General features: G+C 39.2%; 3 protein-coding genes across 3 annotated transcripts in view; all 3 read left to right on the top strand.

Moving 5' to 3' along the window:
• The first annotated feature begins 407 nt into the window (after positions 1–407).
• SRP72 (signal recognition particle 72) lies at positions 408–27,089 on the top strand. The gene is made up of 19 exons (XM_052642320.1): positions 408–529; positions 2,355–2,475; positions 4,455–4,578; positions 5,869–6,012; positions 6,092–6,203; positions 7,697–7,728; positions 8,245–8,369; positions 8,460–8,517; positions 13,493–13,624; positions 14,476–14,604; positions 15,501–15,573; positions 17,105–17,169; positions 18,425–18,520; positions 19,403–19,506; positions 19,645–19,722; positions 20,514–20,651; positions 22,864–22,901; positions 24,250–24,409; positions 25,116–27,089. The coding sequence occupies exons 1-19, from the start codon at positions 421–423 to the stop codon at positions 25,291–25,293; spliced, it is 2,016 nt and encodes a 671-aa protein (XP_052498280.1). The 5' UTR covers positions 408–420; the 3' UTR covers positions 25,294–27,089.
• Positions 27,090–29,708: 2,619 nt separating this feature from the next.
• ARL9 (ADP ribosylation factor like GTPase 9) lies at positions 29,709–44,235 on the top strand. The gene is made up of 5 exons (XM_052641760.1): positions 29,709–29,861; positions 29,992–30,315; positions 33,879–34,041; positions 37,028–37,203; positions 44,047–44,235. The coding sequence occupies exons 1-5, from the start codon at positions 29,709–29,711 to the stop codon at positions 44,233–44,235; spliced, it is 1,005 nt and encodes a 334-aa protein (XP_052497720.1).
• A 5,939-nt stretch (positions 44,236–50,174) lies between these two features.
• THEGL (theg spermatid protein like) overlaps positions 50,175–71,873 on the top strand; it is a 37,584-nt gene continuing 15,885 nt past the window's right edge. The window contains exons 1-5 of the mRNA XM_052641761.1: positions 50,175–50,646; positions 62,833–62,854; positions 64,393–64,446; positions 66,578–66,706; positions 67,876–68,013. Coding sequence (XP_052497721.1) covers positions 50,175–50,646; positions 62,833–62,854; positions 64,393–64,446; positions 66,578–66,706; positions 67,876–68,013 — 815 coding nt within the window. The remainder of the gene's footprint in view (positions 50,647–62,832; positions 62,855–64,392; positions 64,447–66,577; positions 66,707–67,875; positions 68,014–71,873) is intronic.

Here is a 71,873-nt window from a genome sequence, read left to right on the forward strand (position 1 = left end):
ACTCTTTCAAGTGGCTCCCTACAGTTTGTAGTTGGTATTTTATCATGCCATAGACCTTTCTTTCATTTCATCTTCCACAGACTTCGTCTTGCTTCGCCTTTAGCGACCTGGACACTTCTCCGCCCCCAGCGGTCGCCCCGGAAACGCACGCTACTTTTAGCTGAATCTGTTCGGTGAATCCTTTTCCACCTCCTCCTGGGGTCCGACGCCTCATTCCCCCAGACCCGCTTCATATAAGGTGTACCAACTCTATCTCCGCAAATTTCTAGCTACTAGAACTAAGACCGCTGTCTTCAACGCTGACTCCGGGATGGGGACGCTTCGGACGCCGAAACGCTTAGCAACCACCGGCTTCCGTCTTCTCTTGCCCACCTCCGAGATCCTCTTCCGGGGCAGAGGTCGGCTCCCCTCTCCTCCAAGATGGCGAGCGGCGGCAGTGGGGGGGTTTCGGTGCCTGCGCTTTGGAGTGAAGTGAACCGTTATGGCCAGAACGGTGACTTCACGCGCGCTCTCAAAACCGTCAACAAGAGTAAGTGTCCGCATAGCGCCGGGCGGGTGGGAGGATGCAGCCCCTTTGCGACGCGCGCGACCGTCTCGGAGCAGATGCGGGGAGAGGAGACCCCAGCCGCCCGCTAGGGCCGGAACGTCCAGCCGGCGGGGGTCGCCGTCCATTTGTTCAACCCGGCCAGCTCTGGGTCCTGGGTGGCTTAGAGCCACGTGTACTTCCCTCTTTAGCTCCCCCCAGCGAGAAGCGAGGGAGGGATTTAAAGAGACCGCAGCTCCCAGCGTCTTCTGTAAACTGTTTTTATTTTACTCCGTTGATTTCACGCCTTATTTCGCAAATACTCCACGTTGCCGCCTTTTGGCTTTTCTTGTAGTGGAGTGATCAAGACAGTATTGCTAAGGGAGCTTTTCCTTTTGGGCCGCAGTGCGGGGGAGGAACCTGCCTGGGACACGTAATTTGGAAGCTAGTGCTGACGAAGTGGAAGCTGTACAGACTCATGGTAGAGGAAAGGGCTGTATCTGGATGTTAGGCCTGTCATTCCCACAGATAGAATCCCTCCAGCGTCCTAGACAAGAAAATGTGTGTGTGAAAGCACTAACATTTGAAATAATGTTACAAAAAAGAAAGGTGTATTGTTTTTTGTCCAGTAACTGCTCGTTTTTCGAGTAAACTGTCTTCGATGTGACGTTCAATTCATTATATTCTTTTATCATTTACTACCTAACTGTAATATAGCCATGCTTTTTAATGCTCTCTGTCGTGCTAAATTATTTACTGAAGATATTGCCTGTATTTGTTTGGTTTGGAAATGTAATTACCTGGACAGGGTTTGACTGTTCAAAGCAGTAATAACACACAAGATGTTTCTGTAACATACAAGTATGGATTTTCAATAACCTATTGCTGAGTTAATGTGAAAATAAGTGATTATGCCCACAATGCACTTTTTGTGATTTCACACATTGAGGAAAATAGCTACTAATGAGCATTGTTTGATTCTTGTTTTGAATTAACTTTGGCCTTTGGCTAGGCCTGCAACCAATATTAATCAGCACTGTAGTATTTTGCAGGCATTCTTTAATCAGCAAGGACTGTCAGTTTGTTCTCCAGTATATATTTTCTTAATTGATAGAAAATACTCTGATTCTTAGACTGGGAGTTGAATTCCTATAGTTGCCCAAAAGCACGAGGAGTGATCCTAGTCATTTTGACACTGAACAGCTGTTTAGCATTGACACTTGGCCAACTGAATTCTTCCTTGTATTTCTGGTTTAGTTATATTAGCCGAAAAGGGAAATTTTGAATGATGCTTGGAAATATTGCCAGCAAAATAAATTGTATATTTTACAGTACACAAACTCTTTATACAGAGTATTCTCATGTAATTTTCTTAATAACCTTGTAAAATAGGTAGTGCTTTCATATTCATTTTGCAACCAGAAAGTTGACATTTGGCAGTCAAATGACTTGCCCAATACCTCAAGGCAGTTAGTGACAAACTTATAATCAAACCTGTCATTTGCTGCTAAGTTCTATGTGAACTTTTTTCTTTCCCTGTGAAGTAATGAAATGTGTAGGATATACCATGCGTCCCAAGATGAAAAAGCAATAGAAAATAGCTTCATTCTTTATTTCACTGTACTTTTTTTTACAAGCATCTTGAGAAGCTATCTCACTGGAAAGGCTAACTAGCTCTTCTTATTGTCACTTCTTAACTTAAAGATCAGCCATTTAAAAAATATTTTGACCATTCATTTCTGCTGCAGTAAAATTGGTGTTGTAGCTTCCTTAGGTGGAAATGTGCAAAGCGAATGGATCTAAAAATTGCTTCCCTAAAATTGCTCTCTAGTACTGCAGATCAACAAAGACGATGTTACTGCCCTGCACTGTAAAGTGGTATGCCTTATCCAGAATGGAAGTTTCAAGGAAGCCTTGAATGTCATCAACACTCACACCAAAGTGTTTGCCAAGTAAGTGATTTAATTAGTTGCTTGTGCACATTTACCACAGCTATAACCATTTCCGTGTTTTCCCCCCATTATTCAGTGATTTTTTTACCTTTTTCCTTCCTTTCCTCTTTTTTCCTCTTGCTTCCCAGTGGTGTTTCTGAAACTGGAAAGAGCAGTAGTAACCTCTGTTCTGTCATGCCTTAAGGAGCCTTTTCTTTACACCTGTCTTCCCTTTGAAGGGAAGGGAAGAAGAAGGGATACTCTGGAGGAGCATGGGCCATAAATAAGAGTCACAAGAATTCTTGAAGGATGTAGGGAGAGCAATTCAGCAGAAGTTTAATTTGCAAAAAGGGGTGGGGGACAGAGGAGGGCAGAACATGTAGGGTCGGGATGTGTAAGTCAAGGTCTCTAGGATGGTTTGGCAGTCTTAGCCTGACCTCTGTGCCTGTCTCCTTTGAGAACTGTTTAGGTGAGTATGATATTAGGCCAAGATCTTTCAGAGTTCTTTAGCAGTCTTTAGAATATATAGTCATTTTTAATTTATTACTGTTTATTATTATTTTGGGGTTGCGCTGGATCTTTGTTGCTGTGCAAGCTTTCTCTAGTTGCAGCCAACAGTGACTACTCTGTTGCAGTGTGTGGGCTTTTCCTTGTGGTGGCTTCTCTTTTTGCAGAGCACAGGTTGTAGGCACACAGACTTCAGTAGTTGCAGCTTGCAGGCTCCAGGATGTGTGGGCTTCAGTAGTTGCAGCGCATGTGGGATCTCAGTTACAGGACTCGGGATCTATAAAACCTGTGTCCTCCTGCATTGGCAGGTGGATTCTTATGCACTGTACCTACCACCAGGGAAGTCCAGCAGTTTTTTATTGTTATTTCATTTTTCATTTCATGAAATGTGAACCTAAATTCTGAATTGTTACTGTAATTTCATTTTCGTTAGTTATGCCTAAGCCCCAAATGAAATGTGTATTGAAATGCAGGTTGTATCATATTTATTCTTTAATGTCTATAAGGTACACAACAGTGTATTGTATACTTCCTTCTGTATAAGGATATAAGAATTTCTATGTGTATTTTTTTGTATTTGCAAAGACAAACACTTGATGCAGAAGCAATAAATAAAAATAGTCACTTGTAGGAGGAGAGGAGAGCATAGTAGATTTGAATAACAGTGGAAGTAAAACCTTTCAGTGCATACCTTTTTGTTTTTTTTACTGGGGCCAACTGCATGTATTATAGATTAAAAAAAAATTTTAGACTTTATTAAAAATAAAAGGGTTATCAAAGGAAGCCCCAATAAAAGGTATCCTGTTTTCCTCTAATAAACATGTTTATACTAAAATTCACTGTTTTGATTTTGGGTGATTTTGTGGGGGGGGGAAGTTTTCAAATAGTATTTTGTTAAGTCTAGGATATTGCCATCTGCTTGATATTGGTTTTTTCCTCATATATTATGGTTGAAACTTCAAAATGAGTTTCATGTGTGACATTCATGTAGATGAATTCTTAAGTCTATGTGCATAAGTAGTGTTCTGTGTAGTTGTGTGTTTACCAGTTGTTTAGTTACAAGTGCTGTGCTCTTTTAAGATTTCTAGTTACTTTTTCTTTGCTAATTATTCTTTAACAAGTTAAAACTGCATTTTATGGCTTATTATTTGATTAATAGATTTAAGAAACTTGTAGAACAACACATTTAAAACAATGTTGAGATTGTCTGTATATCTAAAACAGTTTTTAGCTAATTCAGAGTTTTTTTCTATATTTGTTTCAAAAGGCCAGTAATTCTAGTAAGAATATCCATGAAAACAAGAGAGCCTCGGGGAATGAATGTAGTATTTTCTATCACTTTTAAGCTGTCTGATTTTAGACAAGTCACTAGCATTTGTCATCTTATTAATGATTAAATAACTTAATATGTATCAAGTGTGCTTAGAGCAGTATCTGGCTTATAGTGGGTGCTCTGCTAGCTAATAATCACATATTGGTTTTTGCTTTTTCAGTAACTCTCTTTCCTTTGAGAAGGCATACTGTGAGTATAGGCTGAACAGAATTGAGAATGCCTTGAAGACAATAGAAAGTGCCAACCAGCAGACAGACAAACTAAAGGAGCTTTATGGACAAGTGGTAATTACTGCTTTAAAATCCCTGTTTGACAGTCATCCTAAGTGAACGAGATTCTGCCTAGAGCAGGGAGTGGGGATGAGGAACCCCAGCCCATCCTGATGCTCCATTAAACTTGCCACCAAACCAGTTCAACATATTCCCTCTTCTTGATCTTCGTATGAGCAACTGCATGTATAGTGTTCTATGAACAAATGACTTCCTCGGGGTAGTTGGGAAATTAAGAACTATCCTATGACATTTGAACTTTGTCGTTGGAAAGATGAAGGCCAGTAAGTTTATATACTATAGTTTTGAGGTAGTCTTTATAGTGTTTAACAGGTATTTTATTCTAAGTGTAAAATGAAGAAAATCATGATGAATAAGAATTTGGATGAATTCAGATGGTTCATGAAATCTCTGGAAATACCTTATTTTCAAAGAGTTTTGAGACATACAAATAAGCCTATAAGGTTATTTATGATAACAAAACTGAAATGTTTTACTAGAACTAGCAAAACCCTCTTAAAATTTTTTAAAATGTCAGTTTAGGGCAAATAATGTTGTATTGAATTATATATTGTCCCTAAAAGGTGGTGTTAGTTTAACAAAGAAAAATTTGGGCACATTTATGGATTATAGGTCCATAAAACACATTTCATGTAAGCTGGGTTAGTTTAGGGTGAATGCCTGCATTTTGGTATTGATAAAGGGTACCCGTCTTTGCATACATGGTAGGCTAATTGACCCAGAGTGGCAGTTCTCACTGCCCTCTGAGAACAACTTGAATGGAATAAGCAAGAATTATGTTGTGTACACTTGATACTACCCAATACAATAGTTGGTTTCTGGGAAGGGGTAATGAAGATGAAGTATAATGAGCCCCTAGAAATAGTAAGCCCTTGTGTTAATATCTAATTTTGTTCCTGTTTACTAGGGCTTAGTAATCTTCTGGGAAATTTTTTTTTTATTGTTGAGTCAGACTTAGATAGCAAGGTTGATTTCTACAGAATGATTTTCTTTTACAACCCACTTAGACACTTTCCTGTCAAGATGGGAGTTGATACAATGGCTTTTCTCACTGAATCATGCCTACAAATATGCAGTATAGTAGAGATTCATTGCAAGTAACTTTTGGGAAGTATTAGTAGCATGCAGAACTAATTGAAAAATTGTAAAGGAAAACAGTTAATTTCCCACATTATGTTGAATTAGGTTTCTTATATAACAGTTCCAAAAAGGGTTTATATGGGGTTAGGGATATAACACAATACTTGTCTTCTCTGATTTTTGATCTGCTATTTATCTCTTAAGTTATACCGGTTAGAACGCTATGATGAATGCCTGGCTGTATATAGAGATCTTGTCCGAAACTCCCAAGATGATTATGATGAGGAGAGAAAAACAAATCTTTCAGCAGTTGTTGCAGCTCAAAGCAACTGGGAAAAAGTGGTTCCAGTGAGTATCTCTGTATGTGCATACAGCCATGAAACGTTGTTCCTGTCTGGTGTTTGACTGGTGTTTTGCTCTGTGGCAGGAGAACTTGGGTCTCCAAGAAGGCACGCATGAGCTATGCTACAATACTGCGTGTGCTCTTATAGGACAAGGCCAGCTGAGCCAGGCGATGAGAATTCTGCAAAAAGCTGAAGGTTGGACACTTGTTAAAATTATATGTAAACGTAACATGCATATAACTTTGCAGAGTATTTCCAAAACCTACATTTGGTTTCTGGGACGTTTTTAAGTGGAAATTATTGATGCAGTGGAAATTTCTCAGAATCCACCTAGCCTTCACTTGGTATTCTGACTGTGTCTGTCTCTTGGTTTCTTATCCTTAAACCAGTCTACTTGTCCATATTCAACCACGCCAAAACCTAAGTTTGATTAGTAGGTTTTTGAACAAGTTGCTGTGAATTTTAAATGCAAGGTAACAGAGTTAATAAACATTTGGTAAATGTTATAATTATTATTGGTATTAAGTATACAAGTACAGTGTGTGCCTGTATGTGTGCCTGAGTATACACTATATTTGTGCATTGATAACACTGTTCAAGCACATTTTCACTCCACTTAGTATGTTTCCATATACAGTACCTATATACTTGAAAGCTGTTACTGAAAGAAAATAATTTATTAGAGAACTTAATGACTGGTCCCAACTCCTGAAATATTTCAACTTGCTTCTGCATACATATTCCTTGGAAGCTATGAAAGTGATGTTGTTGAACTGCAGTGAATGATAGGAAGGAAAAAAAGATGAAATAGGCTCTGGTTTATTAATACTGATGGTTAAAACAAGGGCCAAGGTTAGAGCACCATGAGGCGAAAACTGTGTAAGAATTATGATTTCTGGATCATACCTAGCATTGAAGTGGTATGGAGGACACCCTCATACATAGTTTGAGGTTTGAATATAAAAGTAGTAGATGCTTTGCAGTGGGCAGTTTGAGGCAGTGTAGCAGATTTTGAAATTTGCATACCCTTTGATCTAAGAATTTCATTTCTAGAAATTTAAGGAAAAACTGGATACATTCATATATATATATGTATGAATGTTCATAAGAACAAAAATTAACAAACATGTGTTTCTGTCCTATTAGAGGACTAGGTAGTTTCATTATAACCATAGAATAGATTACCATGTGGTCATTAACAGTATTCATGTTAAAAATAATAATGTAGATGTATCTGTGTTATAAAGATGTCCATAGTATATTAATGGGGGAAGGGAGGTTTTAAAATAGTAGAATATCCCACTTTTGTTTAAAAATGCAACTGTGCATTTACATTAAAAATAATAACTGAAATGCTAAAGAGTAGTTACTTCTGGGCGGCAGGAGTATTGTCTTTATACTTTTCTATAACTGATTTTTTACAGTCAACATTTGTTGCATTTATAGATTTTTAATTCCCTTAAAAAAATTTTAACAGGGATTACAAGTAAAAGAAAATGCCAAAGAGCAAGAATAATCAAGGATTGATATTTATATAATGTGTTTGATGCTAATGATAAATCTCAAATTTGCTTGTTATCAAAATTATCTTAAATCTTCTGCTTAAGAATTTTGTTTTTGCTCATTGGAACATGAAAGAAATGAGAGTTACCCAGCAATGTTAATTTTAAAAACATTTTTTCCTATAGATCTCTGCCGCCGTTCATTTTCAGAAGACTCTGTAAGTATTCCACTGTGGTTAAGCCCAGATATTATACTGTAGCTAATATAAATTTGTAGTAGACTTCTTTGTAGTATTTATTGACTTTTTGAAATGATGCTGATTCATTAAATAGGAATCACAGAAACCCTCTGGAATCTTATTTGATGGAATAAGATCAACAAAAACCCTTATTTGATAGAATGTCTTAGGGTGAGAAATTATAATACAAAAATTTTATATGCCTTATGCATTTCATTTTAAAGTCATATAAATATAAATTAATTCTTAGGTTTTAAAGAAGAAATGATCAGTGAATAATATTCCTGAACTTGTTACCATGTTCTTCCAGAATCTATCTTTTTGCCATTCTCATTTAAGCTTCCCTGTTTTGATGGCAATTCCTAAATTTAACAAAACTGACTCTATAGGAAAATTCCTGAAAATTATATATTTTCTTTCTGTTTATATAGTCTTTTGTATATGTGGATCAATTTGGAGACTATATGGGGAAAAAAATTTTTTTTTTTTGCTTAGGATGGGACTGAAGAAGACCCCCAGGCAGAACTGGCCATCATTCATGGGCAGATGGCCTATATTCTGCAGCTTCAGGGTCGTACAGAGGAGGCTTTGCAACTTTACAACCAGATAATAAAATTAAAGTAAGTGAGTTATAAAAATGTGTCTTTTATAGGGGATAAGGTTTCTTTTTAACGGTCTCTTCCTTTTTGACTGTTACTTTTTGTTCACAGACCAACAGATGTGGCATTGCTAGCTGTGATTGCAAATAACATCATTACAATTAACAAGGTATGGACTATCCATGGTTTTCCTACACTTATATCTTAACACTAGAAGCATATTACCCCAGCCTTGTTCTAGGATAGGCTTTTCCATGACAAAGTCCAGTTGCAGCAAAATCACAGTGAGTGAGTGAAAGTTGCTCAGTCATGTCCTACTCTTTGTGACCCCATGGACTGTACAGTCCATGGAATTCTCCAGGCCAGAATACTGGAGTGGGTAGCCTTTCCCTTGTCCACGGGATCTTCCCAATGCAGGGATCGAACCCAGGTCTCCTGCATTGCAGGTGGATTTTTTACCAGCTGAGCCACAAGGGAAGCCCAGGAATACTGGAGTGGGTAGCCTATCCCTTCTCCAGTGGATCTTCCCGACCCAGGAATTGAACTGGGATCTCCTGCATTGCAGGTGGATTCTTTACCAACTGAGCTATCTGGGAAGCCCAAAAATCACAGTGGAGAGTGTTATTTAACTCTCATAATGATTCTGCAAGGTATGTTCAAATAATAGAACTATTTTGTAGCTATATACACTGGACTTTAAAATCTTACCCTTTTCCCATTATTTATTAGAATTATCATATTCTATATGATTATATTATTAATATAGCTATAATAATATTTCCCATTATTAACATTATATGTTGAATATTTGTTAGAGAAGTAAATTGCTTAGACTTTGATTTCTTCATCTAGTAAGTCTGAATGCAAGTTTTCTGTTTATAGTTTTTGTCTTTTCAGTGGTTTTTGTTTTGAGGGAGAAGAGCCATGGGCAGGTTTTCTCTCGTTCTCCATCGCCCTCCTCAATCCAAGCCCTGAGTAAAATATTACAAGCATGTATATAAACAATCCTAATGAGTCCTGTGTGAGTCAGATTAAACACCTTTTGGAACATTGTTTTAATGAGAAGATATTTCAAGTTCAGATTTGAAATTCAAGTCAATAGAGAATTAGAAAAGTAACAGTTGGTTTCTTTTCGTAGGCTGTGTGATTTTCCAAGCGCCAGCTTATTTCATCCTCACAGTTATCTTTTTAGGTGACAGTACTTGTCTCCAATTTATAGAAGTATAATCTGAGGCTAAAAGGAGTTAAATGATTTGTATAAGATCACAGCCAATAAGAGGTAGAACTTGGAGTCAGATTCTAGTCTCTGGCTCCAAAGTGCTCTCCTTCTAGCCATGTATGGTATCTCTCACCTCATTTGGCAAAGATTCAGAGGGTTCACATATATAGGATAGTGGCATTGAAAGGTAATAATTACAGGGTGTTGCAGGCCATTGTCATGGTGTAGGTTTCCAGAAATTGATGCTGGCATTTGATTCTTAGCAGCAAGATCTACCTGCTTACGTTCATGAACAATTTGAAATGCTGCTGCTGCTAAGTCGCTTTGCGACCCCATAGACGGCAGCTCAACAGGCTCCTCTCTCCCTGGGATTCTCCAGGCAAGAATACTGGAGCAGGTTGCCATTTCCTTCTCCAATGCATGAAAGTGAAAAGTGAAAGGGAAGTCGGTCAGTCGTGCCCGACTCTTAGCAACCCCATGGACTGCAGCCTACCAGGCTCCTCCGTCCATGGAATGCTAGTGAGGACAAATTGTTTTTAACTGATATATAAATAGTGAGGAGGAGTGTGTGTGAAGTACTAAATATCTCAATCCATTAGATTAGTGCAAAAGTAATTACGGTTTCAGACCCTGAATTTTAAATCCTTGTAACTAGGCTCAAACACATCTTTATTAATAGGAACCATTACAGTCAACACATTTTTGCCATCGAGAAATAAGTTTGTTTATTCCTATAGCATAAAAATTCATGCTTTGGGATTTGATGAATTCTTGGAAAGCTTTCTGCATCCTGCTTGCTGGTTGTGGAAGCGTTTTCCTGCAAAAAGTAGTCAAGATTGTTGAAGAAGTGGTAGTCAGCTGGCAAGAGGCCAGATGAATATGATGGATGAGGCAAAACTTTGTAGCCCAGTTCATTCAACTTTTGAAGCATTGGTTATACAATGTGTGGTCAGGCATTAACACGGAGAAGAATTGAGCCCTTCCTGTTGACCAGTGCTGCCTGCAGGCGTTGCAGATTTCTATGCATCTCATCAATTTGCTGAGCATACTTCTCAGATGTAATGGTTTCACCTGGATTCAGAGAGCTGTAGTGGATCAGACCAGAAACAAACCACCAAACAGTGACTATGACCCTTTTTTGGGTGTAAGTTTGACTTTGGGAAGTGCTTGGTGCTTCTTGGTCCAACCACTGAGCTGGTCATTGCTGGCTGGTGTATAAAATCCACTTTTCGTTATATGTCACAATCCAGTCGAGAAATAGTTCGTTGTTGTGTAGAATAAGAAAATAACACTTAAAAGCAACGCTTTTTTTGATTTTCAGTCAGCTCATGAGGCCCCCACTTATTGAGCTTTTCCACCTTTCCAATTTGCTTCAAATGTCAAATAACCATAGAATGGTGGGCACTGAGTTCTTGGGCAACTTCTCGTGCAGTTGTAAGTGAATCAGCTTCAATGATCCTCCCAGTTGGTCGTTGTCAACTTCCAATGGCTGGCCACTGTGCTCCTCATCTTCAAGGCTCTCGTCTCCTTTGCAAAACTTCTTGAACCACCACTGCACTGGATGTTTATTAGCGGTTCCTGGGCCAAATGTGTTGTTGCTGTAGTGAGTTGTCTTTGTTGCTTTATGACTCAATTTGAACTTGAATAAGAAAATTGCTCAAATTTGCTTTTTGTCTACCATCATTTCCATAGTCTAAAGTACATATGAAATAAACAGCAAGTAATAATTCATTAGCGAAAACTATAAAGCAAGAAATGTGCATTAAAATGATATATAACATAACTGCATTTATTTAAGAATGTATTCAGTATCAAATAGCAAAGTTTAATAATATGAAACCAAAATTACTTTTGCACCAACCTAATAAATAGATACTGAATTTTTCTTCACTCAACATTTCTGAATTTTTCTTTAGTGTATTGCTGAATCCATTCAGTTCAGTTCAGTTGCTCAGTCGTGTCTGACTCTTTGTGACCCCATGAATCGCAGCACGCCAGGCCTCCCTGTCCATCACCAACTCCTGGAGTCTATCCAAACCCATGTCCATGGAGTTGGTGATGCCATCCAGCCATCTCATCCTCTGTCGTCCCCTTCTCCTGCCCCCAATCCGTCCCAGCATCAGGGTCTTTTCAAATGAGTCAACTCTTTGCATCAGGTGGCCAAAGTATTGGAGTTTCAGCTTCAACATCAGTCCTTCCGATGAACACCCAGGACTGATCTCCTTTAGGATGGACTGCTTGGATCTCCTTGCAGTCCAAGGACTCTCAAGAGTCTTCTCCAACACCACAGTTCAAAAGCATCAATTCTTCGGCACTGAGCTTTCTTTATGGTCCAACTCTCACATCCATACATGACCACTGGAAAAACCATAGCTTTGACTAGATGGACCTTTGTTGACAGAGTAATGTCTGCTTTTTAATATGCTGAATCCATTAGGTAATGCAAAATAAATACGAAACATGGTCTTAATCATTGTGTAATATTAAAAATCTCATTCTAGTGTTCAAAAAAATTGTGCACATTTAAATATCTAGTCAGATACTTTGTAACTGCGGTTTTTGGTGAGGAAAAAAAGATTCTGAGTTGGCTAATTTCAGCAGAGCCTTGCAGGAGGGATATGATTTGAAGGTTAAGCATTTCCCATGCCTAAGCGTATGCAAATGACTTCTGAGGGGACAGCGAGAGCAAAAGATACATACACGCTAGCTAGTTTCAAAAAGGTTTCAATTTATTGATGATCAAGGTGTGGGAGTCCTCAGAAAATGTAAAATTTTATTAAGTGCCATGATGGCAAAGTTTAAGAGAAATCTGGCAGTGGCATGCATGGTGAATTTAAGTATTAAAATAGTGAGATAAGAGTACCAACTAGAAATAGTTTATTAAAGATTTATATGTTTCTTACTGTATGTTTAAAATAATTTCACATTGGATTGAAGCTTCACCCTCAGAAAGTAAAATTTATTTTAGATTTCTTCTTTGCCTCCTTTTAGTCTTTAATAGAAAACCTGGTTTTAAAAGCACAGTGGTAACACATATTTGCAAATATTTAACAAAGCTAGAATGCTATGCTCGTAGACACTCAGAGATCTGATTGTCCTTCTCAGGGTGCAGCATGACTTAGTCCCTTCCGTTCTTCAGTTCAGTCGCTCAGTCATGTCCAACTCTTTGCGACCCCGTAAATCGCAGCACGCCAGGCCTCCCTGTCCATCACCATCTCCCGGAGTTTACTCAGACTCATGTCCATCAAGTCAGTGATGCCATCCAGCCATCTCATCCTCTGTCGTCCCTTTCTCCTCCTGCCCCCAATCCCTCCCAGCATCAGAGTCTTTTCCAATGAGTCAGCTCTTCGCATGAGGTGCCCAAAGTACTGGAGTTTCAGCTTCAGCATCATTCCTTCCAAAGAACACCCAGGGCTGATCTCCTCTAGAATGGACTGGTTGGATCTCCTGGCAGTCCAAGGAACTCTCAAGAGTCTTCTCCAACACCACAGTTCAAAAGCATCAGTTCTTCAGCGCTCAGCCTTCTTCACAGTCCAACTCTCGCATCCATCCATTCCATTTGTTTATGTATGACAGTAAGTCAAAGAGGAGTAAATTACGTTACTCATCGGTCATCTAAATTCTTGAGATAGTTTGTAGAAATTACAAATTTAGGTATCTTTGTAGTCCTGATTTTCACTGTAAGATTTGTGCAGTCCCTCTGTACTTTTAATCAAAATGCTAAAAACAGGCCATTATTAGTGGAAAGATAAAATCAAGAACTCAAGCCAAATTTATATGCATCATAGTAGCATAGGCACCTCAACCAAGTATATTATCTTCCAAGCTTTCTTGTTGTGTTAACATAAAATAATACCTTGGAGTGTTGAAATTCGAGTTGAAGTCTAAGATTGTTGTTAATAATGAGTGATCTTTTCTTTGTCAGGATCAAAATGTCTTTGACTCCAAGAAGAAGGTGAAGTTAACTAATGCAGAAGGAGTGGAGTTTAAGCTTTCTAAGAAACAACTGCAAGCTATAGAATTTAACAAAGCTTTACTTGCTATGTACACAAATCAGGTAGGTAACAGAGCTCTGGTCCCCCTGACTAAACCTTTTGGAGTATGGTACATGATCCATAATGGTTGTGTCAGTCCAGTCTGTATTTTCATTTTTTGTCTTTAATTCATGCATACTTCAGAATGTCATGTATCAAATTTTAACTGTTAAATAAGTAATTTGCCCATTTCTTTGTACAGGTGTGTAGTTGGTGGCTTCTAAGAAGAAGACACTGTTCACAGCTGTAAATGAGATAATTTTCTCATTACCTTATTTCTAATTTCTCTAAATTAAGGAAAAAATCAAAGGTGCTGGTCATGAGTATAGATTTAAGAGCCATCTTTCATTATAGTTTGTGCATAATCACCTCGAGCTATAAATGAGGTCGATTCTAACTCTCGTGTGTGTAAATTCTAATTAAGTTATGATTTTGTACTCTTCTAGAGCAGGAGTTTTCAGTGGGCTGAGAAACGTTTTCATTATTTAGAGCTGAGTCATATTGTTCTTAAATACTTTAGCAAGAAATACCTGCACATTTTGTTGCTTTGAAGCAAACGGTGACACTTGATATGTGTGTGTGTTTAAACAATATTCTGGAATTAAAGCATCCCAATGAATATTTAGGACTTATTCTTCCTAAATGCTTTCAGAACCTATAGTTTATATTCAGTAAATGGAAATTTTTTTTTTATAAGAAAAAATTGAGGCTACTATAAACCACCTCTCTCGACCTAAGTGGTTCTTCACCTACGATTTTGTTTCAACTGATTTCCTTCCACCTCCCCTATGCTTTTCCCTTTGGTCATTCACTTAATGTTTGATTTAATTAACCAGCTTATGGGTGGGGTGGGGTGTGAAATATTGTTTTTTAGGCAGAACAGTGTCGCAAAATATCTGCCAGTTTGCAGTCGCAAAGTCCTGAGCGTCTCCTTCCGGTGTTGATCCAAGCTGCCCAGCTCTGCCGTGAAAAGCAGCACACAAAAGCAATAGAGCTGCTTCAGGTAAAAGAATTTTGAGCTTTTCATGAGCTGTCAGACGGCTGCAGCCTTGTTTCATTTTCATTATGTTATAATAATGTAAGCCTTATAAATTTCATGGGAAAATGAGTAAGTATTGATAATATACCACTAGATACATGCCAGAGTGTCACTTCAATTAATTCTTGGGCTGCAGCTTTCTTTATGTAAGTTATTTGGAGATCAGTTAAACAGTAGTTAATGATTTGTTAATGGAGAAGGAAATGGTAACCCACTCCAGTATTCTTGCCTGGAGAATCCCATGGACAAAGGAGCCTGGTGGGCTACAGTCCATGGGGTCGCAAAGAGTCGGACACAACTGAGCGACTGACACATACACACACACACAATGGTTTGTTTTAGATGTAAAATACCAATAATGTATTCTCTAATTAAAGTCCTGATCCAAAACATCAATTACAGAAATACTGACTTGATTTTTAATTAACCAGAGTGAAATGATAAATCACATTGAATTCCCTGAGAGTAGACCACATTGGAAAATTGGATAGTGTAAAATTAGGACCATCTTCAGGGGAAATGTTCCTGAACAGGGATAAGGAGTTAAGAGTCATAATTTTTTTTTTTTTAGTATCTTAAAAAATCTGCATAGTAATCTTAATTATTATTTTTCTGCTGGTGACTTCTTAGAAACTTGATGTTATTGCACTTACTTAATAATTTTGAAGTCAAGAGCATAATTTTGAAGCCAAGTGGGTATCAAATAAAATTTTTTCAAATTTAAACATTTGTTCTGAAACAAGAGATTTAATATTTTAAAGCTAGATTTAAAATTTAATAAGGCTGAAATAAGCAGTTAGAATATGTACACTTAGTTGTGTAAATTAAATGTGATTTCCCCCCCTCCCCCAACTATTTAGGACTATTCAGATCAGCATCCAGAAAACGCTGCTGAAATTAAGCTGACCATGGCACAGCTGAAAATTTCCCAAGGTAGTCATGATTATTTCATCATGATCAAAATAATCATGTTAACGGAAATATATGGTTGGAATGATTCTGAAGTATTTGTAGACTATGTGATTTTTTAAATTTTTGCATCATAGTGAAGCATAATCCTGTTGCATATATGAAGCTAGATTCTATGAGCTCCAACAGATGTAGTAGTGAGTTTAGTAGGCCTTTTCTTGGGTTAATTCCTAAATTGTTAGAATGTTTCTCAAACTATGCCTTGAAAGTCTGTAGAAGCAAAGAATTCATCTGTTCTATACTTAAATTTCCTGGATGTGGATGTCTGGTATAGAAATGCTTATGTCTATCATGTGGTAGTGTTTGCATGAAATAAGTGTGACTTTGCATCCTAGTTTTCAAAATTTCTTATTTAGTCCTTTATTCTTCTTTTATACTTCATAACCCATATCTTTGGTAGAAAAGAGGCCAAGAAGTTTAATGAGAACTTAACGTTTTTGAATCTTAAAAGAAAACTAGTAGTTTTTTTGTTTATGGTTTTGAACCAGTGTGGAGTGAGTGTCTAGAGCTGTGTTGTCTCTATTTGGTAGCCACTATCCATGTTTAAGTTTAAATTAAAATTAGACAATGTTTAAAATTCAGTTCCTCAGTTGTGTTGACTACATTGCATAAGTTTTGTACCCACATGTGGCTGGTTGGACTGCACAGATGGAGGATGTTTCCATCATCACAGAAAATTCTGGCAGACTGCTGTCAGACAGCTCTGGTGTCGGCCATAAACCAGGAGGTGTATTCTCAAGGGGGGGGATGATTGGTTTGGTGGGAGCAGAGGATTGAAAAAATCTTTTGGATATTATGATGGCTAGAATGAAAATTTTATGGGTAGAAGGGAGGGGAGTTGGCAATTAGGGAAAAAAATGTCTAAAAAGTCTTCTTATTGAGACCAGCTTCCCTTTTCTCAAATTTCTTATGTTAATCTTTTGTTTCTTTTTCCTTTTCCCACCTCTCATTTTTCTTTTTCTTGCTTTCCCCTTTAATCTTCTTTTCTCACCCAATTTTCAGTTTATTTTTGTAAAGATAATTTATCGTACTAATTACTGAGAGTGAATGTGTCATGGTTTTTGTTTTGTGGAAAGTGTAACTTACTGAGGTTTGCAATGAATAGAAAACTAGCGTTTCAACATTGTAGGACTACTGTCCAGCGCGCTCATACCTACAGTAACAGTTTCAAGGCCTTTAAGGAAGGATTCCTACCTTTAAGTTACCCTCTGCAAAGAGAGAAATGGAATTCAACAGGCTGAGAGTTGGGAGACTTTTCAGATAGCAGTTCTGTCATTAACTTTGTGGGCACAAGCAAAGTATGTTGTTTCTTTAGGATTTAATTTCCTTTGTTGGCAAACTGAGTAAATATTGATAGAACACATTATTTCCGAGGCCCCAAAGCTTGAGTATTTAGAGATGTTCTCAAATAAGACTCTTAAATTTTCTGTTTTCTTTTTTTCTCCATGAGACGCTTTCTTCAGTGTGATGCTGATTTTGTTTTTGTTCTCTTAAGGTAATATTTCCAAAGCATGTTTGATATTGAGAAGCATAGAGGAGTTAAAGCATAAACCAGGCATGGTGAGTTTATAACTAAAATAGTTTAAGACTGAAAAAGTAATGGCATTAATATAAGTTCACGGTGTATCTGATATTTCTTTGTTTTCACTTTAGTTTCTGCCTTTTTTATATATATTCATAATATAGAAGTATTTAAAATAATAGCTTTCTGGTGTAAATTTAATTTCATTTTATGCTCTGCTTTGCATTGACTTATTATTAAATCAAATGTGTCAGGAACTATTTAGGCCTTGTATTACCACTGAAAGCCAGCCTTAAATTATCTAAGACCATATATAGGAATTTCTTAGCCTATTATTTTATCATGTCTTCACTTTTGATTTCTTTTGAGTTAAAACAATTTGGTAATAGTGACCAACAAATTTAGGTTTTAGTTCTCTGATTATTCAAGCATCACAGGTTTAGATCACTAGTATAGCTGTGAACACATCTGTCTCAAAGTAAAGATTAATTCTGTAGTGGTGGTATGTGCATTTATTGTACAGGGACTGTTTCATTCTACATCACAGCTTGTTTACAGATAGCGCTCAGTAAATGTATAATAGTATTATAGTAGTGTTTTCTCTTGAAGAATCTTACTTTAAGACTGGACTGTGATTACTTTATGTTAGAATCAAATATAATATGTGGCTGAAAATAATCTTTAATATCTGCAGGATATTTTGTTTCTGTTATCTTTTTTTCTAATTAGTCTAGCCAGAGGTTTATTGATTTTATTGGTTTTTCCCAATGATACAGCTTTTTGTTTCTGCTTCCTTTTTGTCCTCATCTCCTATTGCTGCTTCCCCTTCACTCCACTCCAGCTTCACAAGCCTCCTTGCTGTCCTCCCAGCACACTAGGCAAGCTTTCACTGGTTTTATACGGCTTATCATGGGAGTTTAACCATGCTAGTGCGTTTATTTCCATGATCATGTCTTGAATGTCTTGGCAATGTCTTATACTATATAAACTAATTTTCTAAGTGCTTATTATCAACTTCTGTATTTACCTTGTTGTGGACTGGTAACAAACCATTTGTCAACTAGTCTTAGAGGAGGTATTTTTTTTAATAGGTAACCACCTTTGTATTTGGAAAGCCCCATTGTTCTTGATGTTTCTAGTTACGTGCTAGCAATTTTTACAATGGATTAGGTACTAGCAGAGAGCCTACCAACCTTTATTTGCCCTTTCTTTAATGTTAACTCGTTTTCAAAAAGTTTATTCTGAGAGAGACAGAGGAATTCTGTTCACTCACTTATACCTTTGACTGGGTAGGTGTCTGCATTAGTGACTATGTACAGCCATGAGGAAGATATTGACAGTGCCATTGAAGTCTTTACACAAGCCATCCAGTGGTATCAGAACCATCAGGTAAATAAATGGAGTAAAATGTTACGAGGGTACATTTTTGCATAAGAATAAAAAGCTGTAGTAATGATTTCATACTTAAGGCAAATTGAAACATTTCAACTCACTGTTTAAAAAGTGGAATGCTATTAGACTATCATTCAGTTTTTAAGTATCCCAGGTCCAAATAAAGTTATTAGAAGTAAGAAATGGCTGCAAAATAAATTTTTTTTTTTAAAGCACAGTTATATTTTCTGAAGCTCCTTCCTGAGTGTATGTATGTGTGTTTGTGTCTGTAATCTCAAGAAATAAGAATAGTAATTGTACATGACTACATATAAGAGAGTTCATCTTTAGTGGCTGTCTAGAGTAGAGCCGCTAAAGTAGAGCGCATGGGTGGTAGTAATGGATAGAACAGCGGTACATGAATGATTGTGTGTCTCTAATAGGAACATCTTTGTTTTTTCCAGTATGGGTCTCTGCATAGCAATATCTAATACACACAGGTGTACATACACACAGGTGACATGAATACTGTTAGCAGTGAAGATCAGTGTTCTAGGAAGTATTATGTTAAATTAATGTTTGAGCACTATAGTGAAAAACTTTTTAAGATTTGATTATGCAGTAATACTTCTAGTTGTAGACAGTTTAGATGGAGATGGATTGTATCCCAAATTCTTAAATTGGTCTTCACTTGTACTCATTTATCTGTCCCACTGTGTGTGTGTGTGTGTGTGTGTGTGTGTGTGTGTGTGTGTGTGTATGTTATTTTGTGCATTCAATAAAACTTAAGATGAGAAATCTAATGGATAGGTCCATTTTAAAGCTCTAGTGAATAAAAACTTCATTGCCTTGCTAGATATGTAGTTTAAACTTTTTCTTCTTTCTTTATTGAACCTATAGCCCAAATCTCCTGCTCATTTGTCCTTGATAAGGGAAGCTGCAAACTTCAAACTCAAATATGGGCGGAAGAAGGAGGCAATTAGTGACCTAGAACAGCTATGGAAGTAAGCTTTGAAGGGTGGAAGTGTAGAAATCCAAGTTTTATTGCTCTTATTTGACATGTGGGAGTTACTTTGCTTGTTTATATTACTTTCTCCAGTTTTATAGACTGTTTAGTGACTTTTTCTTATTTCTTCTTTTAGACAAAATCCGAAAGATATTCATACCCTGGCGCAGCTTATTTCTGCTTACTCACTTGTAGACCCTGAGAAGGCAAAAGCGTATCCTTTTGGTTGTTCCAGACCTCTCTCAAGTAGTGCACTAGATCTCGTCCCTTACCTGTTTTGACCAGGGTCTTTTTGTTACAAATTTCAACAAACAAAACCCCTCCTCTAACTAGTAAAAGCAAAAATGAGAATTTATTGATCACTGTGACCTAAAAATACAGTAATATTCAAATGGAATACAGTTTGATTCATAAGCAAAAATGCAGTCAGCAAGATGCAGCTTATATATCTCCAGGTTCAAGTAGAGTAGGAAAAAAATAAGAAAAAGCATATTTTATTGGGTGGTTGCATATGATTCTGAGGTAGCATTCTGATTAATGCTCTTAGGTCACTTGCCCACCTCAGTTACTGATGTAAGAGAGGGTTTAGTGCCCTGATTGGCTGAGTTTGGACCCTGTGTGTTACTTCAGTATGGGTGATCCCAAAACCAACGTGGGGATGGTGGATGCTAACCAGCCACAAGTCTAAACTTTGCAGTGAGCAGATCTGTTTTATAAGCATGATAACTGTTTTGGAATAGAGTTTTTATTAAGCCACCACTTTGAAGTACATTACCAAGTTAAGGAATAAATGATTATGACTCCTTTCTCAAGTTCTCCTTTCACAATATAGTATCTATAATTGACCTTATGATCTGCTGACTTGTTATTCTATAGAAGACTTAATATTTTTTTGATGAAGGGAACCCAAAAAAAGACTGTTTTCCTACTGGCATAGATACATTGGCAAAATAAAAATGTATATATATATATTGTCTTCCTGAACAAACTCTTGTTCTGTCGTAGTCTTAGTAAACACTTGCCCTCATCGGATAGTATGTCTCTAAAAGTAGATGTTGAGGCTCTTGAAAATTCTCCTGGTGCTACATACGTTCGGAAGAAGGGTGGAAAAGTTACTGGAGACAATCAACCAAAGGAGCAAGGGTAATGTGTTTTATTATAATATTCACTAATGCCAACTTTAAGTTATATAAGGGATAAATAAATGCATTCTTATAAAAATTCCATGTGAATAAAGTTAAAGTCCCTTTAGTTTCTTTTCTCCTTTGCTGTGCCCAGCTTTTTGTCCTTGTTACCCATCCCCCTTCCCCACCCAGCATTTACCTCTAGTACTAATTTAGTATGTATACATCCAGATCTTTTTCTTTGTGTTTACACGTGAAAGTGATCTTGGAATACTTTTCTTAGATTGGATTCTTTTCTGTTTTTTTTATAGAAACTGGATTATATTGTATTTAACTGTTTTTGAACTTTCTTTAATAAGTCTTAGAGATTTTTCCATATTATCAATGTAGACATATTTTATTCTTTTTGTGCATAGTACTGGGGCTTCCCTGGTGGCTCAGATGGTAAAGAATTTGCTTGCAGTGCAGGAGAACCAGGTTCAGTCCTTGGGTTGAGATGATCCCCTGAAGAAGGGGATGGCTACACACTCCAGTATTCTTGCCTGGAGAATTCCATGGACAGAGCCTGGCGGGTCACAAAGAGTCAGACATGACTGAGCGACTGACGCATGCATAGTGTTCCATAGGCTAGATGTGCCCGACTTAACATTTATTTACCTGTGGGTTATTGACGTACATTTAGTATATTATTTAGAATTCGAAGCCAAAGTTCAGATGAGGTTTATTTTGCTGATTTGGAGGAAACATTAGCCAGCTTCAGTAACTTATAAGAAGTCAAATTCTGATTTTTCACTTGTTCCCATACATTGTCATCTCAAAAATAGCAGAGGCCTACTAAACAAAATGTTCCCTTAAGATTCTGTTTTTGACTCAGGATAAATAGAGAATGAAAGAGATACACCACTTTCCCGATTTTGTGACTTTCATAAATTTTCAGTCTTTTCTCTTTTGAATGACTTAAAATATAATTTTTCATAACTTAAAAAAACATGTATCAGCAACAGCATATGAGTGACCTCATTATGAGCCCTGTACTTGTTCCTTTTTAACTTAAAAGTTAAGTAAGGAATTGGCGTCTCAGTGATAATATTGTTTCAGATTTCGTTGAATCATTGTCCCAATTTCAAGCCTTATCAAGAACTCCAAAATAATAAATTCAAACCATATCTTGGGGAATTTGCATATAATGCCTTTTAAAATATTTTCAGGGTTTTTTTTGTTGGTTTTTTCTTTTTCAAAACAGGGCTGGGTAATTAGTAAGAACATACAGTTCTTTTCTAATCCTTTAATCTTCTTTGTATTTTCCCTTAGACAGTTACTAAGATGTTCATTGACTCAGTTTCAGCACAGTATTTTCATTAGGCATTATTAATGCTTTTTTTTTTTAACTTTATGTTGACTTTTTGATAAAAAGGATTAATTTCTTTTGAAGTTATATTGTGTTGCTGACAGAAAATAAATCATTGTCCTTGCCCTCAAAAGAACTTCAGTCTAGAAGAAAGAAATAAGCAGCAATTGAAAATAAAGGTTGCCTGTGCTATCATTGTGCAGGCTAGAGCAGTACACCAGAGGAAATAGTCAGTCCTTCCTGGGAACAATGGGAGTTTAAGAAAGGCTTCCTGGAGGAGGACTTTGTTGACTCTAGAGGAAGATGAGGATGAGATAGGCAAAATGTGAGCAATAGCAGAGAAGTAAGACATGCAGAGACTCTTTGGGAAATCGCAGATGCGGTTGTGGAGTGTAATTTGTAGAGAGACAAATCCCTGTCTGCCCTTTTCCCACCCAAGGCCACAGCTGATGTTAACTTACCTTGCATATCCTCCCAGAAATATTCTTTGCCTGTATGATACTTGTGCATATTCTCCTGGCAAAGATTTTAGATTACATATTTACTAGTTTTGCCAAATATAAAGTGATTTACCACAGAACTGTAGATATTTGTGCTTGTACAAATTTCTTTTTGCATAGATTTAATATGTGCTAGTGTAAATTGTATTTCTTCTGTGAAAACAGTTGTCACCCATTTTCTAAAGCACCTTCCAAAAACTACAGTATTTGACGCTTGATTAAATTTAACCTGAATAAATATCCAAACTGTTTCATTAGCTTTGGTGTGGTGACACCACATCTTAAACTTCTTCATGATAAAGTACCTAGCTCAGTCTCTTGCACATGCTTAATGCTCTGTAATTATTTTATCACAGTGATAATGATTTTTCTTCTCTTTGTAGACAGGGAGATTTGAAAAAAAAGAAGAAAAAAAAGAAGGGTAAGGCTTTTTTTTTTAATCTTTAGATTTCTTTCTATAAAATAAAAGCTTAAGGTTAGCCTTACATAGAAATCTTCAGAGATAAACTTGTCCTCTCATATCTTTGAAATTGAGTTTTGATTTGACTGTGGCTAACATTTATTTTAAATTTCTAACTTTTAAAGAGTCCAGTTCTAAAGTTTGCCTGAATTTAAATTGTTGCTCTAGTAACATTGCTCTTTTGCTGTGACTGTGAACAGGTTCTTAACATACCTTCCTGAGTTTTTCATCTGTAAGATGAAATATGATACTGCATATAAAAAGCTCTTAGAACAGTGCCTGACACACAGTAAGCTCTTACACAGTAGAATGCCTTTGGCTACAAGTACCGTAGAACTCCATCGAACTGGTGTAAGACAATTGACTGTTTATGAAACCGACAGTGTAGAGGAAGGTTAGCATTGAGGTTGGTTTATCCAGTAGTCGCTACCTTTCTGTTCTCCTCTACTGTACATAAAACTGAATCCCGTTAGAGTAATCAGATGTTTATTGGAAATAGGGCCACATTCTTGTTATCCAGAAGGACAAAGGGACCCTCCCTGAATTTGGCAAGTCTTTCGCGTTAACCTGACTGGGGCAACATAGGTCCGTGTCCAGCCCTGGTACTGCCAATTAAATTGCTTTGTACAAGGACTGTACCAGTACCAGTATACACCTTCTGCCAGTTTTGCTTGTTTCCCACAGTCTCATCAACACTGGATATTCTTCTTCTTAGAATATTTTATCCTTTAAAATTCTTTCTCTTTTTTTTGGCTGTACTGCACAGCTTATGGGGTCTCACTCAGTTCCCTGAACGTGACCCGGGCCGTGGCTGTGAAAGCCAAGAGTCCTAACCACACCAGAGAACTCCTGTGTCCTTTTTATTTTTAATCAGTGAGGTCAAGCATCTTTTCACATGGTTAATGACTTATTTCTCCAGGCTTACTCTAATTACAGCTATGCCCATTTTCTATATATGATTTACCTACTGATTATCAAAAACTAATTCTATAATAAGACTATTAATTCAGTTACATAGTATTCAAATGTTTTCTTGTTTTGTTTCTTTTGAAAAGTATCTTTTACTAAATGAGAATTAAAATTTTTTATACGGATACACCTATGAAATATTATTAGGGCTTCTGAATTTTGTGTTATGGTTAGATATAAGGCCTCTTCTGCTACTAGATTATATAAATAAAACTTTTCTCAGATAAATCTATTTCAGTTTTAATGTTTAGTCCCAAATTTGGATACAATGTTTAAACAAACTGTCTTGAAAACATTATGCACAAATCTCTCATTTCTTTATCAATTAATTGTTACACAGGAAAACTGCCTAAGAATTACGACCCAAAAGTGACCCCAGATCCAGAAAGATGGTTACCAATGCGTGAACGTTCCTACTACCGAGGAAGAAAGAAGGGTAAAAAGAAGGATCAGATTGGAAAAGGGACCCAGGGAGCAACTGCAGGAGCTTCCTCTGAACTGTAAGTCACTGTTCCCCAGTTGAGCATAGGTTACTTCTTTCTGAGATCGACTCAAGGTCATTAGTAATAAATTTTCAAAATATATTTTCAGTATGAGAGTTATAGTCCAATAGCCTTTAATAAATGTTTTGTAATATGGTTATGTAAAGGAAAGAAAATGGGTTGTTTCTGGTTTGGTTGTATTGTAAATACTAGAATTGTAGGATTGTATTGCAAATATTGGGATTATATTACCTTCAAAAAGAAACTAAATACACTGAGTAATTCAACTTACTAAATATCTAGATAAATAATTTGACTAGAAAGCAGAATTTAAAATGTTACTAAATGAGGTTATTTCTACATAGGATTATAGATCATTAAAAGGTTTTTTTTTTCCTAATCTTTCTAAAATTTGACATGGACCATCTATTACATTTTAAAATTAAAAAGCAGTAAAAATTGTATTCAAGGAAAAATGGACAGGGAGTTGAGGAACACACCTTTAAAGAAAACGTGTGTGGGGACTTGCCCCATGGTCCAGCGGTTAAGGCTCCACACTTCCACTGCAGGGAGCGTGGGCTCGATCCCTGAGCAGGGAAGCGAGATCTCACATGCCGGGTGGCACAGCCAAAAGAAAACGAAAATGCGTATGGGAGACTGTGAGGGGTGGTTTCCTTTGTTGAGTGTATGAATGACCAACACTTTCCTGATCTGATGATTTCAGGGATGCCAGTAAAACTGTGAGCAGCCCACCCACCTCGCCAAGACCTGGCAGTGCAGCCACAGCGTCTACATCTACAAGTAATATCATACCCCCACGACACCAGAAACCCGCTGGGGCTCCAGCAACAAAAAAGAAACAGCAACAGAAAAAGAAGAAAGGTGGGAAAGGGGGCTGGTGATTAGAACAGTCTTGTTGCCATTTTTAAACTAGCCTCAGTGACACAAGGAACATAAATAAAGGTAACAGCAAGAAGCACAGAGCTGCTCCCTCTCCCCTCCCTACATTTTCATGAAATTATTTTGTTGTGCATCAAACAGAAAAGCATCTTCCTTCAAACTCTGCCTAGTCAGACTTGGCCTACTTGTACCACCTTGCTTCGCACAAATGATGAGGACGCAGAACAGTTGGGCATTTACCCACCTTGATATCCATTGCATCCTTTCTCTTTGTGTGCTGATCTGGTGGTGTTTTCAGTTTCAGAAACAAGGCATGTTATCCAACGTTTCCTAGGATATAAACAGAAACTACTTCTGTTTCAACTGGAGTCCAAAGATACTTGTTCCTTCAAGTCCCATTTTATGTCTTAGGAAGCCTTAGGAGACTGAAAGTGGAGTCTTCTGAGCATTCCAAATATCCGCTTAGAAATAGCATGTAATAAAAGGGACCTTATTAATATACTGGTGTTTTCACTTCACTACATGAGTGGCCACAAGAAAACTAAATTAAATGTCTTGATTATTCATGAAATTCTGTCATGTGATAGTGGAATATGGGCTACTAAATATATGTGGTAATGAAAAGTATGTGTATGTATATACATATATACACACAGAGATATAAAGTAGGACTTCTTTGTGCCCCCATGTCATTTTCAAATTATGATAACATTATGCTAATTTAGCACTGTCAAAGATATCAAGAGAAATACATCAATGTTGCAAGAAGTTGACACTTAGACGCAACGTTCTGAGGTCAGACTGACTTGGACCCTCTTGGTCAGAAAGATTCAAATGGCCCTTACCGAGCATGAACATTGACTTCCAGCAGAGAGAGGTAGTCAGTGCCAGAGTTGAGGAGTCGGCAGTATTAAAGCTTGAAAGAACTGTTTGGCTCAATTAATAGATCTCAAATGACTCCTCTTTCTAGTTGCGGGGCATGACCATTCATTACCTTTCTCAAAGTAATGAAAGTCAGTCCGTGATACCAGTATCACTTTGTTCTTGCCTTGCTTACAGGTCACTTTCTTCTTAAACAGGTGTGAGGCAGACACACTGGCATGCCTGCCCAAGTTAGTGTTCATTTTATGCTGCCCCAAGATAGCATTCAGTTTAGACTTACAAGTATTTCTTGTGATCATATTGCTCTGTCCTTGTTAATGAAGTGCTGCTATGTTTAAACATACCTGCTAAAACTTCACAGGTTTTTTTGAAAGTTTTTCCTCCTTTACCAGAGTAAGAAATGTGGTGCTGCCTTTCTCTTTAACATAATCTGTGGTGGCATCTAAACAAGAGACCCTCTTCTATGAATGATTTATTATGGCATTATACTTTTTGAACTCTCAGAATAGTCTTTTGGTAAGAGTGACAGATATTTATTCCTTCTGAATATAAATCCCACTACAAAAATAATTGTTATTAAATTTATGGTTTTAGGATTCTGTTAAATTTCTATAGTGAAGGATAATCAATTCTTAGGTTACAGAATTTTGGTGAAATTTATCCATCAATGAAAATTTTGACCCAAGGCACAACAAGAGAAATTTCCAGTTCTCTATTTAGTCATTGTAATTGCTAGTTGCTCTTATCATCAATCAGTACTAAGCAATTGAAACCTCAGTTCAAATAAATTGTCATTGTCAATGAAGTGTAAACACCTATGTTAACTTCCTAGTAATTTCTTCTTTTGGACAGGTCTTTAACTCATGACATATATACTTTGTGTATATATGCATGTGTGTGTGTGTGTACATTTATAACAAACCAATATGGATACATCCATTCACTGTGGCACATTTTAAAATAAAAGAATCTAGCAGTGAGTATGGATTAGATTAAGATGTTTGGGGGTATTGGCATTTTGAAGAGGCATCCTGCTAGTACATCTAAGAATTTTTTAAACTGAGCATCTAAAATTACCTCTTGCCCCTTCCTGCAAAGCCAGAAAGTTAAACTAAGGTATTGAGAGAACAAATTTTTCACTGAAAATTCATCATGTGGATACCTGTACATAACCAAATTGAAGAGTGAACATTTTTTAAGTTTTGGCTTTTGAGGAAAAAAAAGCTGACACCTTTATTGCCTTTGAAGAAGGGGATCACTCAGGAGCTCTGTTGTGCAGGCTTCGCACTGTGCAAATGGCACTGGCTTAGCAGATGGCACTTCCAAGACTACTTCGGAAACTGCTAACCTTAAAAACAAGCTCTCTGAAACCTGTTCATTCGTTTCTTTTAAACCTGTTCGAAACTTGGATCTGATGAAGGAAAGTCGGCTTACCACATTAAGATAGTTTTATTAGATTGTGGACCATACTAAAGAGTGCTGCTGCTGCTGCTAAGTCGCGTCAGTCATGTCAGACTCTGTGCGACCCCATAGATGGCAGCCCAACAGGCTCTTTTGTCCCTGGGACTCTCCAGGCAAGAATACTGGAATGGGTTGCCATTTCCTTCTCCAGTGCATGAAAGTGAAGTCACTCAGTCATGTCCGACTCTTAGCGACCCCATGGACTGTAGCCTACCAGGCTCCTCCATCCATGGGATTCTCCAGGCAACAATACTGGAGTGGGTCGCCATTGCCTTCACTAAAGAGTGCAGTTGAACGAAACAATAAAAAGGACCATCCGTATACTTCTCACACCACCTTTGCAGAGCCCCATGGGTATCTAATTTACTATGCATTTGATCATTGGGAACAACAGTTGTTTCAGTTCAGTTGAGTCGCTCAGTCATGTCTGACTCTTTGCGACCCCATGAATTGCAGCACACCAGGCCTCCCTGTCCATCACCAACTCCTGGAGTTCACTCAAACTCATGTCCATTAAGTCGGTGATGCCATCTAGCCATCTTATCCTCTGTTGTCCCCTTCTCCTCCTGCCCCCAATCCCTCCCAGCATCAGAGTCTCCAAATGAGTCAACTCTTCACATGAGGTGGCCAAAGTATTGGAGTTTCAGCTTCAGCGGCAGTCCTTCCAGTGAACACCCAGGACTGATCTCCTTTAGGATGGACTGGTTGGATCTCCTTGCAGTCCAAGGGACTCTCAAGAGTCTTCCAACACCACAGTTCAAAAACATCAATTCTTCAGCACTCAGCTTTCTTCACAGTCTAACTTCCACATCCATACATGATCACTGGAAAAACCATTGCCTTGACTAGACGGACCTTTGTTGGAAAAGTAATGTCTCTGCTTTTCAATATGCTATCTAGGTTGGTCATAACTTTTCTTCCAAGGAGTAAGCGTCTTTTAATTTCATGGCTGCAATCACCATTTGCAGTGATTCTGGAGCCCAAAAAATAAAGTCTGACACTGTTTCCACTGTTTCCCCATCTATTTCCCATGAAGTGATGGGACCAGATGCCATGATCTTAAGTTTTCTGAATGTTGAGCTTTAAGCCAACTTTTGCACTCTCCTCTGTCACTTTCATCAAGAGGCTTTTTAGTTCCTCTTCACTTTCTGCCATAAGGGTGGTGTCATCTGCATATCTGAGGTTATTGATATTTCTCCCAGAAATCTTGATTCCAGCTTGTGCTTCTTCCAGCCCAGCGTTTCTTATGATGTACTCTGTATATATACAGCCTTGACGTACTCTTTTTCCTATTTGGAACCAGTCTGTTGTTCCATGTCCAGTTCTAACTGTTGCTTCCTGACCTGCATGTAGGTTTCTCAAGAGGCAGGTCAGGTGGTCTGGTATTCCCATCTCGCAGGATTTCCCACAGTTTATTGTGATCCACACAAAGGCTTTGGCATAGTCAATAAAGCAGTAATAGATGTTTTTCTGGAACTCTTCCTTTTTCCTTGATTTAGTTATGGTTTTAATGCCTGGTTTTAACAGTAGCTGTGATCCTGGCAGACTAATCTCCAGAGCGATTTTTTAAGCGAAATGTAACGTTTGAAATAAGGGAACCAGTCACATTCCTTTTTTCCTTAAGCCTCCTGGATAGCGGCTTTAGACGCTGCTGGTGGAGTTAAACAGGACCGGTGAGGAGGCGAGAGAGATCCAACTTCACCCTCCAGACTTGTTACTAACGAGGGGAAGGCAGGAAAGCCTGGGGCTCTCAGGACTCGGGCGCCTTCTCCAGCGTTCTGGTCGGAGACACACGGGCTGGCAGGAGGCCGGGGAAGTGAGACGCTGAGATGGGCGGACGAGAAAGGCCTTTCTGAGACACCCTACCCAGTCCAAGCGCATCTCGCCGTGGCGCGCGCTTCCAAGGAAGCGACACCTGGGGACGCTTTTCCTGTTGCTCCGGTCCTTCCCAGCTCCTGCGGCCGGGTCTCCCGGGTCCGCTGGCCTGGCCTCGCCTCTTGTCTAGCTCCCACGTCTTACTCTCGGTTCGGCGAATCTGCTGCGCGCAACCCGCTGACTGGCGAGCGAGTGCAAAATGCCCAAGGGGCAGCCCGGGGCCCTGGGGTGGGGAGGGGCTGGCGGTCACCGCGGGGGCGCTGTACGCCACGTGGACCTACGTCTCCCCCGGCGCTGCCCCCACAGCGGCGACCACTCCGCCGGGATCCCGCCCCGCAGCTCCGGCGCGCGGGCGCGCGGGAGGAGGGAAGCAAACCCGGGTGGTGGGGATGGAGAGGGGGAAAGTAAAGAGGGAGAAGGGCAAGGAGCCGGAGAAAGGGAAAATTCAGCAAAAAGGAGAGGAGAAAAACAAAAAGGTGGAGAAGGAGAAAATTAAGGAGAAAGAAAAGGGGAAGGAGGAGAAAATTAAGGAAAAGAACGGGAAGGAGAAAACTGAGAAGGGGAAGGAGGAGAAAATTAAGGCGAAAGAAAAGGAGAAAATTAAGGAAAAGGAGAACGGGAAGGAGAAAAAAAGGGGGAAGGAGGAGAAAATTAAGGAAAAGGAAAACGGGAAGGAGGAGAAAAGTAAGAGAAATGAGGATGAAAAGAGGCAAGAGCGGGAGACAGAGAAAGAGAAGGAGCAATTCAAGGAAAAAGAGAAAGAGAAGGACAACAGCACGTTGATAAAAATCCCGCTGGCGCCGCTGGTAAGAGACCGCTGCCTCGGACCCTCACCCGAGGGCATTGTCCAGTGTTTCGCCGGCTCTGTTACGTGCGAGACCCCCGGTGGGCTCGCGCCGGAAGGAATCCGGTCTCGTTTGCTGGCTTTGTATCCGCGGATGGAATCGGAATGTGTCAAGCTTCGAACAACCCATCGCGAGCCCCTTCTCCCCAGCCGCTCGCCCACTCACCCCTAACCCCGACCCTGTGTCCAGGTCTAGTGTTGAAGAAGACACCTTGCTGATGTTCACAGCGGTGCTGGAAATAGCCTTTTTTCCAGCCCCATCTCTGCCCGGCGCCAAACACTAGCCCCCATACCCTCACCACACGTGCTCTCTCTGTTCCAGTCTTTTCTGTTTAGTGTGGGGGGCTGGGTGGGGAGGGGAAGGTGTAGCTTTCCTGAATTTATGCAGGTTGTGTTTGGGGACTGCCTGGACCTTTTCTGTGGGCGCTCTGGTTACTATTATTTACATTGTTTTCAGATCACCAGCACCCAGAAGAGAGGGTCACAAAGGTTTAACTGAGAGGCCTCAGAAACCAAACTTTTAGTCGTAAAAGAACAGATATGTATGATTCTACTTAGATGGTTTACCTAGTGTATTCAAACTCGGAGTCAAAGAGCAGAATGTAGGGGGATGGTGGGGTTAGGAGTGTAATGAGTACAGTTTGTTTTACAAGATGAATAGTTGTGGGAAGTGGTGATGGTTGCACGGTATTATGAATGGAGTCGATATCACTCTGGGTTTGAAAATGGTTAAGATGGTAAATTTTGTGTTGTATATGACTGTGTGTGACCCGTGGATGGTGTCCCGCCAGGCTCCTCTATTCTCCAGGCAAGAGTACTGGAGTGGATTGCCATGCTTTTCAAAACCAGGGCATCTTCCCGACCCAGGGATGGAACCCACATCTCTTGTATCTCCTACATTGGCAGGTGGGTCCGTTATTACTAGCGCCACCTGGGAAGCCCTTTATGTTGTGTACTTTGCCACAATTTAAAAATTGGGGGAGAAGGAAAAAAAACAAGCATTATTTGGCTCAACTTAGTGAGCTCTGTACTCCTGGAGTTCCTGAGCTCAGAGCTGCTTTCTGGTTCTAAACAATATGAATTCTTAACAGAGATTTCATCTCTGTAAAATAGCCAAAGAACTGATGCTTTCAAACTGTGGTGTTGGAGAAGACTGTTAATTAAGAGTCCCTTGGACTGCAAGATGAAACCAGTCAATCCTAAAGGAAATCAACCCTGAATATTCATTGGAAGGATTGATGCTGAAGCTGAAGCTCCATTACTTTAGCCACCTGATGGTGAAGAGCCGACTCATTGGAAAAGACCCTGATGCTGGGAAAGATTGAAGGCAAAAGAAGTCAGCAGAGGATGAAATGGTTATATAGCATCACCAACTCAATGGAAGTGTTAGAGCAAACTCGGAGATAGGACAGGGAAGTCTGGTGTGCTGCAGTCCATGGGATTGCAAAGAGTTGGGCACAACTTTGAGACTGAACACACAAAACAGACTATATAGATTCACTTATAGTTAAGGAATAACTTTTAACAAGGAACAGTGGTGTTGAATCATATTTCATGTCTGAACTCTTGGTTTACAGTAACCCCAGCTTTTCTTAAGAGATTATAAATGTGAGGAAGCTTGAGTTTTAGACTAAAAAGTAAGCAAAATGTAAAGCATCAGTGACTACAGAATTTCTAAATAGGGTCAGGTTAGTGGCATCGATGTGATTGGAAAGGGAGTAGGGAATGGTTTTTATTCACAAAATTCATAAGATCCAAGATGCTATTATTTTAGGTACCACAGAGAAAGGAAAAAAAAAATGCTTCCAGCCAAAATATGACATACTATAGATCGTAAAGCCCTCATTTCAGAGATGTTAAAATGTGGAGAAAGAAATCTTGAAACTGATAAAATATGTTGGAGTAGCCCAAGTGTGGGGCCACTGGTGGAGATAAAGAGGGGACACAGTCTACATCGTGCAGCCATTTCTTGGTCACCATTGCTTTAAAGCATTCAATTAAAACCATCCACTGACATCTCCTTAGAGCAGCATCTAGTCCCTTTTCCTTACCGCGACTCTCTGAGGATGACACTATAACGTTTAGATGCAGATGTAAGAGAATGGGGAGGAAGTGGGGATGGATATAGGAAACACCTATGGAAGTACCATTTGCTTTAAGAGCCATCAAGAATTCATTCCAGTAACAAACATTTACTTTAAAAAATTCTGTTATTCACTAGACAGGTTTCATAAATGATTCCCCATACATAAGTCTCTATTACAGCAGACCTTAAAACATCTTATTTTTACAGATCTTCTATATTACAGACAGGAGGGACAGGGATAGATGCATAGTGCTGTTAAGGATCACTTTTTTTTAACAGAAATCTAGTCTAAGTCTAAGGCTTCCCTGGTGGCTCAGACGGTAAAGAATCTACCTCCAATGTGGGAGACCTGGGTTCGATCCCTGGGTCAGGAAGATCCCTTGGAGAAAGAAATGGCAACCTACTCCAGGATGCTTGTTTGGAGAATCTCATGGACAGAGGAGCCTGGCGAGCTACAGTCCATAGGGTCACAGAGTCAGACGTGACTGAAGCAACTTAGCATGCAGTCTATGTCCAATGTCAACATTTACTGTTCAAGCAGAAATGTATAGGATTATTATTTTTAAACCAATGGCCTTGAAGATGTGTACAAGTTTTTTTTTTCCCCATATATGAGAAACCTCTTTGGTAAGCTGTTTGAGAAATAGAATTCCTATGAACAGTCTAACTGGGTTGCTCATTTATTACTGTTTACATTGAAGTTTGTATGCTAAAAGCCACCTTTCTGAGCACTCTGAACTTTCTGTTTCTCTCTTCATACCAGTCTGCCCTTCTTGTCCCTCAAACACTTGTCATAAAAATTTCTAAGGTGGGTATGCTGGTAGAATACTTCTTCCTAAAGTTTACAGTTCTAGTTCATCAGGTTTTAGCATGAGAGTTTAACTAGTTTAACAATTTTTATAGTCTTTGCCTTTTCATTTAATAATATTTATATTAAAAAGTACAGAAGAGAGTAACCTTGCCCTAAGAACTTTTAATCTATGATTCAATTTGGGGAGACAAGACAGATTAATAATATGAGACCTTAGATGCTTACATGCCAAGTGGCAGAGTCAATACATAGACCAAGAAGGTCCCAAGACCCCAAACAACAAACTGAATTCTCGTGCAGTCTCCAATGGGCATGAACTAGGGAAGCCAAGTGAAGTGTGAAAACTGGCCCTGAAAATATGGCACCTCCTATAAATCCTGATATATATAAAGTATTTATTTGATAAATTGACACAGGAGTTGGAAGATGGAGAGAGGGTATGCAGTTAATATCACATAAGTAATGACTGATTATATAAAATACAAACTGAGTAGTACAGTTTGTTCTAGACCTATTAAATTTTTTTGCAAAGTTTTATACAATTTCACAAATATTGGCAAGCGCACTTCCCAGAGCCAAGAAAACAAGGCCCTGATAGCATATTATTGCCTTATCTTTTGTTTCACAGGAGAAAAATAAGCAGATCCTAGTGCTGGGCCTGGATGGGGCAGGAAAGACCAGTATTCTTCACTTTCTAGCTTTAAACCGAGTCCAGCGCAGTGTGGCCCCCACCCAAGGTTTCAATGCAGTGTGCATCAGCACTGGGGACCACCAGATGGAGTTCCTGGAGAGTAAGCGCTCTTTCTCAGTGGTTCTGGGGGTAGCTAATAGCTTATATAGCCACATGATTGTCAAACCTTAAGCCAGATGCGATGTCAACATCACATGGGTCCTTGTGAAATGAATGATAAAATGAATACGAAATGGATGATAGGTCTTTATGAAATGAAACACTGGATCAAATTTTCCTAGACTTTTAAAATGCATATGTAGATGAATGCTAGGGTGCAATGTGGGTAAAATCACTTTCTGTTCTTTTTATTTTCTCCTTTTTCCAGTGGTGGTGATAAAAGGGAGTTGAGAGGAAGGCTTTAGCACCCTCTCCTTTAACAGCCCCCCTCCTCCTATAGTGTGCTTCCTTCTCGAAAATGCAAATATTCACAAACCTCTTATGACTAGATCACAACATATATACTCTTGTAATCAGATCACAACCCAGAAGCCCCTACTCTATAGTAATTCTGGAGTCACTGCCTCTCAGAATATTGCTGTTTCCCAAAATTGTATCAGATCCTCTTGTCTTCTCTTTACACTCTCCCAAATTTACCTATCCAGCCAAACATACCCGAGTGCCACCTGACATCTCTACTTGGCTGTCTCATCGGCCTCTCAAACCTAACATTGTCCAAGCAAATGCTTGATATAGCGCCACATCTGTTCCTGTCCCTGTAATCCACTGATCAATAAATGTCTCCTCACCCATCAAGATGCTCAAGCCAGAGGACCGGGCATTTTCTGTACCCCCACCTCCAGTATGCAAGGAAAATGCTATGAATTTTTGCTTTCATCCAGTTGTAAAGAGAAAATGATGGGCAGAGAAACTGTTAAACCTGTAGGCAAATCTTTCTGATAAAAGTATTATTAGGAATAGAGATTTCAATTCTCTCAGAAGCTATAGAAGAAATAATATTTTTAATGAAATAGATGGCTAGGAAAAGAGTCTCAGAATATAAAAAGTGAAAAAGGACAGGGTGGGGGGCGGTGGGAAGGAAAGGAAAGAGAAAAGAAAGGAAGATAGGAAGAAAAAAGATTCCAATTAAGGGGGGAAATGGACAGATTTGTTGGAGTGAGGAGTTTCAACATGTTTGTCAATTATTAATGGAATCAAGGAGAAAAAAACTGCAGAGAGTATATAATGTTTGAACACAGTCAACCAATTTGATCTAATGAACAATATAAAATTGTCTAATTCTTCTCAAATACCCATGGAACAGTAAACAAACACGGACCACTTCCTGGGCCATACAGCAAGTCTTAATGGCGTTTTCAAAGAAGCATCATATAAACTGTTTTCTCTAACTATTTTACCATTAAATTAGAGGTTAATATCTAGGGACTTCCCTGGTGGTCCAGTGGTTAAGGATCTACCTTCCAATATGGAGATATGGGTTTGATCCCTGGTCGGGGAAGTTGCCACGGAACAACAGAGCCCATACGCCACGACTACTAAGCCCAGGCTCTGGGGCCCTTACTCCACCGCTGGAGTGTCGCCTGCACGACACAATGGTGATCCCCCCACCACAACTAAGACCTGATGCAGCCAACAATAAGTAAATGGATAATTTTTTTCCAGTCCTGCGCCCTCCCCAACTAATATTTTTTTTTAAAAAGAAGTTAATAACTAAAAGATAACAATTCCTATTATAGAGGAAATGTCGTGGTGTTGGCAAAAAAAATGGAAATGCCTGTTTAAGCTTGTATGTTAAAGGATATGAATTACTTAGATTACATTCTTTTAAAAAATTAAAACACAAAATACTTCGAAGAATGACCAGCCTGGCTCTCTGTACAAAGGAAAACAAAGGAAAGGCAAATAAAGACCTTTTCCTATTAGTTTTTGAAATGTTTTTGTTCAGTGCCCATAACAGTGGTCTGTATACTTTTCCTGAAAAGGGCTCGAGAGTAGATAACATAGACTTTGTGGCTACATGATCTCTCTGCTGCTACTCAGTACTGCGAAAGCAACCCAGAGACCATGTGTGAACAAACCTGCGTGTCTGTGTTGTCACACAACTTTGCTTGTACTGAAATCCAACTGTGATATAATGTTCATGTGTTACAAAATGGTATTCTTTTTTTTCTCCAAATGTTTAAAAATGTAAAATCCATTTTTTGTTCACGGGCTGTACAAAAACAGGCAGTGAGCCAGGTTTAGACTGTGGGCCATCGTTTGTCAATTTCTGTCCCAGGAGAAAAATAAAAACTGAATTCATTGTGTCTGGGAAACTTTCTTCTGGGAAGCATCAGCAGAATGAAATAACCCAAAGACGTTTTTTTTCTGAGGCAAGTATTCTTGAATACCCGCAGGACCATATTAACTTTTAGTGCAAGATTAAAGAAAGGAAATTAGATTTGGGGTTTTGACAAAGGAAAAAAGTTGTGCAAGAGAGGCTAGCCAATGACATTTAAATCAGTCCATCTAAGACATTTTAGAGAAACGTGTTTTAACCCACCACCCTGAATTCTTTCAGTAGACCACTCCTATTTACTGATCCATACTTGATAGACATGCACTGCTGGCATGACTGCTCTGTATAACAGATGCAGAGGCATCCATGGTGTACAAGTTTGCAATGTAGGACACCCGAGTTTGATCCCTGCCTGGATTGGAAAGATCCCCTGGAGAAGGAAATGGCAACCCACTCCAGTATTCTTGCTTGGGAAATCCCATGGACAGAGGAGCCTGGCAGTCCGTGGGGTCGCAAGAGCTGGACCCGACTTAGTGACTAAACTACCACCATGCTGGTCCTTTGTGTTCCAGAACTTAATGAACCACTTGTGGAGGGTAAATATCCCCACCAATCATTTCCCCAGAAACATCACTCTGCTTGTTCTCAGAATTGGGTCTAGTCTCACAGTGGTCTTTTATCAGAAGACCTGCCAGTGTTCAGAAATTATCAAAATGTGCCTTACCTGGCTGCCTCGATGGACTCTTCTGAGATGTGTGTGTGTGTGTGTGTGTGTGTGTGTGTGTTCTTACTTCACTTTTCTTTGTAGTTGGCGGCAGCGAACCTTTCCGTTCCTATTGGGAAATGTACCTGTCCAAGGGCTTGCTATTGGTATTTGTGGTGGATTCAGCAGATCACAAAAGATTACCTGAAGCCAAGAAATACCTTCATCAGCTAATTGGAACAAACCCAGTCCTTCCTCTGGTTGTGTTTGCAAACAAACAGGTAAAAATCTGTGCAAATATAAAGTGTACTCAATATTTTTTTTATTAATGCAGTAAACAGAAATGTTTACTTTTTGAATTTGATCTTTTAAATTTATTTTTAAATTTTGATTTTTTAAAATTGGAGTATAATTGTTTTACCATGTTGTGTTAGTTTCTGCTAACAGAAGTGAATCAGTCCTAATACACAGATAACGCCTCCCACTCCTGGACCTCCCTCCCAATCCCTATCCCACCCCTCTAGGTCATCACAGAGCGCTGAGTTGAGCTTCCTGTGCTTTATAGCAGGTTCCCATTAGCTATCTATTTTGCACATAGTAGTGTAAATTTGTTGTTGTTCTTTAGTCACTAAATTGTGTCTTACTTTTGTGCTACGCCATGGACTGTTGTAGCCTACCAGACTCCTCTGAAGGGATTTCCTAGGCAAGAATACTGGAGCAGGTTGCCATTTCCTTCTCCAGGGGATCTTACCCACCCAGGGACTGAACCCGCGTTTCCTGCATTGGCAGGTAGATTCTTTACCAATGAGCCACTTGGGAAGCCTGGTAATGTATATATGTTAGTCCTAATCACCCAATTCATCCCACGCTCTCCTTTCCCCTCTATGTCCACAAGTCCATTTTCTCCCTCTGAGTCTCTATTCCTGCCTTGGAAATAGATTCATCTGTACCATTTTTTCAGATTCCACATGTATGTGTTAATATATGATGTTATTCTCTTTCTGGCTTATTTACTCTGTATGACAGACTCTAGGTCCAACCACATCTCTGCAGATGACCCAAAGAAACATCTGCTTTTAAGAGCTAAATATTCAATAATATGCTGTATGTTCATTTCAATTTATACTATTAGGTCTACTGGAGTGTATTATACAATCAGCCCTCCTTATCTGTGATTCAACCAGCCATGGATCGGGGGAAAAAAAATTCCATAAAGTTCCAAAAAGTAAAACTCATGTTTGCCACATGTGAGCAACTGTTTTCATAGCGTTTACCTTGTATTAGATATTATAAGTAGTCTAGAGATGATTAAAGTATATGGGAGGATGTGCATAGGTTATTTGCAGAAATGACACCATTTTATATAAGGGGCTTCAGCGGATTCTGATGTCTTCTGATGTCTTCTAGGGTCCTGCAACCAATCCCCCCACAGATACCAAGTAAGAGTGAAAGTGTTAGTCACTCAGTCGTGTCTGAACGCTTTTCAACCCCATAGACTGTAGCCTGCCAAGCTCCTATGTCCATGGAATTCTCCAGGCAAGAACACTGGAGTGGATTGCCATTCCTTTCTCCAGGGGATGTTCCCAAGCCAGGGATGGAACCCAGGTCTCCCGCATTATAGGCAGATTCTTTACTGTCCGAGCCACCAGGAAAGCCCACAGCTGTAAATTCGTTCAGAACAGAGACTGTCATTCACCTTTGTGTCCCATGTAAAACCTAGTATACTATGTTGTATATAGTAGGAATTCAGTAAATATCTGTTAAGTTTAATTAAACATTTACAGACTGTTGAATTGATTTCAACAAAATCTTTAAGTGCTTACTATGTATCATGGACTTTCCTGGTGGCTCAGATGGTAAAGAACCTGAGAGACCTGGGTTTGATCCCTGGATCAGGAAGATCCCCTGGAGAAGGGAATGGCAACCCATTCCAGTACTCTTGTCTGGAGGATCCCATGGATAGAGGAGCCTGGCAGGCTATAGTCCATGGGGTCGCAAAGAGTCAGACATGACTAAGCGACTAACACACACACACACACACACACTATGTGTCAGTATACAGAAGTAGTTTTAGATTAGCTGGCCTGACCTGAATTTCACACACATGCATTAAAGTATTAAACACTCATGAAGAAATGGAAACCTTGTGCAGTGTTGGTGGGGATGTCGCATGGTCCAGCCGCTATGAAAAACAGTATGGCAGTTCCCTACAAAATTAAAAATAGAATTTTCATGTAGTCCAGCAGTTCTGCTTCTGGGTATATTACCAATAGAATTGAAAGCAGGAACTCAAACAGATGTTTGCACACCCGTGCTCATAGCAGAATTATTCCCAGTAGCCAAAAGGTAGAAGAAACTCAAGTACCCATCCACGCATGAACGGATAAACAAAATGTGGTGTATACATACAGTGGATATTATTCAGCCTTAAATGTGTCAGGAAATTCTGACACATGCTACACCATGGATGAACTTTAAGGACAGTATGCTAAGTGAAATAAGCCAGTCACAAAAGGACAAATAATGTATGATTACACTTTTATGAGGTCCCCTAGAGCAGTTAAGGGCTTCCCTGGTGGCTCAGATGGTTAAAGAATCCACCTGCAATGTGGGAGACCTGGGTTCAGTCCCTGGGTTGGAAAGATCCCCTGGAAGAGGGCATGGTAACCCAGTCCAATATTCTTGCCTGGAGAATCCCCATGGACAGAGGAGCCTGGCAGGCTACAGTCCATGGGGTCGCAGAGTTGGACACGACTGAGCGACTAAGCACAGAGCACTTAAAATCAGAGAGACAAAAAAATAGTAGTTGCCAAGGGCTGAGGGAGGGAGAAATGGGAAGCTATTGTTTAATGGGTACAGAGTGTCAGTTTTACAAGTTGAAGAGTTCTGAAGATGGTTTACAATAATGTGAGTTCACTTAACTGTACACCAATCTGTACACTTCAAAATGGCTAATATGGAAAATTTTGTTATGTGTATCTTACTACAGTAAAAGAAATTTAAAAAAACATTAAACATCTATAGCATTGTGCAGGCATACCTAATTTTATCGCACTTCACTTTGTTGTGCTTTGCAGATATTGTGGTTTTTACAAAGTGAAGGTTTGTGGCATCCCTGCATGGAGCAAGTCTATAAGCACCATTTTCCCAACTGCTTTTTCTCACTTTATGTCTCTGTGTTGCCCTTTGGTGATTCTTGCAATATTTCCAACTTTTAGAATTATTATATTTGTTATGATGATCTCTGATCAGCAACCTTTGATGTTACTATTATAAAAAGATTATGACTTGCTGAAGGCTCAGATGATGGTTAGCATTTTTTTTAGCAGTAAGATATTTTTAAATTAAGGTATGTACATATTTTTAGACATAATGCTATCACACACTTAATAGATTGCAGTAGTGTTAAAGTAACTTTTCTATGTACCAAGAGACAAAAAAAAAATTCATGTGACTCGTTTTATTGCAGTATTCACTTTATCACAGTAGTCTGGAACCAAATTTGCAGTATCTCTGAAGTGTGCTTATAATGCTGTAGACTCTCTCTCAATTGCCAGGCTTACCAGTCATAAGAGAGCTCAGTTCCTACCCTTTCTCCCACTCCTATGAGTGAGTGTTTATGGAAGTAAAATAAATCATTATAATGATGATCTAAAAGTAGGAGCCTATATTAAAGTCCAGCATAAATGCTAGTCCAGCAGCTGCTAAGTCGCTTCAGTCGTGTCCGACTCTGTGCGACCCCATTGACGGCAGCCCACCAGGCTTCCCCATCCCTGGGATTCTCCAGGCAAGAACACTGGAGTGGGTTGCCATTTCCTTCTCCAGTGCATGAAAGTGAAAAGTGAAAGTGAAGTCGGTCAGTCATGGCCAACTCTGTGCGACCCCATGGACTGCAGCCTACCAGGCTCCTCCGCCCATGGGATTTTCCAGGCAAGAGTACTGGAGTGGGGTGCCATTGCCTTCTCCAGCAGATTATTTTTTTTTAAAGGCTGGAGTTTTTTGGTTTTTTTTTTTTAGTGAACATCTTAAGTACCACAAACTATGACGATTTAGAAGATCATGGTAAATGTAAGTGAGCTGTATAGTATTGCATTGCATGAATATACCACCACTTTACCATTTTCTTGTTGGGCATTTGGGTTATTTCCAATTTTTCATTGTTGTAAAGAGTTCTATAGTGAATCTTCATGTATGTGTCTTTTCATAGATGTGTACCAACAGTTCTCTAGTGCGTGAGGAATTGCTGGGTTTGGGGATTTGTACCTTGTGGCTCAGCTGGTAAAGAATCCGCCTGTAATGCAGGAGACCTGGGTTCGATCCCTGGGTTGGGAAGAGCCCCTGGAGAAGGGAAAGGCTACCCACTCCAGTACTCTGGCCTGAAGAATTCCAAGGACTGTATAGTCCCTGGGGTCGCAAAGAGTCAGACACGACTGAGCGCCTTTCACTTTTCTTTCACATATTCAGTCTTACTAGATATTACCAAGTTGCTTTCCAAAGATATTGAACTGGTTTATTCTTCCTACCAGCAGTATATGACAGTTTTTATAGCCCTACACCCTTGTCAATACTTGGTTTGTCAAACTTTCATTTTTGCCAGTCTCATGAGAATGAAATTTTATATTATTATTCTAATTTGCATTTCCTTAATTACTAGTGAGCCTGGACATTTTTTTCAGATGTTCACTGGTTATTAGTTTCAAATTAGTTTCATTCTTTGAAGCAAATTTCCATATCTGTGAATTAACTTTTAATATCTTTCCCCAAATTCCTATTGGGATGTTTATCTTTTCACATTTGAGTTGTAGGAGTCTTTCATATCTTTTAGAAAAATCATCCTATTTCTGTTACATGCATTACAAATATCTTCTCTAGCAACCTATTGCAGAGAAGGCAATGGCACCCGACTCCAGTACCCTTGCCTGGAAAATTCCAGGAGCGGGGGAGCCTGGTGGGCTGCTGTCTATGGGGTCGCACAGAGTCGGACACGACTGAAGGGACTTAGCAGGAGCAGCAGCAACCTATTGTTAACATTTTACTTTGCTATGGTTCTCTTTTTAATACACAGGTTTTCATTTTTAATAGTCCAATTTATTGATACTTTCCTTTGTGGTTTATATCTTTTCATCAAATTGAATAAATAGGACCATTTGGTGTCAGATTTATAACTTTTACTGGAGTTTAATAATAAAATGTTTGGATATTCTCAGACAGTAAAGAATCTGCCTGCAATGCAGGAGACCTGGGTTCAATTCCTGGGTCCGGAAGATCCCCTGGAGAAGGGAATAGCAACCCACTCCAGCATTCTTGCCTGGAAAATTCCATGGACAGAGGAACCTGGTGGGACACAGTCCCTGGGGTCGCAAAGACTTGGACTCAGCCGAGCAGCTAACACACATTCTAGTTTAAGGTCATGTCGGTTATTACTCCTTGATCAAAGTAACTTAAGCTTTTAGATGACTCATTGTTTCAAGTTATTACATAAATATTTTTTAAAAGTCATCTTACTATCGTTATTCTTTGAGTGATGACATCTATTAGGGCACAATTATGTGAGTGTGGAATACACCTGATATTTATCCCTGATGTTCTTTTATCATTACAAGGAGCCCCTCCTCCCTTCCAACACCCTTTTATTTTCTTCCTCTCCAGTTCCATTGGTGGCATTTCTTTTAACTTGAGACATCGTCCACATGTTACTAGATTCATTAAAACAATTGCAAAATTCACTACATGCTCTAAGACTAAGTGAATTCAGGTTTCAGACAGGCAATAAAGTGGAAGAACCAGAAAAGGTAATGATACCACATGAAGAAAACCTCACAGACTTACAAGAATTTGATAGGTTCATATTGGTACAAGAAAAAATGACAATATTGTACTATTTTAAAACTTTGGGAGAACACCGTGAAACAAAAAGCCAATTACAAATTCAATGTTAAGAGTGAAAATGCTTAAACTTTTGCAGAAGACTTAAAAACTGTAACTGAATCTGCATATGTATTTAGGAGAGGGAATATCAGAGGTTTTTTGCCATAAATAATTCTTGATGTGTGAGAGGCAAAGAAATATGTTTCGATCTTAGCATGCAGCATAAACACATGCTTTTTGTCTCCTCATTTTAATCTCTCCCCTCTCTCCTTCTTCGGATGGGTTTTCCTCCTTTAAGCCTTCTCCACTTCTCCATCTCATCTTGTTTCCCTCCACCTGTCCCTTGCCTCTCAGCCTTCTTCACCTACTATGCCATTTTCTAAACTTATTCTGTCCCTGATCCCTTCTCTACCTCCCTCCATCCCCCCAAATTTGATGTAAAACTTTTTGTTCAGTAGAAATAATTTTTGCAAAAGAAAACTTAACATTTGGCAAATGTTATAATCAATAAAATATTATATGGACAAAAACCAATTAATGAATCAAGCTTCTATTGTAAAGACAAATTAAAAATAATCTTGGAGGGCTTCCCTGATTCTTCAGTGGAAAAGAATCTGCCTTCCAATGCAGGAGACACAGGTTCGATCTCTGATCCAGCAAGATCCCACATGTCGCAAAGCCATTCAGCCACAAGTGTTGAACCTGGGCTCTAGAGCCAGGGAGCTGCAATTGCTGAGCCCTTGCGCTGCAACTACTGAAGCCCAAGCTCTACAGCCTGTGTTCTGCAATAAAAGAAGCCACCACGATGAGAAGCCCAAGCACCACAACTAGAGAAAAGCCCCCGCTCACCACAACTAGAGAAAAGCCCGTGCAGCAACAAAGACCCAGCACAGCCAACAATAAATAAATCATTAATTAAGTTATTTTTAAAAATTAAAAAAATAAGTCTTGGGAAAATTCAGACAAAATTGGAAAAACAAAACTAGAAGCAGATCGCACTGGTTAGGAAATTGATTAAGGTATTATATTGGCTTAACTTTGTTCCAGAAAATACTCTTTTGATAATAACTCATAAATGCTGATATAATTCCGATGAAAATCTTTATATTCAAACGGCCTTTAGGATCCTAGTAATGGGATTTCAATATCCTCGATATTATAATGGAGGTGCAGTCATTGAGAGTAATAAAGGTATCTATCCAAAAATGTTGCAAAATAACCAACTTTTTCTCAATTCTTTTTCCATTCTTGTGAAGGATCTTGAAGCAGCCTATCACATTACAGATATCCATGAAGCTTTGGCATTATCTGAGGTGGGAAATGACAGGAAGATGTTCCTGTTTGGAACCCAGGTGACTGAGAATGGCTCAGAGATACCTTCCATCATACAAGATGCCAGAGACCTAATTGCACACCTGGCTGCAGACATGAGTGATCAGGCATAGCCCACTGCGAGACTCAATTTGGATGTCACCAGGGAACGTGACGTGGCAGGCTGGAAGCCAAAATTTCCACTTTCAAATAAAAAATAAGCCATTTCCTATTTTCTCAATGCACGACACATATACACATATAAGATAATGTTAATTGATTAAAAGGATCTCTATTTAGATTTTGAACTTTAAAAGTATTGGTAAACAATGTGTTTGGAGGGATTTGGATTTTTAATCAAATTAAAGTGAAAATTAGTAAGCATTCATCCCGTTTGTAGTTTCTTGGTGAAATGAGATTTACATTAAAATATTCTAATAACTTTCCTCTTTTCAAGTAAATCCTGGTGTCTTTCCTTTAAGTGGATCCATTTAACAATGTGGGAAAAGAAGTCAGGATAGGGCAATAAGAAAAGTAAACACTATCAAAGCCACATAGAAATACCAATTAACAGCATTCAGAAAGATTTGGGAACGGCTTCTTTCTAAGAAACTACCACTAACGGAACACCGCAGGGATTTGTGTTTCAATTTCTCGATTTTTTATTTTTTTTATATAGATAAGCTTTATCTTTCCTAGAAATATTTAAGAGTGATAACTCTGCTTACCTACAGATATGATCCAAATCCAACTTTTAACCTTAGTGTCTTCTCCCTGATTTCTTTTTTTAAAAAGACTTCCAGCTTCCAGTCCAGCATGCAAGAAGCTTGGAAGCCATGAGCCCATTCTAACAAGTAAAAAGCTGAACAGACTGAAAAGTCAGCATTGGAGAGACTAACGGAATACAGAGAATAACAGTTTACCAGAGCAGAGACTCATAATGGGAAACTCCCCATGGGAACCAGTGCCTGCCTGTTAGTCACTCAATTGTGTCCAACTCTTGGCCACCCATGGGCTGTAGCCCGCCAGGCTCCTCTGTCCATGGGATTCTCCAGGCAAGGATACTAAAGTGAGTTACCATTCCCTTCTACAGGGGATCTTCCCAACCCGGAATTGAACCTGAGTCTTCTGCATTGCAGGCAGATTCTTTACCACTGAGGTACCAGGGAAGCCCCACTGGGAACTAGTGCCAGCATAGAAAAACCAGAACTATAATTGATGAATTGCTGGTTGCTCAGACTACTCTGAAAATTAAAAAATTCTAGGGGAACCCAGTCATAGGAAGGCCTCCAATTTTTTGAGATTTACCTCTAAGACCTTGACCAGATTCCCCCAATAAATATTAGAGAAAAATCCCCTGGTGCTTCCAAGGGAGGGGGAGAAACCCTTTTGAAATATGCCAGAGCATTCTGTTGTTCTTAACGAGGTCTGCCCTCAGGGGAAACTAGTTAACCAGTGCCTAGCCTGGAGTCGGACACTGAAGCGACTTAGCAGCTGCAGCAGCCTGCTGGAGTATTGCTGTGTTCATGTGTGCTTGCTCGTGTCCTTGCAGCCCCATGGACTGTAGCCCAGCTGGCTCCTCTGTCCACGGGATTTCCCAGGCAAGAATACTGGAGTGGGTTGCCAGTTCCTTCTCCAGGGGATTTTCCTAACCAAGGGATCGAACCTGCTCCTTCTGCATTGGCATGCAGATTCTTTACCATTGAGCCACCTGGGAATCCCACTCTGGTATTACCAGAGAATAACCAGAGCCTAACTGACCTGGAGGAAAGGAAATACCTAACTCTAGTCCACTCCAGTCATTCTGTTCCACCTAAGAGGGCAGAAAACTAAGACTTAAGTCTGCAGTCCAGAGGCACAGAGTCTCTAAAAGGCTAAGACCTCATCATAAGACTATAGAATATTCTCCCTTCCCCTACCCCCACCTCACCAACACATTGCTAAAGGCCTGTTTACAGAAGTTCCTTTTACCCAATACATCATGCCTGGCTATCAGGAAAAGCTACAAGACATACTAAAAGGAAAAAAACACAGAAAAGACACAGCAAGCACTGTACAGAAATGAATGTTTGATGGGATTGTTAAAAGACTGGACACAGCTAAGGAAAGAATCTTTGAGCTTGAGGATATCTCAATAGAAACTTCCAAAACTGAAAATCTACGAGAGCAAGGACTAGAAAAACAGAACAGAATATGTAAGGACTGTGGGACAACTATAAAAGTTGCAATATGTTTAATGGGAAACCAGAAAGAGGAAAGAAAGGAACAATAAATATTTGAAACAGTGACTGAGAATTTCTCCAAATTAATGTCAGACACCAAACCAGAGATCTCAGAAGTGCGGAAAGCATCAAGTAGGATAAATACCCCCAAAAAACAATACATAGGCATATCACTTTTAAGCTGCAGAAAATCAAAGACGAAAAAAATTTAAAAACCCAGAAAAGAGTCAGAGGGAAAAACACCTTACCATGAAGGATCAAAGATAAGAAATACATTAGACTTCTTAGAAACTATGGAAACAGGGAGAGTGAAATAAATACAGCATTGAGAGAAAGAACAATCAGCCTAGAATTTTGTACCCTGTGAAATCCTTCAAAGGTGAAAGGGCTTCCCTGGTGGTTCAGTGGTAAAGAACCCTCCTGCTAACGTAGGAGACATGGGTTCTATTCCTGATCCAGGAAGATCCCACAGGCCATGGAGCAGCTAAACCCGTGTGCCACAACTACTGAGCCTGTTTTCCCCAGGAGCCGCAACTGCTGAAGCCTGGGTGCCCTCAAGCCCACAACTAGAGAAGCCACCACAATGAGAAGCCTGAACAATGCAACCATAGTGTAGCCCCCACTCACTGCAACTGGAGAAAAGCCCACACAGCCACAAAGAGCCAGTATAGCCAAAAATAAAAATTAATTAATTTAAAAAATTCTAAGTGAAGAAACAAGAATCTCTGAGACAAAAATTGAGGGAATTTGTGGCCAGTACTTCTGCATTGCAAGAATGATTAAAAGAGAAGAAAAATAATAGAGTTCAGAAATTTGAATCTATATAAAAGAAGAACACTGGAAAAAGAATAAGTGAGGATAAAATTAAAACTTATTTTTCTTATTCTTAATTGATCTAAGAGATTACAGTTTCTTCAAAATAATCACAGCAACCACTATATTTGACCATGTATGTTTATGTGTGTGTATAAATGTTATGACAGCAGTGATAGAAGGAAAGAGAGGAAGGAATCAGGATTTAGTCATCATAAGGTTTTCACACTACTTGTGAAATGGTATAGTGTTATTTAAAGTAGACTTGGATTTGTTGTTAATATATATCGCAAACTAAGACAACCACTGAAAAAATAAAGGAAGTTATAACTGATATGCCAAAAAAAGAGAGAAAATGATATCAAGTAAAATGCTCAAAACCACAAAAAGGAGAAAAAAAGTGGAAGGCAAAAAGAGAAACAATGAACAAGGACAAATAGAAAACAATAAAAAATATGGTATCTATTAATCCAACTAAATCAGTAATTACTTTGTAGGTCTAGGGTCTAAATGCACCAATTGAAAGACAGAAATTGTCAGGGTGGATTTGAAAACAAGATCCAGCCATATGTTGCCTACGAGAAACTTAAAGTATAAAGAGACATATGGATTAAAATTAAATGAATGGAGAAAGATATAACACTAATCAAAAGAAAGCAGTAATAGCTATATTAATTTCAGACAGAGAAGACTTAAGAGTAATGAAAGTTACCAGGGATAAAGAGGGCAATTATATGTAAAGCACAAAGAACAACAAACTAAAAAGCCTCTACATAGCAAAAGAAACCATCAACAAAATAACAGCCAATGGACTGGGGGAAATATTTGTAAACCACATATCTGATAAAGGGTTAATATTAAAAATATATAAAGAACTCATACACTCCATTACAGAAAAATATAAAGGACAAAGGACCTGAACAGAATTTTTTTTCCCCAAAGAAGTTATTTTATAAATAACAAGTACATGAAAATATACTTAACATCACTCATCATTAGGGAAATATCAATTAAGCAATGAGATATCTCCTCAAGCCTAGTAGAATGGCCATCATCAAAAAGATGAGATAACAAGTGCTGCCTTGGATGTAGAGCAAAGGGAATCTTTGGTATTGTTGGTGGGATTGGGGGCGGGAGGAGAAGGGAACAACAGAGGATGAGATGGCTGGATGGCATCACTGGTTGGATGGCATCACTGACTCGATGGACGTGAGTCTGAGTGAACTCTGGGAGTTGGTGATGGACAGGGAGGCCTGGCGAGCTGCGATTCATGGGGTCGCAAAGAGTCGGACACGACTGAGTGACTGAATTGAACTGAACTGACCATATAATTCAGCAACACCATTTCTGAGACTATAACCAAAGGAAATGAAAATACTAACTCAAAAAGATAACTGCACCACATTGTTCCTAGCAGCATTATTTACAATAGCAAGACATAGAAACAACCTAAGTGTCTGCTGATGGGCAAATGGATAAAAGAATCTATAGTGTATACATATGTATTATACATACATACATATGGTGGAGTATTATTTAGACGTAAAAAAGGAAATTCTATCATTTGCAACACAGATGGACCATGAAGCATTATGCTAAACGAAATAAGACAAGCAGAGAAAAGCAAATATTATATGATTTCACTGATATGTGGAATTAAAACAAACACAGATTCCTGAAAAGAAATCAGATTTGTGGTTACATGGATGGAGGGGTGTGGCCCAGGGCAGGGTGGGTCAAGGAAGGTGGACAAAAGATACAAACTTCCAGTTATAAGTTAGTACCAGGGATAGAACGTACAATATGATGATTATATAGTTTACACTGCTGTATGATATACAGAGAACAGGGAGGCCTGGCATGTTGCAGTCCATGGGGTGGTAAAGAGTTGGATACAACTTGGCAACTGAACAGCAACAATAATATACAGAAAACTTGTTAAGTGAGTAGATCCCCTTAAGTCTAGTAGAATGGCCATCATCAAAAAGATGAGATAACAAATACTGCTTTGGAGATAGAGCAAAGGGAATCTTTGGTACTGTTGGTGGGATTGTAAATTGGTACAAAATTTTCAACACAAGGAAAATTTTCTTCTATTTATTTTATCAATATGAGATGATGGATGTTAACTAAATCTATTGTAATCATTTCATGATACATGCAAATCAAACCACCATGCTGTACACTTTAAATTTATACAGGGATGTTTGCCAATTATTTCTCAATAAAACTGGAAAAATAATAGTTAATAATAATAGTTAATAATAATAAATAAAATATAGGTTTTTTTAAAAGAGGGGGATTACATGGTAAAGAGGTTAACTCTCTAAGCAGATATAATGAACCTAAACGCAAGTGTATGTGCTTTGAAACAGACTTCAGTTCAGTTCAGTCGCTCAGTCGTATCTGCGACCCCATGGACTGCAGCACACCAGGCTTCCTGTCCATCACAAACTCCCAGAGCTTGCTCAAACTCATGTCCATCCAGTCGGTGATGCCATTCAACCATCTTATCCTCTCTCGTCCCCTTCTCCTCTTGCCTTCAATCTTTCCCAGCATCAGGGTCTTTTCCAATGAGTCAGTTATTCGCTTCAGGTGGCCGAAGTATTGGAGCTCCAGCTTCAGCATCAGTCCTTCCAATGAATAGTCAAAACTGATTTCCTCTAGGATTGACTGGTTTGATCTTCTTGTAGTCCAAGGGACTCTCAAGAGTCTTTCAACACCACAGTTCTGACTTAACACCACAGAAACAGACTTCAAGGAGGCAAAAACAGCAGATTAGGAGCCCGCCCCTCTTCTCCTTTTCAACTGCTTCTCATTTCTCCCGGGAGGAGCCCAGGTGGGCTCCAGCAGCTTGGAGTGTCCCCTTGGCAACCGGAGAACGCGCAGAGAGGGGCCCAGGGGGCGGGGCTTGTCGGGCGGCGGCCGCAGGCGGGTTGGGCTCGCTGGGGCTGGGCGCGGGCCGCCTGCATCCTCTTCTATCTTCTGGAAGGAGACTGGCGTCCGGCAGTCAACCAGCGGGAGCTTCTGGGCCCCCAATGGAGAGCCAAGAGTTTTCGGGTCCTTCTGGGCTGTCCGCTGGGCACCACACGGCAGAAACATCCGCTCGCTCCGAAGCCCTCCAGAAGCCCCTTGTCAGGATATTCGACAGGAACAAGCAGCTAGAGGAGTCTGAGGAGGCGGGGTTTTCCGAGGAGACCGACGAGCAAGACCAGCGAGGCGAGTCCGAGGAGTATGCAGAGTCCGACGAGATCCCCAATCACTCCAAGCCCTATGAGCTCTGCCAATCCTATGAGTCCCACAAGCCTCTCAAACCACATGCACCCTACGAGCCCCATGCGCCCCGTGAGGTCCGCAAGCCCCGCGAGCCCCGAAAGCCCCAGGGGCCCCCTGTTCCCCGCAAGCCCCACAAGTCTCAAGAAATAGAGTTGCTTCCTAGAGCCAGCGTGATGGTCTCCCCATCTCTGCTGATGAGACTCCCGCCACAGTTTGCACCGTCTTCCCTGAGCGGTAGGTGTTTGGGTCTCTCCCGGGCACTGAGCAACCCAACCCCATCTAGACCTGGGGGCTCTAATGGGAAGGTTTGTCTGCAAGGGCCCATTTTGATTTAAAGGAAAGTGATACTTATGTCATTTACCTACTGCTTTTCAGTGCCCTGTCTTTGGACCTAAAGAAGCCCTGATAGGAAATTGAGACTCTTGTTAATGAAACAATCTCTTCTTTCTGCCCTCTCTCCACCTGGTGACTTCCTAGCAAAGGGTACATTCACTAAGTGTTTACTATATGCTCAGTCTTTACCAGGTTCACAAAATAACAGGGCTGATGGGATTTTGGGGTATAAACATCCGGCTCACTTACGGCCTCTCATTGATGACTCTACCCAGAACAATTCCTTATCCATGCTGGGCTTCCAGTCCCTTGGCTGACCATGTTTTATCTCATGTTCTCCTTGACTTTTCTTTATCAGTCTTGATTCTATGGTCTGTCATTTCAGTTGCTTACAACATCTTCCACCACCCCACTGGCTCACTGGCCATTTACCGTACTTCTCCTGGGAAAACCTCAACCTTGGTTAAGCCCAACCAACCACCCTCTGCCTACACCTGAGCAGCTGACTCTTCCTGTAGAAAATCACACAGCCCTACTGACTGCTTTTATTTCAGTTTCATGACCACAGGTCTCAGCTGGTCACTTGGCACCGCCTAGCAAGCCCATTTTATTCACCTAGTAAATTAGTTCCCCTAATCTGTGAGATGTCTAAATGTCTTCTTTACATCTCCTCCAGCCTTCACATCTTTGACTCCAAACAGCTGAAGACTTTGCCTCGCACTTGAGAAAATAGAAGCAATGTTATTAACTCCCTTATTTTCTTACCACTAATCTATTGCCTTACTTGAATCTGCGTCCGTGGATTCTGTCTCTTCTCATACTGCAGGGAAGAGCCACACCTCTTGTGCAAATCTTCCACATGTGCTTTGGAGTCCACTCTTGTCTCCTGAAGAACTTTGTTCCAGCAGTTATTCCCTTCTCTCCTACAGAATCAGTTTCTCCCTTTCTAATGAATCAGACCCATGAGCATACACATACACTCTAGAATCTTCTGTCTTGAAGTAACCGTTAACCTCAGGTCTTCAGACCTTCCTCCTTCAATCAGCTCCATTTTTCTGCATTTTTCTGCAAGTCATTGCAGAGCTTGTCGAAAGAGTTGTCTGTACTCACTGACTCCTTTTTCTTGCCTGTAATTCTTTACTCAACCCACGTAGTCAGGCATCTTTCTTACCCACTCCACTGAAACTGCTCTAGTTGACTGCCTTTCTGTCCACTGCCAACCCTGTTGTCATGCATGGAGATTTCAGTATCCATATAGGTGATCCACTTGGCTTCATAGTTCTTTGACCTCTTCACCTTGAATGACGGGATCTTTCACCCCATTTTAGACATCCACTGCACTGGCCTTTGATAATGTCAATTGCTGTACCATTTCCAAAATATCTATTTCAAGCACTCTAATCACTTCCCATTTTTCCAGTTCACTTACTCTTCCTTGTACCTTCTCAATTCTTCAGCTTCAAAGGGACCTCTAATCCACTGATGCTATCAGCTGTTCATTATATATCACTCACTACCTTATGTCTTTTTGTCTCTCCTTTCTCACTTTGTAGTCCATGATCTACCAATGAAATCACTTCCTTGCAAGTATTGGCTTCATTGTCTCTCCTTTCTTGCTTGTTTAAATCCAGTTCTGGTCTGCACTTGAAAAGATGAAAAAAAAAAAGAGAGAGAGAGAAAACAAACAACTATGTTGACTGATTTTAAATCCATGACTGTAAACTTCAAGTGTGTTTTCAGTGCTGCTTGGCAGTCATACTACATTTCCCTAATCAATTCACTATCTAACATGGAACCTATCAAACTACCAGGTTCTATGTATATACTCTAGCTTTTCTTTTATTAATAATAGACAAACTATCTTTGTTCTTACCAGAGGCCATTCTCTCAACCTTTATGTTAGATCCTATCCCGTCTAACTCTAAGCTCTTTGCTCCTCTCTTTCCTGTATCATTTTATTTCACTCTCAACTGGATCATTCCTATCAGCACATGAACTTGCAGCAATAACTCCTAGCTTGAAGAAACCAAACCTCCCCTTAGCCTTGTGTATCCTTCCTGGTACCACTCCTATTTTCTACTCTTTTTTAGAGAAAAAAGATCCTGTAAATAGTTGTTTATGAGTCATTATTTCCACGTTCTCTCTTCCCATTCTCTTAAGAACCTACTTAAGCTTTTATCCTCTCTATTTAGCTGAAGTTGCTCTAGTTGAGGTCACAATGATTGTTGACCTCACAATGATTGTTGCCAAATTCAACCACTGATTCTTCATCCTCAGCTTACTTGTTTGATATCTTCCTTTTTTCTTGGAGATCTTTCTTTATTTGACTGCTGGATACTCCTGCCTTCATCATTATCCTACCTCATCGATTGTTCCTGACTCAGTTTCGTTTGCTGGATCATCTGTCTCTTCCCAGCCTCTCAGTTGAAGTGGGTGATGGCTCGGTGGTCTCAGATTCTTTAGATTTCCCTTGTTCCCTGGGCAGTGTCATCCGTTCTAGCTTTAATTGTATGCTGATGACTTCCCAAATTATCTCCAGCCTCAATTTCTTTCTTTCCAGAATTTTATAACCAGTTGTCTTTTAACATTCCTTGAATATCTAGTAGGAATGTAAAATTTACCATATCCATAACTGAACTCTTACTTTTACCCCCAAACTTGATCTTCCTCCATTTCAGCAAATGACACCACCATCCATTCATCCAGGTGCTCAAGTCAAAAACCTGGAGTCATTCTCGACACCTGATTCCTTTACACATTGCCTCCAAGCCATTAGCAAACCCTGATTTTGAAATATGTCATGACAATATCCATTCTTAACATCCAGACCTTCACCACCTTTGTAAACCACGGTCATCTCTTGCTTGATCTGCTGCAGTAGCTTCCACTCTTGCCCCATTCACTCATCCCCCACTCTATTCCCACCAATTCATGCTTCATGTAGCAGTCACAGGGATCCCTAAGAACATAAATTATACGCAAATTTTCTGCTCTCAGCTCTCCAGAGAGGTTCCCATGTCACAGAGTTTGTAGATGAAAATCCTAAGCAGGCCTACAAGGCCTGATCTGACTGTCTCTCCAGCCTCCTGTCCCACCACTCTCCCCACTGTCTCTGCTCTCCAGCCTCATGGGCCTCCTTGCTCCTAACTCAATCGTTTCACTTGCTTTTTCCTCTGTCAGTTTGCTCTTCTCTTAGGTATTTGTCACCTCCTTATAAATATGTACCAGATCACTCTGTCAAAAATGTTCTCCTTGAATCACTACGAATGACCCAGTTTCATTCCTTTTTATAGCTGAGTAATAATCCATTGTATGTATGTACCACATCTTCCTTAGCCATTCAGCTGTCAGTGGACATTTAGGTTGCTTCCATGTCCTGTCTATTATAAATAGTGCTGCAGTGAATATTGAGATACATGTGTCTTTTTAAATTCTATAAATCCAACTTTCTCAGTGCTTACTCAGTTGCTAATGCTATCTTAACATAGATAAAATCAGGTGAAATGAAGCATATATTTGAAAATAGAGAAAAAAGCCACGAAAGTACAGACTGAGGGGTATGAGAGGAGACATAGCTTCATAGGTAGCTTGGGGAGGTGATATTTTTGAGCTCTAGTTTGCATGGAGGTCCCAGTTTTTGTTGTTGTTACATCAGACAGAAGAGCTTTGGCCTTTTCTTCTGCCTTCTCACTGGCAAGCAAAAGCCTTTCCCATACTCTCCCATTTCTTGCCCACATGACCCAGAGCTAAGGCAGCGGGGAGCGCAGTGCGAGGGAGCTGTGCCTGAGAGAAGATCAAAGAAGAATGAATAGTAGTAACAATTATACGGCTTAACCTGTCATGTCAAAGAACATCCCAATGTCTGTTTACATGGTCATACCCAGCATAGAACTCGACTACTTGAAGACCTAAAACAAGCACAAATTTTAGTTCAGAAAGCTCTGAGAAGTAACGTAGGTTTTACTGGAGTATCTTCCAGGGAATTATACCATCTCATACAGAGCAAAGCAGGCTAAAAATGTTCTTGAGACACATCTCTTCCCAAGTCCCTGTCACCATGACAGCGCTTCCCCACAGACACCTTTCCTCTTCCTCTCAAGCGCCAGCTTGCCTCTCTCTTGCCCCCTAGATCTGTTCTGAGAGGTGCTCCCTGGCTTTCCTTGATAGATCAGCGGTGTCCCGGTCACACCTGAAAGCTGAGCAGCTCAAACATGGGCTCCTTAAGAAAACGGGGTAGAGGGCAAGGTGGAGAATAGTTATACTTTGGTACCTCATCCTTTTCATGTTAGAAACGCTTACTGCCCCCATCAGGGAACAGCCTTGATCGTGCTTCCTCCCAGCAGATGGCAGCCTTCCCCAGAAGATAGTTTGGAGCACAAGCCAGCTTGTTCCACTTGCTGGCTTGGTGGCAACGTGAGCAGTGTAGTTTGTGTGCTATGCAATAAAATACAGATATCTAAAGGGCATAGTACAGCAATACGTTCTGATTATCTCTTAAAGGGAGATGCTTTTCACCATCCTGCTCAGAATCCTTTCGGGGCTTCTTCCTGTCAGCCTTAGAATAAGAGGTTCCTCCAGGGCCCACCGTGATCTGACAGTGAAAGGTAGTCGCTCAGTCGTGTCCAACTCTTTGCAAGTCTTTGGACTGTAACCCACCAGGGTCCTCTGTCTATGTAGTTTTCCAGGCAAGCGTACTGGAGTGGGTTGCGATTTCCTTCTCCAGGGGATCTTCCCAATCCAGAGATCAAACCCACACCTCCTGTGTCTCCTGCATTGCAGGCAGATTCTTAACCTGCTGTGCTAACATTGCTGCATGCAAGCTCTTTAGTTGCCGCATGTGGAATCTGGTTCCCTGACCAGGGATCGAACCCTGGCCCCTTGCATTGAGAGCACGGAGTCTTAGCTACTGGGCCACCAGGAAAGTCCTTGTATCACTCTGCAAAGTACTTTTTTTTTCTTCCTGATTGGGAAAATAACTTTATTTTGTTTGGAGTAGTAGGCAGGGGTCCAGTCTTAGAACTTCTGAAATTGCATCTTGGTCCTAGCAGCCTTGGCGACCTCCACGTTGAAGCACACTGTCTTGCTCAGAGGCCAGCACTCACCCATTGTGGCAGTGTTGAGGATCTTGACATCCCTAGGAAAAAGGAGCTGGGAAATATTTTAGGGAGTGTTACTAGAGTCATGCTCAGGAAGGTCTGCCCCAAGGATGGATTGGATGTGTACAATCCTGCCCTCGCCCCCAAAGAAATATGGCTGCTTGAACCCTGCTATGCCCGAATCATGGCTCCGGCCACATTCTGGGGATTTCAGTGCAAGCACATACTTAGTAGAAGAGGGAGCTTGATGCTATTGGAAAGAGCACTAAACTAGGAGGTAAGAGACTTGGAAGTTACTGTTGGTCTTGTCATAGATGCGTGTTTCCTCTCTAGTGAAATTGAGATGCGTGAACTAAGCACTCTCTACAGACACTTGTAAATGCTGAGAATCTGGATGTTAATACAACTGCTTAATTTGATACAGCAAGGTGTTGCCAAAGTGAGATTACTATAGATTCTTGAATATAAGGAAAGAAAAAATTCTGGGCAATTTGAATAGATAATCTTTTAGGGAGAAAGAATAGACAAAACGTTTGTTTAGAATTGTGTTAACTTCGCTATACCTATAAAATTAAAATAACATTAAAATCAGTGATATAATTTAGAAATAGTTATTTCTAATGTCATATTTCGTAGAAAAACAGTTTTATTCAACTTTTTCACTTGCATGCTTAATACCACTATGGTTACCTCTTGACTAATTTAACAGTTTTTCCAGAAAAATCATTTTTATCTCTACAGCTTTATTATAGAAATATTCAAATGCACCCAAAATAGAGAGTGTTATAATACACCCCCATCTAGTTTTAATATTTATCATTTTGCTAATTGTTTCATCTAGGCGTTCTCCTGCCAACCCTTCCTACTATACACACATGCATGAGCACGTGCACACACACACATTTTGGGGCCTCCTGTAGGACAAATTGTTTTAAAGAAAATACTAGACAGCATGTCATTTTGCCCATTATATCTTGTATGCCTTTCTAATTACTAAGGACTTTTTAAAGAAACGTATCATGTCAGACTTCCCTGGTGGTGCAGATGGTAAAACGTCTGTCTACAATGCGGGAGACCTGGATTCGATCCTTGGGTTGGGAAGATCCCCTGGAGAAGGAAATGGCAATCCACTTCAGGGCTATTGCCTGGAAAATCCCATGGACAGAGGAGCCTGGTAGGCTACAGTCCACGGGGTCGCAAAGAGTCAGACACGACTGAGAGACTTCACTATATTCACTATATAAGTATCATGTCATTATTTGCACTTCAAATCTACAATTATTATTTATTACCATCTAATACCTGTTAAATATTTAAACTTCCTTAATTGTCTCTGCCTGCAATGCAGGAGACCTAGGTTTGATCCCTAGGTGGGGAAGATCCCCTGGAGAAGGAAATGGCAACCCACTCCCGTATAGTTGCCTGGAGAGTCCCACGGACAGAGGATCCTGGTGGGCTACAGTCCAGGGGGTCACAGAGTTGGAACAACTAAACGACTAATTTTCAGTTTTAGTTGTCTCAAAACTGTATTTTTACAGCTGGTTCATTCTAATTAGGCCTCAAACAAGGGTCACATGGCTCTTCTCTGTCACTCTTTAACACTAACTCTAATCCTCTCTCCCTTTTTAAAACACACTTGTTAGAAAAATTGGGTAAAATATCCCATATTCTGAATTTAATTTGTTTTTTGTGATGTCTTTTAACTTGTTCTTTTAGCTCCTCTGTTTCTTGCAAAGCATATAGATTGAGAGACTTGCTTAGACTGAAACTAAGTTGTTTTGAGCAAGAATTTTTCATAGGTGATGCTATACTTGGAGACACACAGTGTCAGGCTCTCCCATTTGTGGTGATTCTCAGGTTGACAAGTGAGTTCAGATGAGGTTGGCTCCATCCCTCTTTGATAAAGCTCCTATCCACATTTCAGCAGCCAGTTTCAGTTTTTGCCTAGATTCCATCATAGCATTAGGGATCTGTGTTTGATGCTATTCCTGGCTATTGTTAGGAACCCATTCATGTAATATAACAGAACTCTTAAAAAATTCATTCTGTAGCTGTACTTTTATCTTCACAATACAATCACCTCATTCTTTGTGTTTTGTCTTTCTTTTTGCTTTTTAAAATGATGTTTGTTTAAAGCAACATCCAACGCTTAAGATTATAAAATTATATCACCAAAATATTATTAAATCTGTTTTCAATTTCTTTACCTCTTCCCTCTTTCGTAAAATACAGATTTAAACTTAATTGTATGGAGAGCTCTATAATTATTCCATTCTAGCATTAACTGAAATTATTTCAGGCTGCTGTGTTTTTGTTTGCCATTTCTTTGTTGGGAAAGTAATTGAGGAAGTGCTTCCTAAGATGAATTCTTGTAAGGTAGCCTCTTTTCTGAGAAATAATTTTTGGGAATAAAATCTAGCCTTATATTCAGTTATTATGATACTTTACTGAAAACTTCTTATTTTTTAAAATTTATCTTGGTTTCATGTAATACATATATCAAAAATAAAATTTGAAGAAGGAAAAATCTTATTTTCTTCATCTTTTCATTATCAAGTCTTATAATTTATTTAATGTGTGTGTGTGTAAAACCATTGAGAGACCTCACGAGAGGAGTTTCAGATTTCATATTAGGAAAAGTTTATGGCTTTTGCTCTCAGTGGTAAAATGTTCAGATATAATGGTACATGACTTTATTTTACATTCTTCATTTTGTATTTTTATTTCCCTTCTCCGTCCACCTGTTTTTCTACCTGTTTTCCTGAATTTTTCATCTTAGTAATATCCTGTTATGTGTTTATGTAAGCAATTTCAAGTCCTTTTAGAAATGAAGGGGAGGGTATACAGGCATAAAGAAATCAGTGAAAATACACGTGAATACATGTTCACAATTATGTTCTCATTGCATTAATATTACTTTTCATAGTTGGAACCCTTAACAGTAAATTACTTAAACTTTACAATTACTCAAACTTAATAGTTACTTAAACTTTTTCTTTACTTATAGAAAGTTAAGCAGAATCCTAATTTAAACATTTTTAGCATTCCTCTGGGTCATCCCAGTGCACCAGCCCCGAGCATCCTGTATCATGCATCGAATCCAGACTGGCCATTCGTTTCACATATGATATTATGCATGTTTCAACAGAGGGATGGAATGGGGAGGGAGGTGGGAGAGGGGTTCAGGATGGGGAACACGTGTGCACCCGTGGCAGATTCATGTTGATATATGGCAAAACCAATACAATATTGTAAAGTAATTAGCCTCTAATTAAAATGAATAAATTTATATTTAAAAAAAGAAAAGAAAAAATTTTTTAGCATTAATTATTTAATTTGCCCAAGATTGAACAGTTGAGTAAGTAACAAAACTGGGGTTTGAGCCACGTCTGTCTGATGTCAGAGTATACCCACTTTCATTTATCCCGAACACGCCAGACAGTAGAAAATGTTATTTCAGAGCTCCCAGATATGGTTAGAAACTCCCCAGGAGAAACTGGAACAATTTGTCCTAAAGAAGCCTACTGTAATAGGCCTTAGGATAAGGCCTATATTTGCCCACATTAAAAAAGAACTTCTAAACATGAATTAATTTGCTTCCATTTCATCTGTTTTGGATAATACCAGGTGTATCCAGCTTTTTACTGCTGAAGATACCACCATTAACATTTTTGTGCATAAGTCTTTGCCCACATTTGTAGTTACTTCTTTAGAGGACTAAAGAAAGTACTCTGAAGTACTTCTATTTTAGAAGTAGAATTAGGTTAAGGAAGATAAGTATTGCTGACTCATACACCAAATTATTTTCCACAAAATGAACTAATTTAAATATCCACCAGCAGCATGGAAGTACTTCATCTGATCCTCCCAGCGTTGTTATTCTTTGTAAAAACATTTTGCTAATGTGATAGTTTTTTAAAAAATCTCATTCTTTATTTGTATTGTTTTGATTACAAGCAAGTTTGAACTTTTTATGTTTATTAGCCCTTCATATGTCTTCCTCTTCTTTGAACTCCTCTTCTTTGTCTATTTAACGTTTGAAACTTTTTTAGTGTTTTTCTTATTCATCTGTACTTTTATACTCTTCAGATATTAAGACTTTATCATTTTGTTACTACATATTTCTCCCAATTTGTTTTCTAAGGTTTATTTTTTGACACACATTTTAAGTTTTAATATTTTAATCTGTATGTTTCCTCTCTATCTTTCATCACCTTTAATGCAGATTATAATCCAGTCATTAAGTAGATATTCTCTTATTTTTTAATTCAATTTTTTTTTTTTAATTTAACCATTTGATTGACTTGTGGTTTACTTTGGCAAGATGTGCTGTGCGTAGTCTCTCAGTCATGCCTGACGCTTGCGACCCCATGGACTGCAGCCTGCCAGGCTGCTCTGTCCACGGGGATTCTCCAGGCAAGAAGACTGGAGTGGTTGCCATGCCCTTCTCCAGGGATCTTCCCAACCCAGGAATCGAACCCAGGTCTCCTGCATTGCAGATGGATTCTTTACTGTCTGAGCCACTTTGGCCTTTCTCCCAAATAGTTATTTTTCCTAGTCCCTTTGTTTATTGATTTCTAATGGCTATTTTTATCATATCTTTCATTTTTAAAAAACTTATTTATTTGGCTGCCATGGGTCTTAATTGCAGCTTGGGAATCTTCAGTCTTCTTTGCAGCATGCTGGTCTTTTTTAGCCGTGGCATGTGGAATCTTTTAGTTGTGGTGTGCGGGAATATCTTTGATTCTTATTGAATCTTATTTTTGCTTTTACTTTTCCTTTTGCAGATCCTGGTCCTTGTGACTTTGTAAGGAAACGGTAAGAGTATAGATATAGCACTATTTTCTCAGACTTTACCAGCTGAAAGGGGCACTCAATCTGGGGCATTTGAAATGAAAGCCTCTCTTGGGGGTTTTGAGAAGATTCCTGTTCTTTCCCTTTGTCATAAGGCCCTTTTCTAGGGGCAGTTCCCTTGGGAAAAGGAAAGAAGAGAGATAAAGTGGTTAAGATAGAGATGTAGGAGAATTCTTGCTCAGTGTTTACTTGTCACTCAGTGCTGGTGTGTGTCACTTAATAGGGCTGAAACTAAAGGTTAAGTCCCTAAAGACACTTGGGATTCTGCACTGACCATCTCATGTCGCAGATTTTGTGAAGCTCCATGTTAGTGTATCTCAGTCTCCTCTTGCCTCTAATTCAAAAGTCAGTAGCTAATGAGATTTCAAGAAAGTGCCCTCTATGAAGAAAAAGAAATGTGTGAAAAATGTTTAAAAAAAATAAAAGTAAAAAAAATAAAAATTAAAAAAAATACTTAAACTTGAATAAAATAACCTATTCTTTCCATATGTCTCTATAATAAAATTGATTCCTTAGTTAAAAAATAAATAAAAAAGAGAATGAAAGTAAAATAAAGCATGATAGAGCAATCTTGGGGGGAAAAAAAAAAAGAAATGTATGTGTGTGTGTATATGCAATGTATAAACTAGATGTCTCCTGAAAATAGATGCTTATTCTTGATTTGGTTAAGATATATTTAGAAAAGGTAATAGAATAAAATCATTCAAGAGAAAATACCAAAGGTTCATATCAATAGCTCATATAGATGAGAAGTAAATAATACCAGATTTGATTTTTTCACTCTTTTAATAAGTGAGTTGAAATTATTCATATTGTTATTGTTTACCATCTACATTTATTGTCATTGGTTGGACTTAGTTTGCGTTTTCTAAGTGCTATATTTTCTAGTTGTTTTTTTTCTCACCTCTTTTAGGCATTAAATACTGCGGCCTTATTTGTATGCACTACTTTGCTGTTTAAAGTTTATTTTCTCACAGGAATCCTGAGAAGTTGATAGAGTGGATATAATCAACTAGATTTTCTGAGAGAAAGTGAAATTCAGAGTAATCATGTCACTTTTGTAAGATGACTAGGCCGCAAATCCGGAGAAGGCGATGGCACCCCACTCCAGTACTCTTGCCTGGAAAATCCCGTGGACGGAGGAGCCTGGTCGGCTGCAGTCCATGGGGTCGCTAGGAGTCGGACACGACTGAGCGACTTCCCTTTCACTTTTCACTTCCATGCATTGGAGAAGGAAATGGCAACCCACTCCAGTGTTCTTGCCTCAGGAATCCCAGGGACGGCGGAGCCTAGTAGGCTGCCGTCTGTGGGGTCACACAGAGTCGGACATGACTGAAGTGACTTAGCAGCAGTAGCAGTAGCAGGCAGCGAATCTGGCAGAACTAACCTTTACTGCATATTCCTGAATATCCACTTAAAATACCAAGTTACTTCAAATAAATGCATGCCAAGTGAGCAGACTCTCCTATTACTAAATAGACAGTGAAATCATTTACATCTGGAAAGTTTTTATACTTAAAAAAAGACTATGACGAGTGTTTCTTTCAGTGTTTTTGTTTTTGTTGTTATATTATTTCTTGCTTTCATTTGATTGGTTAATTTGGTTTGACTCTGTGAGAAAATTTTGTTTTGTGCCTGTCCCAGTTCTCTAAATAATCTTGTTAAACAAATGTGCTGTACCTAATGGTTTTAAAAGAAATATTTAGTATAAGCAAAATATACATGGGTGTTCAGTCACTCAGTCATGTCCAACTCTTTGCAACCCCATGGACTATAGCCTGCCAGGCACCTCTATCCATGGAATTTTCCAGGCAAGAATACTGGAGTGGGTTGCCATTTCCTACTCTAGGATAAGGAAAATTGTCAAGTGTAAAAGAGCATTCTGACCGAAAGAAAGAATTATTTGAATTACCCCATCAATTCAGACATGAAATTGTTTCCTAATTGTTGCTATATAAACATATATTTATTGGTCTGCTCCTAAGGTAAGAATTTCCAAAATTTTTGTTAGTTATTGGCAAACTACAGGAGATTAATTATCAATGAAAATATGGAACAGCAAAGTAATCCTCATTAAAAAAGAAATCTGCCTTCAGGAGTTCAGATCCTTCCACCACATTCTTTTGTTTCTGCACAGGATCACGAGTAGATGTTGTAAGGTAATGTAATAATTGAGAGAGAAGGCAAGCCTGTGTTAAGATGAAGAGATGTAGGTTGAAATCGTAGCTATGGTGACACAATGCACAATAAGTAAATGAAAAGGAGAGATTAGTCAGACCTTCACGCAGGATTAGCAGGTGTTAATGAGATCATTTCCAATTAAAGTAACAATACAGTTCAACCATCTATATAAATAAATGGAGAAACTGTCAGTAGTCTTATATATAAAGTGATGCATTAAAATAATATTATTTAGGTGGTGAAGAAAAGATAGAAAGGGAAAACCTGGCTTAGAGGTGATGATGAAGCCAGGAGCTAAATTGCCTGCAAAGATTCATATATAAGAAGATGTTTTGTCTGCACTATAGTTTGCTTTTTCCTCCGCCTAGCTACCCTCTCTGGAAAGTTGGTTCAGGCCATCATAGCAGGGTTCGAACAGTACTTGCGTAGCAAAATCATTTTTTTTTTAAATTGAGTAAGGTTGTAGTTATTTTTTCCTTGGCAGTGGACAGTATCTTCATTATTTCTAGACAACAGCAGACATGGCTTGGGGCAGGGTGCATTTTATCAATTACGTATGTATGTGGTCAGTCACGCAGTCGTGTTCAGTGACTCAGTCGTGTCCAACCCTTTGTGACACCATGGACTGTAGCCCACCAGACTCCTCTGTCCATGAGATTTTTCAGGCAGGGATACTGAAGTGGATTGCCTTTTCCTTCTCCAGAGGGAGATCTTCCCCACAGAGGGATTGAACCTGTGTCTCCAGCATCTCCTGCCTTGGCAGATGGACTCTTTACCACTGAGCCACCTAGGAAGTCCATCAATTACATATCAGACCTCAAACATTTAACTGCTAAAGAATCTTTTGGTTATCTCAAATCACCATCACAATCTCATGTTTGAAAAGATTTGTTATTATTCAGTAACTTCGGCTGAGGATAGACATAATTAGTCACATAGCTTCAAACAGCTGCAAAGGAGTCTGGAAACTGTAAAGGAACACGTGGATACGTGGGGACCACAAACTGTCTGCTATAAGTGGATTCAGGATAGTCAGGGAAGTCCAAGGGAGCAGAATAGAGCAGGATGGAGGTTGAGTGGTACCCAAAGTATATTTTGCCTATTTCATAGTTTACCTGAAGCCACAAATTCTGTCTGAAGTTTTCCTGTACAGTCTCTTCAACATCCAGTGCTTTCAAGCGTTTACAAACTTACTTTCTATGAAAATTGAGGGGTTTTGCCATTAAGTGTACATTTTACTTGGATTCTGCTGGAGACAGTACAGTCTTGGTTATATTGTGTATTTATTTTGTTTTATTGTATAGTATATTTTTAATGATTTTAAAAGTGAGAATTTGGGGTTCACAATATTTTTGAATACTTTTAGCTTTTTTAGTACTCTTCAAATCCTATATAATAGAACCTTGGTTTTTATTTCTCCCTCAGATGAGATTTGTTTGATTACATCTAATGTAAACATATTTGTTAAGCATCCTCATTGAATTAATCTGCTGGTATTTGTTAGTTCTTTTTCTAGGAAGAGAATTCAAGATCTTTCTAGGCCTAAGAAACAATGGGGAGCCCCAGATAGGTAAGGTAATATTATGTAGTCTTGTTTGTGATGATTATTCCTTACATTCAATGAGTATTATTTTTACCTGTCCGCTTACTCCGCATCCTAGCACCTCTGTGCTCAACTGGAGCCACTGAATCAGTATTGTCACCTCAGCTGAGTCAGCACATGGAAAGCGAACCTTAGCTCAGTAGTTCTCAAATTTGTCTGCACACTGGAGTCATCTGGAAAATTTAAAAGCTGACTGATTCTTGTGTTCCATCCCCAGAAATCTTGACTCACTTGGCCTGGGGCACAGTCTAGACTTTAGGAGTGTTAAAGACTTCCCAGATGATCCTAACAGGCAGACAGGTTTGAGAATCACTGTCTCAGGGCATTATTCTACACGCATGTGACACACTTGCGTCCATCCTCCGAGTTCGGGTTTGCCACTTCTAACATCTGGTCCTGTGTCTCTAAGCCTCTGCCGAGAGCGTATCTGTTCTCTGGGGTCTCCAGCAGGCTGGACCCACTGGCTTTACATTCCTGATCACAGGATGTCCCCTTTTCTCTTTTGGTTCGTGAACAAAGCCTGATTTTTTTCACTAATCCATTGCTCTTTTATTTTCTAAATTAATGGATTTTATTTTTTAAAGCAGTTTTAGACTTACAGAAAAACTTAAGTACAGAGAAGGTTTCTGTATTACCACCCCTCCCCTAGTTCACCTTATTATTAACAGTATTAACTTGCATTGAAAAGTGACAGTTTAGTCACTTAGTCGTGTCTGACTCTTTGCGACCCCATGGATTGTAGGCTACCAGGCTCCTCTGTCCACGGGATTTTCCAGGGAGAATACTGGAGTGGGTTGCCATTTCCTTCTCTAGAGGATCTTCCCGACCCATATTATTTTACAGAATAGTTTCACTGCCCTAAAAATTACCTGTGTGACACCTATTGATCCCTCTCCCTCTTTCCCTTCTCTCCAAACCCCTTGCAACCATTGATCTTTTAACTGTATCTGCAGGTTTACCTTTTCTGGAATGTTACATAGTGTCAGAATGATACAATATGTAAATTTTCAGACAGCCTCCTTTCACTTAGCAAAATGCCTTTAGTGTTCTTCCATGGCTTTTCATTAATAGTACATTTCTTTTTAGCATTGAGTAATATTCCATAGTCTGGATGTACCATAGTGTATTCACTTACTGAAGGACATGTTGGTTGCCTCTGACTTGGTGCAATTATGAATAAACCTGCTGTAAATAGTCATATGCAGGTTTTTGTGTAGATAAAGGTTTTCAGCTCATTTGGGTAAAGACCTTGGAGTACGATGACTGGATCATATGGGAAGACTATGATCTTGGCTTTGTGAGAAACTGCAAAACTGTCTTCCAAAGTATCTGTACCCTTCCTACCACCAACGAATGAAAGTTCCTGCTGCTTCACGTCTTCACCAGCATTGGTGTTATCAGTGCTTTGTACTTTAGCCCTTTTAATAAATGTGCAGAGGTACCCCATTATTTTAATTTGCAGGTCCCTAAGGACATGATGTTGAGCATATAACATATGCTTATTTGCCATCTGTGTATCATCTTCTTTAAAATATGTATTCACATATTTTGTCCACTTTTTAATTGGATTGTTTGTTTTTTATGGTTGAATTTTTAAGAGTTCTTTGTATTTTTGAATGCCAGTACTTTATCAGATAATACAGACTGAATGTTTGTGTCCCCTCAAATTTTACATGTTGAAATCCCGAGCCCCAGTGGGATGGTATCTGGAGGTGGGGTCTATGGGAGTTAATTAGATCTGACTACCTGGCACAGTGCTTCACCAAGGTGAGGTCACAGTGTGGATAAGTGGTGTGCCCATTTTATGATGATCTTACTGTAATTACAGCATCCATTACATGATGGCAGAAACAGAACTGTCTCTAATAGATTCGTTTTTGGTCATCACCTTTTAAGACAGTAGATAAAACAGCCTTGTTCTTGTTTTAACTTCCATAAGTAGTTTATCAGCTCCTGATGCCTGGAAATTGTAAAATTTTATAATAGAGATAGTTCTTGAAGTGAAGTAAAATCAATAGAGAAGCCACCAAGAGCCATTTCTAAGATGTCAATTATCAGTGAATTTTCTTACCATTTTTTTTTTTCTGCTTTTTAACAGAAAACTGTTTTGGGGAAATCAAGATCCTATTCGCCCTGTTTCCCGGAGTGCTATGAAGGCTCAAATGACCCAAAGATTAGAGAGCCTTGCCCAGCCTAAGGAAGTCTCCCACAGATATGTACCTAACAGGTTAGTATTTGTGTATTACCAGGTTGTATATTTTCAGAAACACAAAATTTACTAAAGATTAGGGATTCTATATCCATTTCCAATCTGATGCTACAGTAAAACTTTTCCAGAGCAACATCTAATATTTAGCTACTGCAGACTTATATCTTACAGTTTCTTGGCTTATCATGATTTTGATTTTTTAATAAAATGAGGGTGTTATGCAAGGATGTGTACCATAGATGGGCTTCCCAGGTGGTGCTAGTGGTAAAGAACCCAGCTGCCAGTGCAGGAGACAGATGAGGGTTCGATCCCTGGGTCGAGAAGATCTCCTGAAGGGCATGGCAACCCACTCCAGTATTCTTGCCTGGAGAATCTCCTGGACAGAGCAGCCTGACGGGCTACAGTTCATAAAGTCGCAAAGAGCTGGGCATGACGGAAGCGACAGCACACACACAAGTACAATATGTAACACTATTGTGTTATATACTATATACTACATATAGTACAATATATAACACTTATTTTATTCATGAAACTGTGAATTTTGTATAGCACCCATGGGCTTGGTTATAATGAGTTAATTAGGGCATCTCAAAGTAATAATGTTGTTAAGACTTTTGATGCCCTTTGCAAATTTGTTTTCATTGAATGTTTGTTGAATGACTGGACTTTCCTAGTTGGCGCTTTGAGGAAAGACGATAAGGTGTGGGGAGGATGGGTACAGGCATGAGGGAAGTTAAAGTAAAGAAAAAAGGGAAGATAACCATTATGTGAAGTTTGGTTTATATGATAACTGAGGTAGCCACTTCTCTACCTCCTTCAATATACAATTCAGTTAAAAGTCAGCAAACTTTTTCTGGAAGGGGCCAGATGTAAAGTTGGCCATAAATTGTCTGCTGCAACTCTGAGAAAGTACCTATAGACATATGTAAACAATTGTGCCTGTGTTCCAATAAAACCTTAGAATCTTTGCATCTATATTCGTAAGATATTAATCTGTAGTTTTCTTCTAATGTCTTTTTTTTTGTAGTGTCTTTGTTTATGGTAATGCTGTCTTCATAGAATCAGTTGGAAAATGTATAGAATTTATTACTTCTTTGTGGGCTCCTATTACACTATTAGACTGCTTGGATTTGATCATTCAAATTCATGCCTGTTTCACTCACTTTCTCTTCTACAACTTGCAGGGTTCAATATTATTATAGCTGCGGTAGAGAGTCTGTAATCTGGGAGATTCCCTCTCCTGCACTGTTTTGCCACCCTTCCAAAAGGATCCAGAAGCTGGCACAGCCCAACAGATTCAAGAGAGGGTACCTAACAGACAGGTAGAGTACCTTGAGAATCTCTATAAATTCTCATCTGATTTGGTGACTGTCACAATATTGTTGTTCTTATTTGAGTATATGCAATTTCACAAAATAGAAGTCCACTTGGTTTTCAAAGGATCAGAGTGAAAAATCAAAAGTTTGCAGGAATTTTAGGTAATCAGAAGATCATCATCAATAATTATATTTGACTCAAATTGTAGTGAAGCTAAAATTCACACCATACTCACCATTGTCAGCCAGTTCAAAAATATTCAAATGAAACATTACAGGTTTTTGCAATTCATGTTCTCTTATGCCCCTGTGACTATAAATGCTCTTCCTTTTGCTTTAAATGCTGGATTTCTACTTGTCTTTAAAAGATCTCTGGGTTCGGAAGATCCCCTGGAGAAGGGAACAGCTACCCACTCTGGTATTGTGGCCTGGAGAATCCCATAGACAGAGGACCCTGGCAGGCTATGGTCCATGGGGTCACAAAAAGTCAGTCACAACTGAGCGACTTTCACTTTAAAAGACAGCTTAGGTGATACCTTCCACATGAGAACTATGATTGCAATGAGGTTATTGGGGAAAATGTTAGGTTGTATTAGTGGAATATGTGCAAGGTTCACATACAGGAGTGTGATACTACTACTGTGCACTACTTTAGTCAGTGCACATTAGGTGTGCATGTCCACTCATGGATGTTATACCTTAAGAAACTGATAATAAATTTGAGACTATTCAGATGGGAATGAATAAGATGTTGAGTCTTCTGGAAAGTGTTATATGAATAATAGTTAGGAGAAATAATATGTTTAACTTAGAGAAGACACCAAAGAAACAGTGATAACTGTGTTTAAAAGGTGATAGCTGTGTTTAAAAGGTCAGCATCTGAAAGGGGAAGGGAATATCAAATTAAAGTTACTTAATGCTGATTCTAGAACTTGAAGTAGAACAAGGAATTTATAGAGCAGCCAGCGTCACCTAAGTGTACAGAAATCTTTCTGATAGCTATTCAGTAGGGAAAGTGTTTATCTGGAGAAATCAACTGCTATCTCCACCTAATTCCCTGAAAATGTTCAAGTGCAAACAGGGATGATGACTTTCAGTTCAGTTCAGTTCAGTCGCTCAGTCATGTCTGACTCTTTGCGACCCCATGAATCACAGCACGCCAGGCCTCCCTGTCCATCACCAACTCTCGGAGTTCACTCAAACTCACGTCCATCAAGTCAGTGATGCCATCCAGCCATCTCATCCTCTGTCATCCCCTTTTCCTCCTGCCCCCAAACCCTCCCAGCATCAGAGTCTTTTCCAATGAGTCAACTCTTCGCATGAGGTGGCCAAAGTACTGGAGCTTCAGCTTTAGCATCATTCCTTCCAAAAAATACCCAGGGCTGATCTCCTTTAGAATGGACTGGTTGGATCTCCTTGCAGTCCAAGGGACTCTCAAGAGTCTTCCCCAACACCACAGTTCAAAAGCATCAATGCTTCAGCACTCAGCTTTCTTCACAGTCCAACTCTCACATCCATACATGACCACTGGAAAAACCATAGCCTTGACTAGACGGACCTTTGTTGGCAAAGTAATGTTCTGCTTTTCAATATGCTATCTAGGTTGGTCATAACTTTCCTTCCAAGGAATAAGCATCTTTTAATTTCTTGGCTGCAATCACCATCTGCAGTGATTTTGGAGCCCCCCAAAATAAAAGTCTGCCACTGTTTCCACTGTTTCCCCATCTATTTCCTGTGAAGTGATGGGACCAGATGCCATGATCTTCGTTTTCTGAATGTTGAGCTTTCGGCCAACTTTTTCACTCTCCTCTTTTACTTTCATCAAGAGGCTTTTGAGTTCCTCTTCACTTTCTGCCATAAGGGTGGTGTCATCTGCATATCTGAGGTTATTGATATTTCTCCCGGCAATCTTGATTCCAGCTGGTGTTTCTTCCAGTCCAGCATTTCTCATCATGTACTCTGCATATAAGTTAAATAAGCAGGGTGACAATATTCAGCCTTGATGTACTCCTTTTCCTATTTGGAACCAGTCTGTTGTTCCATGTCCAGTTCTAACTGTTGCTTCCTGACCTGCATATAGGTTTCTCAAGAGGCAGGTCAGGTGGTCTGGTATTCCCATCTCTTGAATTTTCCAGTTTATTGTGATCCACACAGTCAAAGGCTTTGGCATAGTCAATAAAGCAGAAATAGATATTTTTCTGGAACTCTCTTGCTTTTTACATGATCCAGTGGATGTTGGCAATTTGCTCTCTGGTTCCTCTGCCTTTTCTAAAACCAGCTTGAACATATGGAAGTTCATGGTTCACATATTGCTGAAGCCTGGCTTGGAGAATTTTGAGCATTACTATGTGGATTTTAAAAAATATTCCTGCATTCAGGGAGTGGTTGAACTGGAAAACTTGAGTCTTTTTCCATCATAAAATCCAGCAAAAGTGGCCCAGTTCATCCACAAAATTTGCTTATTTATCAATTTATTCAACAAAATCCATTAATTTAGTTAAAATATACATGTAAATTTGGTATTTATAGATTTCAATGTATAAACTAAAAGACTACTTGTTTGTCACCAATTTTTGAGACATTTTTGATGTTTCATATTAACCTACAATACCTAACTGACATTTATAATAAGACAGTATACCCAATAACAGCAGAACATACATTCTTCTCAATTGTACATGAAATATTCTTTAGGATAGATCATATATTAGGTCGTGAAACAAATGTCAATAATTTGAGAAGAGTTGAATTCATATAAAATCAGTTCTCTGACCACAGTAAAATGAAATTAGGAACCAATAGCAGAAGGGAAATTTTAAATATGTGAAATTAAATACCTTCCTAAACAAAAACAATGGGTCAAAGAATGAATCACTTTGATATTAATAAAAATGAAAACTCAATATGCCACTACTTATAGCTAAAATAGTGATTAGCGGGAAATTTTAGCTATAAATGCCTACATTAAAAAATAAAAGATTGAAAACCATAATTTAACCTTCCATCTTAAGAAATTACAAATGAAAATCAAGCTAATTCAAAAGTAGCAGATAGAAGGAAATAATAAAGATCAGAGTAGAAACAAATAGGAACTAGGGAAATGGAGAAAAATCAACAAAGTTGAACATTGGCTCTTTGAAAAGATCATCAACAATGACAAAAACACTTTGGCTAGACTTAACAAGACAAAAAGATTCAAGTTACTAAAATCATGAAAGATAGGAGCTTCCCTGGTGGCTCAGTTGGCAAAGAATCCACCTGCAATGCAGGAGACCTGAGTTCAATCCCTGGGTGGGGAAGATCCCCTGGAGAAGGAAATGGCAACCCACTCCAGTATTCTTGCTTGAAAAATCCCAAGGACAGAGGAGCCTGGTGGGCTATGGTCCACGGGGTTGCAAAGAGTCAGACACAACTTAGCAACTAAACCACCATGAGAGAAAGAAAGGACCTTTCTAAGGAATAATATGCAAAAGAAGAGTTATTACTATTGACCTTATAGAGATAAAAAAGGATTATAAGGGATTACTCTGAGCAATTATAAGGTCAACAGATTAGATAACATAAATGAAATGGACAAATTCCTAGGAAGACAAACTACTGAAACTTATTGAATAATAGAAAATCTCAAAAGACTCATAATAAATAAAGAGATTTAATTAATAATTTTTAAAAACTTCCTATGAACAGCTCAGGAACAGATGCCTTCAATGATAAACTTAGTGATATGTGTAGAGAAGAACTAACACCAATCCTTCAGTTTCCTCCAAAAACTAGGTTATGGGATCCATATTATTCCTGACACCAAAACCAGGAAAGGTCATTATAAGGGAACAAAATGACAGACGATATCTCTTATGAGTATATAT

The sequence above is a fragment of the Budorcas taxicolor genome, chromosome 6 (assembly GCF_023091745.1).
Source record: "Budorcas taxicolor isolate Tak-1 chromosome 6, Takin1.1, whole genome shotgun sequence".
NCBI classification, from domain to species: domain Eukaryota; kingdom Metazoa; phylum Chordata; class Mammalia; order Artiodactyla; family Bovidae; genus Budorcas; species Budorcas taxicolor.

Excerpts from the sequence above, each read along its gene's own strand:
- SRP72 (XM_052642320.1), top strand. The coding sequence starts at position 421 with ATGGCGAGCGGCGGCAGTGGGGGGGTTTCGGTGCCTGCGCTTTGGAGT. Across the intron at positions 17,170-18,424 it reads TAAAGCATAAACCAGGCATG|GTGTCTGCATTAGTGACTAT; the intron begins GTGAGTTTATAA and ends TTGACTGGGTAG. Across the intron at positions 22,902-24,249 it reads AAAGAAGAAAAAAAAGAAGG|GAAAACTGCCTAAGAATTAC; the intron begins GTAAGGCTTTTT and ends ATTGTTACACAG.
- ARL9 (XM_052641760.1), top strand. The coding sequence starts at position 29,709 with ATGCCCAAGGGGCAGCCCGGGGCCCTGGGGTGGGGAGGGGCTGGCGGT. Across the intron at positions 29,862-29,991 it reads CCCGCAGCTCCGGCGCGCGG|AAGGAGAAAATTAAGGAGAA; the intron begins GCGCGCGGGAGG and ends AAAAAGGTGGAG. Across the intron at positions 34,042-37,027 it reads CCAGATGGAGTTCCTGGAGA|TTGGCGGCAGCGAACCTTTC; the intron begins GTAAGCGCTCTT and ends TTTTCTTTGTAG.